Source organism: Lissotriton vulgaris, chromosome 2_1 (genome assembly GCF_964263255.1).
Source record: "Lissotriton vulgaris chromosome 2_1, aLisVul1.2, whole genome shotgun sequence".
Classification (NCBI taxonomy): domain Eukaryota; kingdom Metazoa; phylum Chordata; class Amphibia; order Caudata; family Salamandridae; genus Lissotriton; species Lissotriton vulgaris.
Genome location: NC_141687.1, coordinates 1,996,995,425 through 1,997,067,513, shown reverse-complemented (window position 1 = coordinate 1,997,067,513; position 72,089 = coordinate 1,996,995,425).

The following is a 72,089-nucleotide window of genomic DNA, read 5'->3' as shown; positions in this document are numbered from 1 at the left end:
CAACAATAGTCAATAAAAAAGGGTATGCAGTTCCTGACTGTTGAAGGGGGACAAGAGGGTTAGGTGGTCATAAGTTACAGGGGGGACAGGGAGTTCCTCCTGTTGGAGTTAGGGACTTCACACACCCAGCTGGGTTTCATGCTTCATCATAGGGCATCCTCCTCGTGAGGGCCGCATTGCAACACCTAATGGTCACCCTATGAGGCGCTCTTTGACAGAGATCTTTTATTCCAAGTAGCCGTTTGGTGCTATTGGGGCTAGGGGCCTAAAAGTAGTCCTGGGCATCAAATTCCGTTCTGCTTTCGGAAATTGTGATAATTTGACATTTTCGGGTTCCGCAGAGAGAGCGAAAATGCCAAAATTTCCGTGATCCGCAGCGTACTGGAAATTATTTTCATGCTCACGCTGTAAAAATACGTTCTAGCATGTGCGATCGCCTTACCTGGATTCCCGCGTTCGCCGATCCAATCCGGTCGCGTGCTCCATCAGATGTTGGATTGTTGGTAGCCATTTTCTATTATCTCGCGATCACGTCATTCGTCTCGCGATCATGCACCGCAAGAGTATAAGATCTCAAAAACGTCATTCTCCACCGCGAGCGAGAGCGTGAGGACGCGAACACGTCATATCAAACGCCACAAAGAGCGTCATATCCAACGTGACAGGGAGCGAGAGAAAACAAACACGTCATTTTGGACGCGCCATCGACTTCCGGCGGAAGTAATGTGAAGCTCGAGAACTCGAACATGTAAAATTTTCAATTTGGAGAAGAATATCAGCTCTAGCAGCATAAAACCTTCTGCAAATGATGATTTGGATGGAAAAAATTCCTCAGATTGACATTTGGCTGTTCTTTTTTGTGCAAGGTGTCCTTTTTTAAAATGGAGGGTGAGGGAGGAAGTGCCACAGAATCTCCAACTTCCTGTTCCTGTCCAGCAGGCTCCTCCCAGTGCTTTGTACATCTCCTGCTCATTCTGCTTTTGGATTTTGGATTTTTAGCTGGATATTTCACTCATACAAAACCATAGAAATTCCCCCGTTATAGTTAGTTCAGGTAACTATAACTTGCGTGCCCGCAATGCACTGCTGATGACGTCGCATATTACATCACTCATGACATGGTCAGTGACATCACTCATGACATCGCTGTGTAAATAAGTGTCTAAATGGATGTTTTTTTGTGAAACATTGATTGTATAACTGACTTATTAGGTGTATCTTAGTGAATACATGTATTAGCGAGTAATGTTTAAATATGTAAATATCTTTATTAGTGGATAACTTTGTGAATAAGTGGCTGCATGGGTTGGTGAGTAGCTACATGAGTGTCTATATGGGTTATTAGTTGTTTTTTTGAGTATCAGAATAAGTGTATGGTTTGGTGGGGGTATTACTTAGGGCACAGATGCATGAATGACTGACCCACTGTTTGTATGTGTTTTGAAGACAGAATGTGTGCAGGACTGTTGGGTGGATGAGTGTGTGTATGGGTGTGTTAGTGAGTGAATCACTGTCTCAATAGTATCGTTATGAGTAGCTACATATGTTTTAAACTAGTATATGTGAGTATTGATGTATATAAGTGAGTATATGTGAGAGTGAGAGATTGGAAGAGTTCCTGTATAAATAAATATGTGTTTCTATAAGTGATTGTTTAAGAGAGTAGGTATGTGTACGTTTCTGTAGAAGTAAGTGCAGTAGTGTGTGTATAGCTGTATATGCAAGTAAATGGATGTTTGATAGTTTATTTGCATGTGTAACTATGTGTGTGAGTAACTCTATGGATGAGTATTGGTGTGTAACAGGATATATAGATGTATGAGAACATATGATGAGTGAGTACATGTATGAGTGACTATATAGAACTGTTGGTGAATGAGTGGATGTGTATGTAGATGTTGGAATTACTTAATGGGTTGTTGTAACTGGTATTGGTATCTCCATTAAAAAAAAATAGTTTCTATTTTTGAATGTGTGTATCAAAGGTTATATTAGGGTGAGAGGAGGTCTGCCACTCTTTCACAAGGAGGATGTAATCAGTGATGTCATTTGAGATGTCATCAGTGATGTCATGAGTGATGTCACTGACCATGTCATGAGTGATGTAATATGTGACGTCATCAGCAGTGCATTGCGGGCGTGCCAGTTATAGTTAGCTGAACTAACTATAACTGGGGAATTTCTATGGTTTTGTATGAGTGAAATGTCCATCTAACTATAACATCTGTGAAACCTATGGTTTTTAAAGTGAATTTCTAATGCTTTTTAAATGCTAATTCCTAACTATAACTTGGCTGAAACCTAAGGTTTTTTCAGTAAATTTCAAAGGTTTTTTATATGCTAATTCCTAACTATAACGGGTGTGAAACCTATGGTTGTTTTTAGTGAATTTCAAAGGTTTTGTAAATGATAATTATTAAATGTATTAATAATTATATTTATTTCTTTTTATAACAATTTCTTATATTTGTAATATAAATATTAATATTTATTTCATTTTTTACATTATATTTCATATTCTTAATGTAAAATAATAACAAACCTAAATTGAAAAATATTGTTTTTATTAATTATTCTTTTCTAATATATTAAAATTTAAAATTACTATATAATTCCTTTAACATTGTTTTTTTTATCATCGTACCATACGCATACACTAATGTAATTACACCAAATTTGGCAGAGAGGTAGAGTTCGGTTTGCAGATTGTGTTTTTTGTTAAATGGAGTAAATCCGTTCAGTAGTTCATGAGAAAACCCCAGTAGACTATGCATGTAGTCTTTTATGCACCGGCAAACATCTCTTTTATACCTTCAATTCCCAAATCTGTATCCTTACACTTCCAGTAAACACTATCACACTTCTGTTTCAGTATTGTACTGACCATTGAGCACTATGTGCTTATCTGCACAGTACTCTAAAAAAATCCATTCACTACATTAAAACACTAATCAGCAGATGTACAATCAGTGGTACATTCCCTAAAAGAGTTAAAAAAGTCAGCTTGAACTTTTGACCCAATCCGTTCCGCTTGCAGATTTTGCGGGAAATTCGCGAATCTCGCGGATTGCGAATTTACCGAAAATCCGCAAAATCCGCAAGCGGAAGGGATTTTCCGCCCTTGCTTAGTTAAAAGAAGCCCAAGGGGGTTATATATCTACCCCTAACACATTCAAATTCACCCAGGCAGTTTCACCAGCAGTGCAACTTGAAGCATAGACTTGTGACATATTTATATGGATATGTTTCATTCAAGTGCTTCAGATGTACTACAGTATATTATAGATAAACACCTTATAGATGTATTCTTATAAATTTTGCGTTCATAACATTATCATTTTTTGACTGCGTCATGTTGCCCTCCCAGCTCTGTTTTGCTTTACTTTTTTGGTCCATGTGCTTTGTACTTCATCGTATTTCTTCCCTCCTATTCGTCCTGTAACTTTTAATAATCATTGCTACGTCACGTGCCCTTCCCAGGCCTCTATTCACATTGATCGTATATGGTTGATCGTAATATTACCTTCTGCGTCATGGCGCCCTACTAGGCCTTTTCTAAATAAATTGTGCGTGCATGAATTTCTGTGTACTATTTTTGAACTGTGCCCTGTGCTTTAGCCTGTATTGGACTAATTTGTGCATTCATATTAGTTTTATTTTTTACTGCGTCACTTGGCCCTCCCAGCTCTGTTTTGCTTTAGTTTTGTGCTCCACATGCTTTGTGCTTCATCGTATGTGCTCCCTCCTAATCCTCACATGACTTTTAATAATTACTTCTACCTCACGTGGCCTTCCCAGGCCTCTATTCTTACTGATCGTACAAAGTTGATCGTAATATTACCTTCTGCGTCACTGGGCACTACTAGGCCTTTTCTAAATAAATTCCATGTGCATGAATGTCTGTGTCGTATTTTTGAAGTGTCACATGCTTTAGCCTGTATTCTTATAAATTGTGCATTCATAATAGTATTATTTTTTGACAGCGTCATGTGGCCCTCCCAGCTCTGTTTTGCTTTACTTTTTTGGTTCATGTGCTTTGTACTTCATCGTATTTGTTTCCTCGTAATCGTCCTGTAACTTTTAATAATTATTTCTACCTCACGTGGCCTTCCAGGCCTCTATTCTTACTGATCGTATATACTTGATCGTAATATTACTTTCTGCGTGACGGGCCCTACTAGGCCTTTTCTAAATAAATTGTGCATGCTGAATTTTTGTGTCGTGTTTTTGAACTGTGCCCGTGCTTTAGCCTGTATTGGTCCAATTTGCGCATTCATATTAGTATTATTTTTTTACTGCGTCACGTGTCTCTCCCAGCTCTATTTTTCTTTTTTTTTCTTACATGAATTGTAATATATATTACTGCCTCACATGGCCTTCCCAGGCCTGTTTTCTTACATATTGTGATTTCATAATTGTATATGTTGCATTTTTGTGCTACGCCACATGCTTTGTGTTTCAACATACGTACTCTCTCGTAATCATCATATTTAATCCCTTTTAAACCTCCACTGACTTAACATTTCTTGCTTCCTCACGTGACCTATAGTTGTTTTTTTTCTGTGCTCTAGTTGGCCTACGAAAGTTTTGCCTTCTCAGATTACCATAGATTTAATTCATAATAATTGTTGGATTTATAACTTTGACACTAGTGTTGTACTGGCCCTTTATTTGGCCTAGGTTACCTAACCATTTTTCGCTCCCTCGTACAACTTTTTATAACATGCTTTCTCCAAAATACATGTTTTTGACACTTCACCACTTCATGATTAGTTTTTAAGTGCAATTGCTGCCTTTTTTGAAAGTGTAATGGTAATTGTTTGTCCATGATTAAAATGTTACTCTTGATAGTTACGTATACCAAGACTGCTCATGTACATGCTACTACTGGGCCTACAACAGTAACTGTGTCACCCACACAGGAAACTCTAAATATAAAAATCAAGCCTATCACTGCAGGGCATGAGCGCCCTTTGTTAAACTGTCATGTTTTCAAAGTGCATCCATTTGAGAGGCCTTACCTCTGTATGTGTATGGACTGGACTCGACTCTATATCCCTCGCTTAAACTTTCTACACACAACATATTTTTCAAACTACATTAATATAAGAAAGTTATTTTGGATTAACTGTGATTAAGAAACGTTGCTGTTAGGTTGTTAAACTAATTTCTTCTTTAAGAATTGTTACTTTTTCAAAATTAATTAGCAGGAAGCATAACCAGTTATAATTGTCCAGCACATGATCAATCTCCACAACATGATCAATCTTCACAACGGGATCAATCTTCACAACCTGTACCAGATACACCATGTTCTGCGACATGTAAATTGTGTATACTATACCTAATAGCGTATGATGTACATATTAGTTCCTCTTTAGAAGCTCGTGTGCTTTCATATATTTTTACAACTAATCAATACCTTCCTCTCAAACATGTCTCTCAACACCAAATATATGTATATTTTCATTCCTATTACAGTTACTCATCTTTAAGTAATAATTTCCCATCAATGTGTTTACTGAAATTATCTACTCTGAAACCTACGACTTTTGCTCAACATATATATGTGTTATTATGTTTTCAGTTTGCAGAATACTACCCAACTCAGCATCCAGTAGCCCAGATTTTTACTAATGTAATATTTCTTAAGAATTATGGACTGACAATTGCATAGAACCTAATGGAGTCATCATGTTTGACTTTAAACAATAATATGACACAAATTATTGGTTTGCTGTATGGTCTCCACATCTTGTAACATTCTAAGTCTATATATCCAGTGTATAATCCTATTGGTTGGAGGTGCTCAAAAGATGGTGTTTACGTACCCACCCACCAGGGTAACGATAATATTCAAGACCAAAGAACGGCCAGAGCAAAACATCTATGTTTACCATGTAAATACACATAAAGTTTTCATTTCAAAAAGCTATTGACCTTTAAACAATTCAATCTTAATAACAAGTTACTTTTCACTATCTTCCCAACAGGCCAAATGTTTGGAATGCAGCAGATGACTCCACCTTGACTTTGTAAAACCAAATGTAAATCTTACTTACCTTTTACTGGTTAAATATGTAAAGAATGTATCTTTTTATGTAACATGATTGCATGCAACATGTCTAAGTAGACATTTGCACTCTCCTGCAATCTAGTGTTGTGACTGAATTATGTTAAAAACTAATGTTGAGAAAAACTTCTTTCAGCTGTCACGATTTGCACAATCCTTTCGTAGTTGGACCAGACTTCCTCTAACATTCCTACTTAATTTTCTTTTTGAAATTCAACAATTATTTTGTTTAGGTGTTGGAATATAAATTTAAATCTTCCGCCTCTTTGAAAGTCAAGAAGCAATACCGCTTCTCTACATATGATTGTTCAATTGTAGTCTAAAAAGTAGTGGTAATTCCACTATCACTATGGTAGATATCTGACAATAGAATCTATGATATAGTTACACCACTATTCCATGGTCCTAATCAAAAAAGTGTGTTTACACTCAACAAAAAGAACAATCAAGCACTTTTTAAGCTGGACAGTATTGTTTCTCAACACCGTTTCACTGCTTTCTTCCATACCTTCAAAAAAGATGTCATGCATTGACATGCATATTCTTTCAGGTCTGTATATCTCTAATGTAAAACAAGCGTACTTGTTTTTCTTTTCTAACTGACATATATAAACTCATCAGTCACTCCTATTGCAAGCTTTTACAATCCTGAATACTGAGTACTATGTTTTGTGTGAGAGGGGGCCCGTGCATATCCATGCTAAGTTTTCTTTACCTGAATGGACACATGTAGTGTAACCTGTCAAACACTTTAAAAGGCTACCCTCCCACTACTCCTAAAGGCGGATGTAGAATTCAACCGTTCATCATAAAATAGAATTTGATGTCACTAAGTACAAAGTATTCCTGTATTATGTAAGCCCTAATGTGTCCCTTAAAGATTCCAGCAAAGTCCAGACACATACTAACTGAAACACACCAACCACTAATGACCTGTAAAAGTTGCCAAACAACTCTGTCAAGGTGTGATCAATCCAAAAATTAATCCTTTGGCACAGCAAATATAGTGCAACACGTAAACAACTTGCACCCCAACATCTTTCCTTGAGCTGCAACACAGAGATTTCAGGACAACCCACTTGCTGCTGCACCAAGCACTTCAACTGCTACAACAGCATCTTCAGCAAACAGTCCATACTCACATATTGATCTTGAATTTGGTAAACATAAATTTCTATGCATTTATTGCGATCAGCTTTTGTGTTGCGTGAAACAGTTTATCAACCTCATCAAAAACAAGAAACGGGACCATCGCTGTCCTCAACATTAGTCATTAGATATTTATCAAGCTTTTTTGTTGTAAGAACTACCCCGTCCAAAGGCAGTAAGAAATTTGCACACTTGCTACCTTTCTTGCATCCTTTCTATCACACAGTGTGTGTACTTTGTCCACTTGCATTGGTTGCTTAGATGTGCTACCCATTTCTCAAGTTCCCACTGCAGAATCTGACGCACAGTCTGTGTAATGGACTGGAAATCCAAACATCCACTTCCCTCACAAGGCAGTGGGTACTTTGCGCATCTGTAGCCTTTCTTATTTTTCACCTTTTCTATCTTCCACTCAATCAACACATAATCTACACGGACACACACCCACTTGCTGCCTTCCTTGGCTGGGGTTATCAAATATTCTTGAATTTCATATTCTAATTCAAAGTCATGGCCCTTTATCGAGCCGTCTTGGTAACTACTACCTGTGAACGGCAGTGGGTAATTTAAACACTTGCGTCCTTTCCCCCTCACAGTATGTGTACTTTGTGCACTTGCTTAACTCCTTAGATGAGATACGCATTTCTCAGGCTCCCACTGCGGAATCCGACTCACAGTCTGTAATGCACTAGAAAAGTAAAAACACCCATTTCCTTTACAAGACAGTGGGTTCTTTCTGCATCTGCTACCTTTCCTCCTTTTCACCTTATTCTGCATCCACTACCTCAAACACACCTACCTGCTAACTATCTTGTAGCCTTTGCCAAGTATTATTCTAATTCAAACTACAGTTCCTAAAATGGGCCCAGTGTTGTTATTTTTCAGCCCTACCACCCACAGTGGTAACATAATGCACTAACATTGCTTTCTTTGATGTGGTAGCCATTTCTCAGCATCCCACTGCAAAATTTGATGCCCTATCCTTATAATGAGGTGGAAATCCAAAGATCCACTTCCCTGACAAGTCAGTGGATAGTTTGCACGTCTGCAGCCTTTCTAATTTTTCATCTTTTTTATCTTCCACTCAATCAACACATCATCTACACATAACACACATCAACTTGCTACCGTTTTTGGCTGGGGTTATCAATTATTCTTGAATTTCATATTCATATAGTCATGGCGCTTTATTGAACCTTTTTGTTGTAGCTACTACCCCAGCCGAAGGCAGTGGGAAATTTGCACTCTTGCTGCCTTTCTTGGCTGAGGTTATCAATTATTCGTGAATTTCATATTCTGATACAAACTGTTGGCCCTTTTTTGAGCCTTTTTCTTGTACCTATGACCCCGGCCGAAGACAGTGGAAAATGTGCACACGAACTGCCTTTCTTGGCAATTTCATTTTCTTATTCAAAGTCAAGGCCCTTTATCGAGCCTTTTTGTTGTAGCTAATACCTTGGCCGAAAGCAGTAGGATATTTTCACACTTGCTGCTTTTCTTCACTTTTGTTGTCAATTATTTTAAAAGCAGCTACCAACTTAGGAACAATATTTTCTTTTGGAAACAAAGTTCAAAGTAATCGTCTCTGAAAAACTTCTTTGCCATGTTTAGTAATTTCTCCAATTTTTATTTCTTGTACAATAGTTCCATATTCAACATCATTTGCTTGTTGTTTTATATTCTGATTCAAACTCAACACCATTTATCAAGCCTTTTTGGTGTAGCTACTACCCCGGCCGAAGGCAATGACAAATTTGCACACTTCCTGCCTTTCTTGGCTGTGGTCATCAATTACTCTTCGATTTCATATTCTAATTCAAACTCATGTCCCTTTATCAAGCCTTTTTCATGTAGATACTGCACTGGCAGAAAGCAGTGGGAAATTTGCGCACTTCCTTCATTTCTTCGACTGGGTTATGAACTCTTGTTCAATTTCATATTCCTATTCAAAGTGCAGGCCCTTTATCAAGCCCTTTTTGTTCTATCAACTACCCTGACCGTAGGTAAAGACAAATTTGCACACTTGCTGCCTTTCAGAGACAATTTCACAATGTCGTCAGATTTTCTTAAACTTTGAACAGTAGGAAATTCAGCCTTCATTTTTTTAATTTAGAGATATTTCTACTGTATGTCTTCAGATTTTGTTTAAATAAGTGACAAAAAGCATTCCTCCATGTCTCTGTCAACTACTGCCTTTGATCCACACTATGGACAGCAGGGTTCAAAACTTGAATTCAACTTTCCATCTACACTATCCACAGCATTTAAATTAGCCTTCATTTATGTAAGGCAGACACAATTTTATTATTGGATGGCACAAGAAACATTCCTCATTGTCTATACTAAGTACTACCTTCAAATGTACACTACAAAAAACAGAGTTTACCTCTTCATACCACGTGCACATCAGTACCAAAGAAAACATTGAATGCAGCCTTCCTTTATTTAAGGTAGAGACTAATGGATTCTATATATTGCTATTTTGTAAAAGAATGTGACAAATAGTATTCATCTATAACTATGCTCACTAAACCCTTAAATCTACACTGCGGACAGTAGGGTTCACAACTTGAATTCACCTTTCCATGTACACTAAGGACAACATTGAATCTAGCTTTGCTTTATTTAAGACAGCCAATTGTACTGTGTCTTCAGATTCTGTTAACTGTGACAAAATAGCACTCATTGATCTTTGTGTCAACGACTGCCTTCAATCTACACTGCGGACAGCTGGGTTCACAACTTGAATTCAGCTTTGGAACCAAATTTGTCTTCAATAACTGTGCTGACAACTGCCTTTAATATATTCAGCGGTCAGTAAAAATCAAAACTTGATAGCAGGAGCTCCACTACTACAGAAAACATTCAATTCAGCCTTGCTTTGTTTAAGGTAGAGACTAATGGATTTTATGTCTTCCGATTTTGTAAAAGAATCTCACAAATAGCATTCATCTATAACTGTGCTCACTAGAGCCTTCAATCTACACTGCGAACAGTAGGTTTCACAACTTGAATTCACCTTTCCATCTACACTAAGGACAACATTGAATCTAGCCTTGCTTTATTTAAGACAGACAATTTTACTATGTCCTCAGATTCTGTTAACTGTGACAAAACAGTATTCATCGATCTTTGTGTCAACAACTGCCTTCAATCTACACTGCGGACAGCTGGGTTCACAACTTGAATTCAGCTTTGGAACTAAATTTGTCTTCAATAACTGTGCTAACAACTGCCTTCAATATATTCTGCGGCCAGTAAAAATCAAAACTTGATAGCAGGAGTCCCACTACTACAGAAAACATTCAATTCAGCCTTGCTTTATTTAAGGTAGAGACTAATGGATTTTATGTCTTCCGATTTTGTAAAAGAATCTCACAAATAGCATTCATCTACAACTGTGCTCACTAGAGACTTCAATCTACACTGCGAACAGTAGGGTTCACAAATTGAATTCACCTTTCCATCTACACTAAGGACAAATATGCACACCGGCTACCTTTCTTCACTGCGGTTATAAATTCTTCTTCTTCTAATACAAATTCAAAGTGCACACCCTTTATTCAGCCTTCTTGTTAACTACTTCCTGTAAATTGCAGTGCGTAATTTCCACACTTTCTTCCGACCCACAGTCTGTAATGAGCTCGGTATCCAAATATCTACTTCCATGATAAGACAATGCTTACTTTGCGCATCTTCAACATTTCTAACTTTTTACCTTATTCATTTTTCCAATCAATGATCACATCATCCACATGTACACACACTTACTTGCTGCCTTTCTTGGCTGGGTTTATCAATTATTCTTGAATTTCATATTCTGATTCAAACTCTAGGCCCTTTATCGAGCCTTATTAATGGAGATACTATCCCGGCCGAAGGCAGTGACAAATTTGCACACTAGCTGCCTTTCTTGGCTGGGGTTATCAATTATTCTTCAGTTTCATATTGTGATTCAAAGTCATGGCCCTTTATCAAGCCTTTTTGTTATAGCTACTACCCCGACTGAAGGCAGTGTGAAATTTGCACACTTGCTGCCTTTCTTGGCTGGGGTTATCAATTATTCTTCTTGTAATACAAATACAGGCCCTTTATTGAGCCTTCTTGGTAACTATTACTCGTGAATGGCAGTGGGTAATTTGCACACTTGCATCCTTTCGTGCATCCTTTCTACCGCACAGTGTGTGTACTTTGTGCACTTCCTTTGCTTGCTTAGATGTGGTACCCATTTGTCAGGCTCCCACTGAGGAATCCAATGCACAGTCTGTATAATGGACTTGAAATCCAAACATCCACTTCTCTGACAAGACAGTGGGTACTTTGTGCATCTGCAGCCTTTCTTATTTTTCACCTTTTTTATAACCCCAGGAGGGGCCAATATTGTTATTTTTCAACACTACCACCCAGTGTCGGGAGTGTGTACTTTATGCACTTCCTTGCTTACTTACATGTGGAAGCAGTTTCTCAAGAATCTCACTGCGGAATGCAACTCCCACTCTATGTAATAGACTGGAAATGCAAACATCCATTTCCCTGACAAGGCAGTAGGTATTGTGCGGGTCTGCTCTCTTTGTTAATTTTTACCTTATTCATCTTCCACTCAATCAACATATCCGCACATACACACACCTACTTACTACCTTTTTGACAGGGGTTATCAATTATTGTTCAATTTCATATGCTTATTCAAAGTGTAGGCCCTTTATCAAGCCTTTTTGTTGTAGGTACTACCCCGGCCGAAGGCACTGAGAAATTTGCACACTTGCTGCCTTTCTTGGCTGGGGTTATCAATTATTCTTCTTGTAATACAAATTCAAAGTACAGGCCCTTTATTGAGCCTTCTTGGTAACTATTACTGGTGAATGGCAGTGGCTAATTCGCACACTTCCTGCCGTTCATGTATAATAAAAAGCTTAATAAAAGTCTACCAATAATAAAAAAGAGCCAGTATTGTCTATGGTTATCAAATCTTCTGTTTTTTATTCTAATTCAAAATACAGGGCTTTTATTGAGCCTTCTTGGTAACTACTACCCGTGAATGGCAGTGGGTAATTTGCACACTTGCAGCCTTTCTTATTTTTTACATTATTCATCTTCCACTCAATCAACACACCATCTACACTTTCACACATACCTACTTTCTGCCTTTCTTGGCTATGGTTATCAACTATTCTATTTCATATTTGTATTCAAACTGCAGGCCCTTTATCGAGCCTTTTTGTTGTAACAACTACCCCAGCCGAAGGCAGTAATACATTTGCACACTTACTGCCTTTTTAGAAGTGTATTAGTGTTTCCTGGAAGTGTAAGGAAACAGACTAGGCAATTAAAGGTATAAAAGACAAATTTGCCGGTGCATAAAAAACTGCATACATATTCTATAGGGGTTTCAAGCAGTCCATGCCCTAAGGCCGACTTTGCAACATGAGTACTTCAATACTAGCTAAATGATTACAATTATTCAAAAAGAATGTCTCAACTCATTTTAATAAATGTATTTGTATAACATCTCATAACTTATTGGAGCTTCTAAATAATTTCATCATGTATTTCATATTCCTTATTATCAATTTCAAAACTCATATGATCATACTCGATGTCATGTAATGCTTCCGGAAAATCAACATCTAAGGTTTAGTCTAGGAAATCACAGCTAATATCTGCAGCATTTATATCTTCCTCTTCATTCTCGCTACTTGTAAAAAGTATGGTCAGCTCTTCTATGACACTGTTACTAATTTCAAAACTGTCTTCCCAATTGTTTTGTTGATTTTCCATACTGAATTTCTTATGTTGTAGGTTCTTGTACAAAAACATAAACCCTTCATTTTATCTTTACTGTGGTTATTCATATGAATTATATTAAATATTTATCTTGCAAATAAAGCAACAATATTTTGTACATGAGTGTAACTATCTTCCAAATTTTTTTGTTAGTTTTCCATACTGAATTTCTCATGTTGTAGCTCCTTGTACAAAAACATAAACACTTCATTTTATCTTTACTGTAATATCAGCATATGTGGTGATTCATATGAATTATATTAGATATTTATCTTGCAAATAAAGCAACAATATTTTGTACATGAGTGTATTTTATTTTGAAAACATTTGAAAATTAAATACAATAAATAGTGTCACTCTGCATTGTGTCAAGTGCTTTATTTATTTATCCTACCTACTGTGTTAAAACAGTGACAACACCAGTGCCATGCTTTGACTCACCCCATTACCATGTCAAATAGGGTGGAGGGAAGCAAAGAAAAGGAGAAAAGTACATGTCTACACATGTACTGCTGTTTTCATAATACTGGATGAAGCACTGAATAAAAAAAACTCAGATTCAAAAAAACATACACAAAAGAAGGCTGTGCAAAAGTTGCACAAATAGGACACCGAATCTTGAAGACAAAGTGGTAAGTCTGCAAAAGAACAAAAAGCTAAGAACACTGCAACGAACTCTACGCTGTGGAAATCATTCTCAAAAGAGGTAGAAACATACTGTAAATAAAACGGAATTCAAATAAAGAAAAAGTAAAAAACATACATGGATGACACTAGAGGAATACTCTGTTCCCCAACATAAAAAAGAATTTTACAGAAATTAAATGTACGAATGTTTAAGGAGCTGCAAAGGAACCCATTCCCGGGACTCAAAAAATATCATTAGGGACCGTGTGGGGAACACCAATACCCCCACGATCCCAGCCGGCTCCACGCGTCCTTCGAGAGACGGCATTGCTTTGTCAGAGAGAGCAGTTTATATGTTGTTCTCTCTAACGAAAAGCAATCTGCTTTCCTACTTGAAAGACACAGCAGCTTAACTTGCTCTCTCTTTCAAATAGGAAACCGGTTTCCTGTGCTAAAGTGGGAGCCACGACGCTCCCGCCCTCCCATACCAAACAGCAGTGTCCCGGGGGTAGACACCCCGGGACACTGCAGTAGTCGGTTCTGAGAGATGGTGGTCCTCAGAGCCATCAAGAGCTCCAGAACGGAGACCACGCGACCCCCTCCCAACATTAAAAGGCCCCGAATAGTGGTAATCGCCAGGGCTGAGAGGTCTGTGCCGTCACGGACCCCCCTTTTTTAAATATTACTGCACCAGGAAGGTGACGGTCCCCAGGGCATGTACGAAGTAGTTTATTGAATATATAATTTGGAACTCCTTAGAGATCCACATATAATAACATAACACAAGCACAATATAAAAAGGAAACAACTTATTAAAACAATTATTGTTGGCATAATTTTACAAATTTTCATGCAAGGTTATTTAATATAATTCTAAAAAACATTTAAAAAAGTTAAAAATTCTATAGCAAAAAATTTCATTGGGAGGAAAAAAGATAGCATTGATAAGAGAACTTGCCGATAAAATGCCCAATTGTATACATACTGGTCTCACCCACAGACGACGGTAGGCCATTAGGGCAGGACAAACTATCAGAACATGTACGGTGTCTTGAACTGAAGTGTTCCAAAAACAGCATATATTGGAAATGCCATACCATTTGGCCAACAATTTATTCAGCGGAAGGAGATCCTGTCTTAAAAGTAGCCAAAAACGGCGTGATCCATGGGCATGTACGAGGGCCATGAGCCCCCGCATACTTCATTAAAATATGGCTGCCAACATTTCCTCGTTTGGAGCTTTGACAGCCAATCAGCATGCAGCTCGTGCTCGTAATTGTACGGATTTCCCTACGTGTACGCCGCGAATTTTCTATTTTTTTTTTTACGATAAATGGCCTAAAAAGCCATGAACGACCCCCTGAGCAACCCTAGAGGTTCAGGATGTTTCTACCCTGCCCCCTTTCCTTATTTCTCAATTTTGTTTTCCTGTTTTCTTATGACTCGGTTCTTGCGACCAACAACATGGCTACAAACACTTCATGGTTTGCAGTGTTGACAGACAGTTGACAGCCAATCAGCATGCAGATTGTGCTCGTAATTGTACGGATTTCCATACCCGTACCCCGCGATTTTTCTATTTAAAAAAAAAAAATATATATATATAGCCTAAAAATTCATGAACAACCCTCTGAGCAAGCCTAGAGGGTAATGATGTTTCTACCCTGCCCCCTTTCCTTATTTTTCAACTTTGTTTTATTGTTTTCTTGTGACTCGGTTCTTGCGACGAATAAGATGGCTGCCAACACTTCCTGGTTTGGAGTGTTGACAAACAGTTGACAACCAATCAGCATGCAGCTCGTGCTCATAATTGTACGGATTTCCGAGCGCGTGCCGTACTCAGTCTCTAGATATCGCTATGATTTTACTTGTAATTTTCTCAGAAAATTCCGTTCAGCCGTTTGAGCTGTAGCCCTGACTAAAGGTCCCTATGAAAAATTGCATGGGGAAAACACGTTTTGGGACCCCCTTTTTTCTCAGCCCCCACTTGATGAATCACCCCTAAACTTTCAGGAAAAGAGCGGAACCGAGCAGGCCAATTTCTTGGAGAAATTCGTGAAGATTCGTCCACCAGCGCCAAAGTTATTCCAAATAGAATGTTGTGGATTTCATATGGAAAGTAGGTCCTAACTATAACTACCTACTGGCGACCGCCAGTAGGTAATATATATATATATATATATATCCAACAACGAAAATTCCAATATTGTACGCTCTCAGGAATCAAACACAGTCCAAGAGTGCAAGTGGAACCTTGGTTTTAATCACACAACGCGTTTCGGCGACTTGCCTTGATAGAATGTTGTGGATTTCATATGGAAAGTAGGTCCTAACTATAACTACCTACTGGCGACCGCCAGTAGGTAATATATATATATAAGGCTTCTTGTAAGCCGAAACATGTCGTAAGGGGTCAATAAACACCCTTGGACCTTGCTGATTTCTGGCGTTATTGAGTGTCTGAGAGCGTGATACAATTGGTGACGAGGTGTTGGCATATATATATATATATATATATATATATATATATATATATATATATATATATATATATATATATATATATATATATATATATATATATATATATATATATATATTGTTTCTAGACCTGAAGAAGTCCAAGATGACAAAACGCGTTGGCTACACTTTTATCTATTGTGAAGAAGTCATGAATAACGGGATTGAAATACACCTTCTTAATCAATGTCATATTTAATTGTGTGGCTAAAGAATATTAATGAATGGAAAACTCCTTTATGAATTGCATGCATTTGTAAATAATTGCAATTAAGGGTGCTGGATCATTCTGGTTTTTATGTTATTGAGGGATCCTTGTGGTCCCAGGAGACCATGGGGTTTGAGTCTCAGGTCCTGAGCACCTAACGACTTTCTTTTGACACATTAGCTTACAAATAGATGAGTGCAGTACCATATGCCTCAATCCACGAAAAATATTTTTGCTAAGTGCCCCACATAGGTTACATGAGATAACACTCCAAATGGAGGGGAACAAACCCAGAAACGTTAAAGGTCTCTTTTGGGTGAGCTTGAAATGGCTATGACATACTTTTAGCTGACAACTCAAAAAAGAAAGACTGGGGGCTTTTTAGAGGTCCAGTATACTTGCCCCAACAATAGTCAATAACAAAGTTTCTGCAGTTCCTAACTGCTGCAGGGGGACAAGAGGGTTAGGTGGTCATAAGTTACAGGGGGGACAAAGAGTTCCTCCTGTTAGAATTAGGGCCTACACACACCCAGCTGGGTGTCAAGCCTCATCATAGGGCATGCTCCTCGTGAGGTCCGCGTTGTAACACCTGATGGTCACCCTATGAAGGGCTCTTTGACAGAGATTTTTTATTCCAAGTAGCCGTTTGGTGCTGTGGAGGCTAGGGGCCTAAAAGTAGGCCTGGGCATCAAATTCCGTTCCGCTCGCGGAAATTGCGATAATTTGACATTTTCACGTTCCGCGGAGAGCGCAAAAATGCCCAAATTTCCGTGATCTGCAGCGTACCGTAATTTTTTTTCATGCGCGCGCTGTAAAAATACGTTCTTGTTCGCGCAATCGCTTTACCTGGATCCCCACATTCGCCGACAAGTTTTACCAATCCGGTCGCGTGTTCCACGAGATGTTGGATTGTTGGAAGCCATTTTGCGCTATCTCACGAGAGTTCGCGCCTGCGATCAAGTCGTCCGTCTCGCGATCATGCACCGCGAGAGTATGAGATCTCGAACACGTCATTCTCCGCAGCGAGCGGAAGCGTGAGGACGCAAACACGTCATATCAAACGCCACAGGGAGCGTCATATCTAATGCGACAGGGAGCGAGAGAACACGAACACGTCATTTTGGACAGGCCATCGACTTCCAGTGGAAGTAATGTGAAGCTCGAGAACTTGAACATGTACAATTTTCAATTTGGAGATGAATATCAGCTCTAGCAGCATAAAACCCTCTGCAAATGATGATTTGGATGGAAAAACTCCTCAGATTGACATTTGGCTGTCCTTTTTTGTGCAAGGAGTCCTTTTTTAAAATGGAGGGAGAGGAAGGAAGTGCCACGGAATCTCCAACTTCCTGTTCCTGTCCAGCAGGCAACTCCCAGTGCTTTGTCCAGCTCCTGCTCATTCTGCCTTTGGATTTTGAGCTGGAAAGATCACTCTTTTTGTCTGCTGCATCATTGCAATCGGATTTGAGGATTTTTGAATTGGATATTTAACGAGTAAGTGGTTGTTGTGTCTGTCTGATTGTAGGAATTGCAGTTGTTGCAACTACAATTTAATTTTGGCAACTATCATTCCTTTTTTTAAAAATGTTGTTGGTAGTAGTAGTCAGTAGTAGGCCAACCTAGTCATGGCCTCATGGGTGTGTGCATGATGAAGCAACTGTTCCTTAGGTGTTTTTTTTAATGTATTTCATTTTCAAGCATCATTTAGGGCCTGGATGGCATTGGATTGAGTTGGGAAATTTGTTTTTTTGGGGTGGGCTTTCTGTTGTTGGGCCTGGTCTTGTGGCTGGTCGCCATTTAGAAGCCTAGGCCTGCAAGTTGTCTGGCCTTGTCTGCCAACAGGCCTGTTTTCATCCAGTAGGATCAAAGCAGGTAGCCACAGCTGCATTAAACAAGTATTTCTGTGTGGTCTGTTGAATTTAAACATCATTTTGGACATGGATAGCATTGGATTGAGTTTGAAATGTGTTTTTTGGGGGGTGGGCTTTCTGTTTTTGGGCCTGGCCAAGTGGCTGGTGGCCGTTTTGAACCATAGGCCTGCAAGCTTGCCAGGCCTTGTCTGCCAACAGGTCTGCTTTCATCCAGTAGGCTCAGAGCAGGTAGCCACAGCTTTATTAATCAAGTGTTTCTGTGTGGTCTGTTGAATTCAGACATATAGGGCATGGATGGCATTGGATTGAGTTGGGAAATGTGTTTTTTTGGGAGTGGGCTCTCTGTGGTTGGGCCTGGCCATGTGGGTGGTGGGAATTATTAGTGTCCTGCTTTTGCCATATAGGCCTGCATGCTTTTCCTATTGGCTTAATGCTTCCATCCATCCACCCCCTTTGCCAGCAGCAGCTCCATGAATGATGTGATGCTCAAATAATTTATTGGCAAATAGGGTCCACCCCACTTCCATTACATTTTTATTTGGTGGATCTTATTTTCTTTCCTATCCTTCCTGAGAGTGTAGTGTGTGTACACCAGTAGTATAACATGGCCCTTCCTGACAAAGTCTCAGAAATGGCTAGACTACATATTTTGTTTGCACTAGTACAGTAGTAACTGAACCACAACAACAAATGCAACATTTCACTGATTTTCTTCTCCTGGCTTACTTGCGTTTAGGTGCACAAAAAGCCAGAGGAGGAGGTGTCATCATCATCACCTGTTGTACTGCCAGCCAGACAGAAGTCCTGCTGCGCATTACGTTCACGTGTGACCACAACTTGTTGTGTATCTGCTTCCTGCCTGACATCTGAAGAAGGCCCCAAAGAAAGGTACGAGGTCCAGTACCAAGAAAGTTGCCGGTGAGAAGAAGGAACAGAAAAAGGAAGTGACATTAACCACGACTGGTGTGCCAGCCAATGTTTTTTTTTAAAGCAGCGTTGTCGGGGAACCAAGCTGGGAGCAGCACCTCTGCACTAGCGGTCCAACCCCAGCAACCAAGGCCCAAGCCTTTGAGTGTCACAGAGGTAGCCAGTCTACTAACGAGCAGCGATGTTGAAATGTCATTATCGCAAAGTAGTACACAATCAACAGAGGCGGAAACTCAGCAGATAAGTGTGCGGCCGCAACAACAGCAGCAGCCGCAAGAACAACAGCATCAGCCGCAAGAACAGCAGCAGCAGCCGCAAGAACAACAGCAGCAGCCGCCTCAACAGCAGCAGCAGCTGCAAGAACAGCAGCAGCAGCCGCAAGAACAGCTGCAGCAGCTGCAAGAACAGCCCACAATAGTAGTTGTTGCTCCTGAAGTAGGGGCATTTCAGGAAATTGAGCTTCCTGCAGACAAAGTGGAGAAACCGCTGTTTTGGAAGATCTATTGCCTTCCAGACCACCAGAAAGGAATAGTAGGTTTAGTCCATCATCTTCTTCTTCAAGCCCCGCTTCTGATGATTGTGATGCCACTAGGCAGCCACCAGCTCAGTCTGAGAGTGATGCACGCCACAAGACAATCCTTCCATAACTTAGAGTTATGGAGGTATATGTAGAAGAGGGGGATAATGTTGATGAAGACGAGCCACTCATCACGCACATCACTCCCGCCCCAAAGGGGTTGGCGACCGACATTCTCACCCTATCCAGAAAGGCTGCTACTGAGCGGGATGTAGCACAGATACCACCAACACAGGTTACACCACCACGACCTCCAGCTGCCATATTTTCAAAGGCCCGGCAGGGACCTATTACATCCAACTCAACCACCTCAGTAGGTAGTGGTAGTAAAAGTCACAGTGTAGTTGCACAGAGTCACATTCCAAGCACACTCTCCAGTTAATCTGGTATTGAAGTCCCAGTTTGGGACTTCTTTTCTGTTAGCACCAAGGAGGAGAACGTTGCTATATGCTCAATTTGTCGACAAGGTGTTCGGCGGTGTAAGCTTGGTACAAACTATGGTACCGGAAGCCAAGCAAGCCATCTCTGAATACACCACACTATTGTGTGGGAGAATCACCTACTTCACTTAAAAAAAGGTAAAAAATCTCAACCCATTGAAGTTGGGCATGAAGAATCAGGGAACGGTATTATTGCGGTGGAAGGTGAAGAAGAGGAAGGCATTTCTAGCCCTGTCCCCAGTGGTGCAGTGGTACCGCCCACATCCTCCTCAGTAACATCAGAGTGGCATTGCACCAAGGCGACCGAGTACTGCAATGAGACAAACTGCGTCATTGAGCCTAAGTGGGTTAATGAAAACTACTGCACCACAAAGGAAAGTAATCCAGCCTACCACTGAGAGCATGCTTAGGTTGGAGGAGCAGTTCCAACGCAACCACCGAACAGCACGGTTGTACAATGTGAAGCTGGCTAAAATGTTAGTACTGGGCATTCTCCCTTTTTCATTTGTGGAAGGGGTGGGTTTCCTTGAATTTGTGTCAGCCATCTGCCCTAAATGGAACGTTTCCAGCCAGTCATATTTCGCAAGAATTGCTGTTCCGGCACTACATCATGATGTGCTGGAATTGGCTGGACAAGCTTTGCAGCAGAGTGCTGTTCACACTATCCACCTGACAACAGACATGTGGACCAGTTGCCAAGCCACAGATTACATGTGCATCACTGTACACTGGGTCTCTTTTGTGGGTGTTAGATATAAGCTATCTGAACGAGGTGTTGTTGGCACAGCTGAGATTTTTAAAGCTACTCGGAAACATACAACTGTAGCCATGTTCACCATGGAGAAATCTCATACTGCTGTAAACATTTTGGAAGAGTTTCACAGCAAGGTTTTTGAATGGATGCACCCAAGAGGGCTTAGTATTGGTTTTGTTGCCACAGATAATGGCAGTAATGTACTTAAGGCCATTGACCTTCATTCCTATTTCAGGGTTCTGTGTTTGGCGCACTGCATAAACATTATAGTTCAAGACTTTCTGAAAAAAGAACCCATAGTCAGCAACTTACTGACCACCTGCTGAAGAACATGCACTCATTTCAGCCATTCTTTTAAAGCTCAGAAGCAGCTGAGGATCATTCAAAATGAATATAAGATGCCAGTCCAAGCACTCATCCAGGATGTGGCAACACGTTGGAACTCAACGTATTACATGCTTGATGGTCTGTTTGAGCAGTACAGGCCACTCAATGAATATGTCATGCGAAGACTGGATGCTACTGTCAAAGACATGACCCTTCAGATGGCCCAATGGTGCCTAGTTAAATGCCTGACTGAGATGCTTCGTCCTTTTGAGGTCTTCACACGTGTAGTCAGCAAGGAGGACTGTACAATGGGCCAAGCTATCCCTTTATTGCAAATTCTAGAGCATTAGCTGAAGAAGGTGTCTGAATCATAAAAAGGTGTAGAGGAAAAAAAGGAAGCCTATGACTTGGTGGAGAGCTTATCCCGTCGCTTAGCTGAAAATACAAGGGTGCACAATAAGATTTTGTCACAAGAACATTACATTTCTGCCACAATTCTGGATCTATGGGCAAAAATGTGGACTGAAGACATTCATTCCTTTTTCAGAGAAGGATGTTGCCTGCTACAAAAATTGGACAGCTGAGGCAGCGAGTAAGTTGGAAAATGAACGGCTGCTAATTAAAAGCCTGCAAGATCAACCCACAACAAGTCCTGCAGCAGGGCATGCAGCATCAAGTGCAACTTTAGAGGCTGAGGGCAGTGCATTCGGCTCACAACACTCACCATCACTATCGACAACAGCAACAACAACTGGATCATTAGGCCCAGTAGAATCGTTACACGATTGGTATTTACAGTTAGGCATTAATAAGCACAGTGCTGATGCACAGAGAAAAGAGCCCGAAAGGTTAGCAGCAGCACCCCTGAACATTGAGCGGATGGTCCAGGCCTATCTGGACGAGCCAACAGAGGTGTACATTGGTCAAAATCCATTGCAGTGTCGGTATGGGAAAAGGACTGAAGGGCCACTGCTCCGCAGGTTGGCGATAAGCTATCTGGCTTTCCCTGTCGCAATTGTCTCTTCCGAACATGCTTTCAGTGCTACTGGTTCCATTGTAACAGTGAGAAGGACCAGTCTCTTGCCCAAAAACGTGGAGAGGTTAACAATGATTAAACTGAATTAGTACTTCATACCACAATACATGAAGCAAGGGAGAAAGATGAGGACAGCAGCGCTGGTGACGGAAGTAGTGTGTCACATGATTACCTACTACTGGCTGAACCCCCAGAGTTTGAGGATGAGCTGTACTTCCCTGACAATTAAGCTTGCACTTACTGTCTTCCTCCCTTATTTTCCTTTATTTGTGTGTCTGTCGTTCCGGTTACAAACTTTGAATCACAGCAAATCCAATACCACCGTCTTCTACTCTTCTTATTTCAATATACATTTTTCAGGTGTCTGCATTTCACAGTACAGTCCTCCGAATCCAGCTCCTCCGCTCCATCATACTGAATCTCCCTAAATCTATTGAACTCATGATGATTGGATGATGGAAAATAGAAGAAAAAATAAAAGCTTTCCTAGTCCCGCCAAAAGAAGTGGAACATGATGACAACTATAGCTATCCATCTTTCAGAGCCGAGTGAGACTGCCCATTAACGGTAATGATATGGAACAGGTAATGATTGATGCCATGCATTATACCCAGAGTCGCAGACTGAGTGATTTTATTGTTGTTTGTTGTGCATGGAGTTATGTCATTGTGCACTAAACATCTTTCTACTGTACACAATAAATGTAACTGAAGGCAATTTTCCCCTTCTTGCAAATATTTTTAATAAGAAATTTGTACTTCTACTGAAGCTTGATACATTGCGTTTGATTGAATACAGGAAGGGGACTCAATCTGCACACTGAGTATGACAATAGCACCGTCCATGATGATGATGGCGAAAAAAGACGGGTCGTTAACTTAAGAAGAGAAGGAACAGGTAATGAAAATGAATGTCATGCATTGGACACCTGACTCTGAGCGATTGGTGTTTGTGTTTTTGTAGTTAGTTTGTTGTGCATGAAGTGAAGTCAAAGTGTACTAGTAGTCTTACTGTGCACACTAAAGAGTAACTTAAGTCAACAATATTTCTACTCTTTTTGTGTAATAACAAAATGTTACTTCTACTGCAGGCCGATCTTCACAGTCAGTCAGTACAAGTACCGGAGATGATTGATGGAATAATACCAAGTCAAGAGGACGTTTCACGAGTGGCATAAAAGGTAAACAACCACAGCAGACCCAAATGTCTGTGCAGAAGTGGAGTTGAGTGTAGCGGTGGGATGACTGCGGTGCATTGATTTACTAACTTGAATTGTAAAATGGTATGTTTGGATATGTGCTTTGTCCAATGCTATAAAAAAAAGTACTTTAAACGAAGGATGTGCTAAGCAACATGCCGTCACTATGGGCCTGCTATGTCCTGTTGTTGTTGAAGGTCAATGCTGGAAACAGACTAGAGTAGAGATGATGCATACATACCGCCTCGGAAAGTGTTCTTGTTCCACTACACCATAACTTGTGCATTTCTTTTAACTTTGTTTCTCAATATCCCTTTTGTTTTCCCATCTACAATAACAGGCCGGGCCTTGCCCTTGCCCTATACTTGGACAAATATTACAATGCACACTTACCGTACCAATAAATCTAAATTTTTTATTCAGGCGGGCAGTGGCGACTGGCAACAACCATGATTGATGGACAAGAGGAGGACCAAGAGGAATGCCGAGATGCAAATACAGTCCACATTTTTGACCAGGATAACACAGTAACAGTATCAACTTTCATCATATTTTAAATAATTTGATTAATTTTTTGTCTACAGTCTTTAAAACAGTGTGTTCTTCTTGTTGTTGTTATTATCATTAGGTTTGCCCTCTGTTATAAAATTAAATTTGCTATCTGTGAAAGTAATAAACCCCGATCAACTGAACAAGATGTGTATGTAATCCCGGTCACCTTATCAATCATCATCATGCATTCATTTCCTTTTTCTCCCTTAACATATTGATATGGATATGGTAGTCTACGGAGTTTGTTGTTTGGTGTTTGTCCATGCATACTGTCTGTTTTTCATTTTCAAACCTTTCCCCGAAGCCCCACTTCCCATCTATTTACCAAATCCTAACCCTCTTCCGCCGGGCTGTGTGACTTATTGAGGTGTGACTAAATTAAATGTACACCAATAATTAATCACAAACTTGCTGGGGCGGATGTGGCGAAAGCATCAGTACTTCTTCTGCTTGCCCACCCATGAGCAGTATATTTTAGAGGTGATTTTTATTTAACAAAGGATTATTTACCTCCGCATTAATTGCCGGCATTGATTTGATTTGTTGTCATACACAGCACTAACTGTTACGCCGTAGGCCTAGTCAAGTGACTCGACACAACTATAGTTTGTAACTCTGTCTAGTAGGCTATCCCCAACCCCACCACCATTATGTTTTGTTGTAAAATATTTTTGCATATTATTGTTGCTCGGTAAGTTCTGGACTGTACTTCATTCTACTACTCCTCCAACAGTCTCTCAAAGGCGACTGACTGTTTAATTTTCTTTTTTTGCAAATGCTGCTGCCCTGCCAGTGTCTACTACTACTACCACAACCACCCCAATCATGGCATGTTAGAAAAATGAAACCATCATCACCATGCAGCCATCGCTGTACCTAAGTTAAACATCAAGCAAAGGTAAGAGAAGTTTGGGGGAGGCATAATTAACAAGAATAATGGACATGTTTTCAATGAATTCACACACCCCTTTGAGTCCAGATAAAGAATGCATAGACTAGAAGAGAGAGACTGAAAGTACTAGTAGGACAACTCAATCAGTGAGGGGTGTTGCATCTATCTGTTTGTGTCTTACACAGTCAGACAATTATTTAAATCAAACACTGGCTATGGGCGGACCTGCACCAGCAAGGAAACAGTGTGATGTAAAACAGTAACCCAACCTACAAAACATTAACAACATTGCATGTAAAGTAGAAATATAAATTTAATATAACCCTAACAAAAATAAACTATGTAAAAAAAAACACAAAAACTGACCCACCCTCCTCCCTAACCCCAACCATCCGTAACGAGAAAGTCCAAATGCCCAAAACCCCAACGCCCAATTCCCACCCACCAAAATAAGAATTAAAAAAGGGGCAATAAACAGGGACTCTATGTGCGGCGGGATTGGAGGACGATACGCATTTGCTCCTCTAGTCGGGCGATGCAGCACTTTAGAGTGCGGCAGTTGCAGCCACAGTGGGGGGGCACCAGAGATGGAAATGTGGTGGGCGACCGCCAGACGGTGGCGCTGCACTGCTCGAGGACGGTGGCTGGGGCCTGGGGCTCTGGATGAGGCTTCAAGTGCTGCAGCCTCCTCCTCCTCCTCTTCCAAGACTACCAGCTGCCAATATTCTCGCTGGATTGCCTCCAGCTTGCGGCGCCGTGCCTTTGGGGCCAACTCCTTCTGATCAGGTTTGGAAGGAGTAGCTGTATATCAAAAAGAAACAACAAGACAATTGTAAAATATACTCTTAGAAAAACAGTAAGACAAGTTAATTATACACATAGTGGCATGGTAGCACCATAAAGCACAGTGCATAACATTTGTGGTATGTATCTATCCTACAACTTTGGGCTTAGGGCGTGGCTTGAGCGCCACCTAAGATGGCGGCTTTGTAGCGTTTCTCCGCTGCCGGACTTCCGAGGAGGGAATATTACAAACTTTTCTCCGCACGATATTGCGGAACAAAACGTGGACTCCTGCTTGGGTTCATGAGGTGAGCACCATGATACGTTCTACAACTCCCACGATGGTCCTCAGACCTTGAATTATGGCGAAAATCGGCCCGTTTTTGCCGCAGACGCCATTTTGTTTTTTCCCTCTTCATGCTGGCTGTGCAACTACCACAAAATATGCCTTAATGGTGATTTTTCTGGCTACTTCTACTTTTCTTTCGTTTGGACCCACATAATAACTCTTGCATATTGTTTTTTCCTTGGTCTCTGCATAGAATGCATTCCTGTTTGTGTCACAGAGTGGCCATTTTGTTTCTGGAGTCTGTTGGAGCACTTTTCTCCTCATAAATATTATCTTCAACATTCCTGGCGCTCTTTTGCTCCATTATTGTTGACATTCTTATTTAGCTTATACGCTTACCAGCAATCTCACTTGGATTATTGCGCTCTATTTGACTGGTCTGGCACTTTTCAATTTTTTGCACCTCTTATGGGGAAATTGCGCAATCTTAAACTTTCCTCCTCAGCTTAGTCTCGTCCTTGTTCAGACTCCGACTCTATTCCTCCAGACATGGAGGACTCTAGATCACAATGCACACACACAACTCCTGGAGCTATTCCGAAATCGAAATCCTCCAGTAAACTCCCGCAATCTTCGTCGACTGAAAGGCTCAAGAAAGACCCGCCTTCTCCAGGTACTTCTTCAAATTCTGCTGCCATGGATCTTATCCTGGAAGAAATTTGTGCTCTAAAACCCTTCATGGCTGAAACTACCAAGACTTTGCAATTTCTACACGATAAATGGTCTTCCTTGGAATCCCGTGTTCTCTTGGTAGAACAATCTACAGAAACTCTTCAGTCTTCTTGCTCTTGGATTACCAACCTAGAAAAAGACACATCCCTCCTCAAACGACAGGTGGATGATTTGGAAAATCGTAATCGCAGAAATAACCTCCGTCTTTATGGTTTTCCGGAGCACACAGAAGGTGCAAATCCGACGGAGTTTTTCCAATCATTCCTGTCAAAAATTCTGGATCTCCCGCCATCTTCTACTTTCAATATTCAACGAGCGCATAGACTGGGTCCGAAGATTTCCACCAAACCTCGAGGTGTTATCATGCTCTTCCTACAATATACGGACCTTCTTCAAGTTTTATCTGCTGCAAAATCTAAAAAACAGATTTTTTGGGAAGGCCATCGTTTGAATCTCTCTCAGGATGTGGCTAAAGTAACGGCTGACCGGTGCAAACAATTCCTGGCCTTGCGTCCACAATTGCACGCCCTCAATGCCAGATATGGCCTACTTCATCCATGCCTCTTCAAAGTCACCTACAAGGACAAAACCACAAGTTTTGAAGATCCTCTTGCTCTGCTGGAATTTCTTCGTCGACACGGAGCTGAGGTTATGGCCACCTCTGAAGTTGTTTAATTGCTTTTCGTTGTTTATGTAATCTAATTTGTTCACTTATTCCTTGTGGTCTATTTTCCTTTCTGTTCCCTCCCCTCATATATTCATACGTACAATTGTGCTTTTATTTCTTTGTCCTAGTGTTAATGCATATTGGGTCTGTTTTTCGTTTTCGTCACCCTCTCGTCTTCTTCTATACCTTCACAGAATTCCCCTCGTTCCTTACCATCCCATCTTACTCGTTAGTCCTTTATCATCTTGTCCTCTCCCGGATGTTCGGTGGTGTTACGCTCTTGCTGTTGAACTTGTTGTCTCCTGGCGCCGTCACCCCCACTCTTCAATTTGTCTTTGTAAGTATGTTTTTCATTGTTTCTTTTTGTAATATACTGTTTATCATCTTTTTCTCTTTCTATTCCATTTTAATTTCTGATCACGCTCCTGTGTTTGTGGACATTGACCTAATTCCCTTTTCTCCCCATCCTGAACGTTGGAGATTTAATAATTCACTTCTCCTTGATCCCTCCTTTTGCACCAAATTTAAAACTTTTGCCATGGAATTTTTTGCTCTTAATCCAACCCCTGACACTTCTTTTGTGATGGTATGGGATTTCTTTAAGGCTGCTTCTAGAGGCTTTATTATACATTTTGTATCGCAAAAAAAGAAACAAGCCCAGTTTATATCAGCTCAGCTTTTAGATGATATTAAGAAACTTGAATATGCTTATTATCAGTCCAACGCTGAGTCATCCCTCAAACAACTTATTGATGCTAAATTTACTTTTAATGAATTAACCACCAATGCTGCCTCGAACTCTTTGTTGAAATGCAATTCATGTTACTACGGTGGTCAAAACAAAATTGGGAAATTACTAGTCAATTATTTCAAAATACGGAAAAACAGACAAAAGATTGAATCTATTCAGAGTCCCACTGGTTCGTCTTTGTTTAAAGATAAAGATATTTTAAACAAATTTGTTTCCTTTTATGAAACTCTTTACACTCCTAAGCACTCCCCTCATCCGACTGATCTTCTTTCTTATTTTCAAGATGTTCCCCCTCCTCCTTCTTACCACGTTGTTTTTCTCTCCTTGGACTCTGATATAACTCTTTCTGAACTTTCCCGTGAAGTCTCTTCGCCCAAAACTACTTACATTGTTTCACTATTTTACTGCTTCCGGCTCTTCTCGTGGTTCTTTCCAAGAAGCTCTGATTTGTCTGATACCAAAAGACGATAAAGACCATTCCTTATGCAAAAATTATCGCCCTATCTCTTTAGTAAACAACGGATTATAAAATGTTTGCTAAAATTTTGGCCCTTAGAATGGATCCTCTTCTCCCCGACTTAATTGGTCCAGAACAATCCGGCCTCGTAAAAGGTCGCCTTTCGTCCAACAAATCCCGTGTATTTTTTGACATTTTGAGCAAAGCTTCGTCACTCTCTTCCACTTGCTGCCATTTTTTTAGATGCGGAGAAGGCATTCGACAGAATAGGGTGGGATTTTATGTTTCAGGCTCTCAAATGGGCGGGCTTTCCTCCTAAATTTATTTCCTTTATCTCATTACTCTATTCGTGTCCTCAAGCTTCAATATTTGTAAATGGTATGGTCTCAGACTATTTTCCCTTACAGAGAGGTGCCCGACAAGGTTGTCCTTTATCCCCTTTATTGTTTGTTTTAGCCTTGGAGCCCTTTCTTACTAAAATTAGGAATGATGACAATATCTATGGATTTAAGTTTGGTTCTCAACAAGTTAAATTTTCAGTTTACGCTGATGACATTCTTTTATATTGCTCTGATCCTCAAGCATCTCTTCCCTCTTTCCTTCATCAAGTTTCCTCCTTTTCTGAACTTTCTGGATATCGCTTAAATGTAGATAAATGTGAAATTTTCCCTAAAACCCTCTTTGTCAAAAACATCTTTTTAAGCATTCTGGTTTCTCTTGGCAACCATTGAAAATTACATACTTGGGTGTTTGGTTTGCCCCTCGCCTTTCTGATACTCTTAAAATTAATTTTGATTGCATTTCCCAAAAATTGTCCACTGCTATTACACGTTGGAATCCTCTGTTTCTTTCCTGGTGGGGTCGCCTTGATTCTATTAAAATGATGCTAGCACCAATTATATTGTATACCATTTCTATGATCCCCATTCATATTCCTACTTTAAATTTATTGACTCCATCCTTCTTAAATTCCTTTGGAAAGGTAAACGTTCACGCATTGCTGTTGCTTCCCTGAAAAAAGACAAATCTATTGGCGGTCTTAAGTTTCCTGACTTTAAATCTTATCATAGAGCCTTCTCTTTGAAACAAGCATCTCGATGGCTTTCTTCTGATCTTCCCTTTCATCCTGCCTCAAATAGAATCCTCCTTTCTTCTTCCTTTTGATTTTCGTGAAATCCTAGCTTTTACCTTTTCTATCGCTTCCTTATGAAACCCTATCATCTCTCACTCTCGTAAACTGGTTCTTCCTTATTTGTCCTCCTCTTACCTGTCTGCTGCTTCTACTCATTTACAACCCATTTGGCACAACAAAATTCTCAAGATTCGAAACCGTTCCATCTTCTGGAACTCTTAGCATTCTTGTGGTCTCAAATGGATCTCCCAACTTCTTTCTTCTAATCTTCCTTTCTCTTCTACTGAACTACAAACACGCTTTTCCCTTCCCTCTTCCTCTCGCTCGCAATATTTTTCACTTTGTCCGGTTCTCACTCAATATCTTCGTTCACTACCCCCCTCCAGTGATATTCCTACTTCTTTCTGCCCCATCTCTTCTGAATTAGACGGTTCACCTTCAGCTTCATTTTTGTATAAATCCTTTCAATGCGTCCTAGATAGAGCGAAATCCAAGGTTGATTTGGCTCGGGAAAAAGATCTTTTGCAAGCCTATTCCTTTATGGGATAAAATCTGGTCGAAATTACATTAAACCTCTAGAGCTGCTAATACTACCCAACTTTGTATTTTATTTATAATCGCACTTTATTTACCCCATCAACCTTATCGACTTTTTCCCCTGATACTTCTGCCACTTGTTGGTCTTGCTCCCACCCATCGGCAGATTTGAAACACATGCTATTTGACTGCCCACCCATTTCTCGCTTTTGGACTCAGGTTTGGACTCAACTGCAGAAGATTTTTGCCTTTCACTTCCCTTTCTGCTCTGGCAACATTTTCCTGGTTCCCTATGCCCTATTTATACCCAACCCTCACAACGATACGCCCTAGTAGATCTCCTGATAGCCATTGCTTTTCAACTCATCACCTCTAATTCGAAGCAAGCGGATGATGTTACTTTTCGAGCTTGGTGGAATGCAGTTTGTTTCAATCACAGGTTGGACACCAATTTTGTTACTCCCATTACCCTTGCAGTCAAACGAGATCTCCTGTGGCTCCCACTAACCAATTATCTATCCTCAGTTGCGTCCTCCCCTCATTCTCCCCATTCTGATACTGTTGAAGTTCGTAAACCACCATGATTTTATTTCAATGATTTATCATTACTACTGCTATTCAATATTGTTCATGATTGTATATTTTTATTTGCCTTCAATTATTATGTTTCTCCACTGCCTCTTTTTATATTGTTATACTTTTTATCTCCAATTTTTTCTTCTGCTTCTTTATGTGTATTTTAATCTTATTAAGTAGTTTACCAGCAATTGATTGTAACCTTTGATTGTTTTTTTCACTTTCTTTCTTTGCCTCTTTAAACTTTATTAAACTCAAACTTCCTTGGGCTTTAACATTTGCAGGATTTTTTTCAGGCATTCAACCAACCATGCATCAGATTCTTTACTATCAGCCTCCTTTGCAATTTGCATGCTTGCATCACACATATCCTTCTCTCTGTCAGTCATAAATATTAACTCTTACTTACTTAGGGCATCATTAGGATCCTCACGCTAAAAGGGACCACCTGCCATAAGGCCGGGTGTCCATTGGGGGCAATTAGGATGCGCCCGCCATCCCGTATTTTTAACATTGTGGTGGGCAGGGCTGAAAGCACCGCCCACCACAATGCTAAAAATACATGATGTGCTTTTCCAAGCACAACGTGACAGGCCCGGCGTGGTGCTTGCCACATTGTGCTTTGAAAGGCAGTGGGGTAACCTTGGGTACCCTCACTGGGGGCCCGCAACGGGCCCCTCAAGCATATTACGCATGCCCCGAAAATGCACATTATATGGCTGGCGGTGTGTTTCAGACACCGCCACCATATTGAACCCTTTTCCGCCCGGTCGACATGTCGACTGCGCAGAAAATTGGCGGACGGTTTCTAGATGCCTCAAACTCCTCAGCCATTGTAATATGGCGGGGGGTCTTTTCTACAGGGATGGCAGGAGGTTAGGTTTGCCCCTGCCGCGCCTGGGGTGACTGATGGGGCCGTAAGTCTCAACAGTACAGTATACATACAGTACACCCTTGCAGTGAGTGTAATGTCAATAGTTAAGGATTAATAATCTAACTTACCACTGCCCGCCACTGGTGCTGGCTCGCCCCCTACCGCTCCATCAGCAACTGCTGCATCCTCTCCATCTGCGTTGTCTTCACCGCTGGCCCCGGCAGTGGTGGTCGATAGTGAACCTAGAAAACATTACACATTTTTTAGGCGTCATATACACCTCCCCCTATTGGTCAGTATCAAGATTGAAAAATGAGTTAATAATATACAACATACATCACTAGTACAAATCAGGTAGTAGTAGAGTAGACACTAGTAGTTACATATGGTCCCTAGGGTCATTCTAGCCTTTGCTTAGTTAGCCCGAGCCATGCAACCATTTTACTTTTGTGTCTTTTATTTTTGCACATGTGACGTTACCTTGCAGCTTGTTGTATAAGACACCTTTGAGCCCACATGACCTCATACTGCTACTGTCTAAACGCTGCGTATAAGGTAAACCAAAACATTAACAAGCCACTTTTTTATGAATTTCTGGTGTACCGTTAGTCCATATTGCTTATCCATAAATGCTACACTTTTTGGCACGGCTGAGAAATGCTTGCAATATACTAACGCGCACCATTTCATTTTTCGCATTACGGACGGAAGATTCCCTTCTACGAGCCAGAGATGTGCAGAGCTTATGATGCAACAACTACCAGTACTAGGTTCTTCTAAGGTGAGGTGTCCCCAGAATTCACTCAGAGATCTTCATTTATAAATGTATAAAAACTATATTCCTACCTAGGGGATGGTGGTGCTTCCACCACAGTTCAGTTATCAGGATTTATTTCCCAACTGTAAGTAAGTGTAACAGTGTTTATTGTTTTAATGTTATTGATTTTCCTGTTGGTGCTGCATTATAGAACAACGTACAGAGCTTGTCAAATCAAAATAATTTTTTTTAACTTACATAGACTTGGTGGTATTTGCTGGTGACTTACAGTGAGCGGGCGGAATTAAGGGTGTGCATGTGCATTGCTTCCACGACTGAGAGGTTGGGTGTGTTATGTTCTGGGTTGTCTAAGTGTTGGGGATCTTGGGGGAGGGTTCGGAGAGCTAATAGTGACAAGACACTACTATAACTGGTCGGGCAGGGGATTGTGATGGGTTCTGAACTTCTGATTGAGGTGTGTGAGGAAGGTCCAACCTCCCATCACCAACAACCTATTTTCTTGGGCAAAGTTCTGTATGTGCAAAATCCCTACAACAGTAGTAGTATGTCGTATCATATCAAAATAGTAATAAATCTGGTTGGGCATTTGTTGGTGTGAATTGTCAAAGCCTCAAGATTAACAAAGACTCAAGATCAATAAGCCTAGAAGTAGTACAAGAGGATGACCCAAAGGACTGGACTCAATGGCTAGAGCTACTGGTGAATCAGAGTTTTATTTAAAACCTTTTAAATAAAGAGTGGCCAAATGGGCAAGCTTAGCTACTACAGCAAAGACAGACTAATAGTAGTAGTAGTACAGAGAGTCATCATAGCAGAGGCAGGGATAACAAGATTTTTGAAACAGTACAGATCAAAGGATAATTATATAAGAAGACTTACTAGGGCCAGCGGAAGAGCCTGCATTGGTGTTCTCCTCTTGAAGTTGTTCTCCCGCCGACCGCACCCCTGTCTGCCTGCCCCTGGGTGCTGAACAGGAAAGATATAAGAAAGAGACAAACATTGATGGATGGTGTCAAACAAATAAAATATTTTTAAAGAACGGTCAAAAAACACTTAAGTAAACAACAATTGCAATAACTAAAGTGACCGATCTCATCTGGTCAACAAGTAGTATCGGGGGATTCGCGAATCGACTACTTACTATTTATCAACACTAATCCAGTCTTCCATTCTTATTCCAGAATACTAACTAAGCCTAAGTACGACGTACCGCCTGACATAGCCCACCTATTCCAGGCGTGCCAATTGTACATTAAGTATGCATTTCCACTTCTTTTAGTCCTCAACAATGCATATGGTCAAATGGAGGACACATGACTACATTTTTGTATACCCCAAATTTTTGGTTGATTGATTGATGCTGATGTTCTGCTAGTGCTTAGCCTATTACCACTCATTGAACAAAATAGAAAAAGTTCTAAAATAGACTAGGGTACTAGCAGCACGTGACGTAACAGAGGGGGCATCACGCATACCACAAAAAAATTACAAACTTCTACAAAGTAACTAAACCTAAGTATCAATCCACCCCCATCTCTTAGTGACAGGACAAAGTAAGGACTAGAGACACTATAGCATTACGTAACTTAATTTCTCTAAAATAAACTCTTACATAATCACGCTAAGCAAGCGCAAATGCAAAGTTGCAAACAAGTAAGATTAGTAGTAGTGCAGAAGAGCACCTGTGTCATAACAATCACAGAAGACTTTTAAACGTAATAATTAACCTATAATGTAAGCAGCAGCATTCTAGCTGGTTGGAAAAAAAAAGATATTCGCAATATAATTATATAACACAGAGCAAAAGAACAGACACAAAGTAGTAATAATTAAATAGTTACTCACCAATACCCGGGAACTCCGCTCCTAGCAGGTCCAGCAGGTCCTGCTCCCGGTCCAGGATGTCGGACCACCGGTGCGTCAGCTGGGCCTGGGTGCTGCGAACCCCAGAGCAGCGGAACACTGCCCGGCGCACCTTCCCCCACTGCTGCCGATGCTCCCGGAGCCCGTACCCGGACCCAGACCCAGGCCTGCCATCTGCTGCCAGGGTTAAGTGGAGGTGGCGCTGAACATAGAAAATGAGTGCAGCCAACTCCACCTCCCCAAATAAGGCCCATGCCTGCACCCCTTATGCAAGGAAGACGGTCGCGGCTCTGGCTCATGCGGTGAACCCTACCCATAACACCATAATTTTGGGATTCACCTCTGAGGCATACAAATTCAACTTTAGAAAATCTAAAATAGCCCACCAAAATTTCCTATTTTTGGGATATGAGCTATTAAGTGAAGGAAAAAGCCTGGCAGCTAACTTTTTAGAAAAGTGTGCGCCTAATTATGCCACCTTTTAAGTCAAGAAGTACTCTAGGGGGTGCCACTTCTTTGAAGTCCATACAAGAAGTTAAGACTGAAAGACTCATAACGTTCCAAGAGTCTCCAATACAAAGAATGAAATGGAACTCGTTCCTGTTCAAATTGAACATCACTCAAGTGAAACACAAATATCAATTCAACCAACTACTGATCTACATCAATTTGCCTCAAAAAGAGACACCTGCCAGTTTACCAGCACCTGCTGAGCTACCAAAAATAGATCAAACTGCATCTGGCTACTTCATCGATTTTAATTCCTTCTCTCTTGATCCCAGCGAACCTGAGACACCGTCAGCTCCAGTTGCTGAGTTCTACACTTTTCTGAAAAAGACTTACTTAGTATCACCTTGACTCCAGCTCTGGATAATATCTGCAAAATTGCTTTTTCTGTTCCGGATTGGCCTAGTGACTGTTTTCTGCTAACTAGTGAATGGAAATTATCTCCCAGAAAGCTCTACAGTATCCAATGTGAACTTAGTCCTGATCCCACATACATTATTTCATTGTGTACAAAGAGACTTGTTCTCGGTGAATATTACAGCTGTTCCAATTCCTAATGGTATTGTCTGGGTGAGAGTTGATTATGATGTATTTGGCCCGACAGAACTTTTAAAGATACTACATTTGTTTAAAGTTTCTTTAAACAATATCTTTACCTCCAGTATAATCCCTGACGATTGGCATTTTGAAACTTTCAATAATATGTTGTCTGATTTAGAAAAATCTGCTGCATTTTCAAGCAATGAAATGTTAGAAGACACATCTGATTTTGATAATATGTACTGTTATCATCAGTATAGTCATCACTTTTTACACAAATTAGAAATCCCTAGAAATGTTTACACACACCATAAATGGGAACATTGCCCAATACCACCGAAGATTAGTTCAAAAACCTTTGCAGAGACATTTTCATATTTATCAGGGTTTAACACTTCTGACCCAACCTCATTTTACTATAAGGTTGTACCTACACCTGCACAGAAAAATATGCTGACTAACACCAAACAGATTTACTCTGCATCCTTTAGTGCCAAACTGTCTGAACAGGGTTTCAACTTATTGAAAGACACAATAGACACAAAGTCAGTCTGAGGTTCTAAGGAATGGCAAGCTCAGGAATCTGAAGCACTATTTAGAGGGTGTCTCATTCCGCAACCGATGATTTTTCTGAATGAAATTGTGCAACAGACTTCCTGTCTCGGACTAGCAAAGAACAAGGTTATGAACACACCACAGTTTCCAACACCTTCACACATAAATTTTACATCAAGTGGAGGGGATACAATAGATGACATCATGCAGTACAAAATTTCAGACCCCAATTGGAAGAGTTGGTTAGTTTGGCCCACAGACATGAACAGATGTCAATCTAGATTCAGCAGTACAACCAAAGGTTTCAGTATCCATAGGCCAGATCCACGATATGTACAAGGAGAACCTCTGGGGTAGTGACACCATACAGTATGGTTAAGATGTGCCTTTATTGGCTAAAGACCTCAACACTGTCCCAGGTGATACAGCACGTATCCTTACTCTCAGATGAGGTGGATTTAAGGGACTTGTAATTAGGACCCTGAAAGCCACATCAGAAGCATTTCTATTATGCTGTAAATAATGAAATATGGAAAATATCTCAACAAGTAGCTGCAGAGAGACTCTGTGAGATAGATAGAATTAACTTAGAAAAAGCGTTTGCTGTAGTTGACAATGGTATGACTACATTAACTTCCAGGATTTATTCACTAGGCAACATTGTATAATCTTCTTTTGATATACTAGAACAAGACTTGTCAATTCTACAACAAAGATAATCACAACTATGCTCTATTAGGTTTTTAAGCTGGACGCTGCAATCATTGCGCACTGGTTATGTGCCTTGGCGATTTATCAACAGCACGTCTCTATTTTTTGCATACAATCTGAAAAACAGATTACAATGGCACAAAGGGGAGCAAAATATACAATGCTGCACATTGAAAAACGTGCCGAGTTACCTTTTACTGTGGCAGAGTCACCTTCCACAGAATGGTTAATTCATGGCCATATAACACTACTGGTCACTACTTTGCAATTTCAGACAGGCAGATATGAAGGGATGGGTAGGGAATTCATCAAGGAATCCTGGGAATTGCTGTACAGATTTCGATGCAGGAATGGGGACACGGAAGAGTTTCTTAGCGGTACCAACTGCGAGAATTCCTTAAGTGGGTCTCTCATATGTCAGGATATTATGCTTCACGGGCCTGTGATGGTTCAGTTGCAAACTTATCCTGTTACTTGAAAGGGATCCCAGCTGCCCTGATTAATCTGTTTTTTCAGTTACTACGAATGGGAGTTACTTGATGCTGAATGATCTAGATTCTTGTGGGATGCTCCCAGGCATCGCCTATCCTGTCACTGTAGACTCCAGGGTTGCTAACTGTATGTAAGTATTGTTTCCACTGACCCACACAATCAGGGAGGTGCCATTAGGGCCTTTGTTGAATGTTTCCTGGTTCGATACTCCGAGCCGAATGCAAGCCATGATTTTACAGCAAGCCATGCCCTTAACCTCTGCCTGAGAAACTTATGATCGTCAGGTTGCAAGGTTCTCGGCCGAGATACAGGCACTAGTACAAACAAACTGCCCTTTCCATTTCACAGAAATGGTACAACGTATTTTTAACATGTCTGATTCAACAGGTATTATCCACCTATTTAAGACCATCGGTTCTGGACTGTGAAGCACCTTTCAGACAATCCTCAGAGTTGTTCCCAACTTTATACACTCCATCTTTGGAATCATTTTTGAAGGGTTTCTGGTGATCCTTTTTCTAGTATCAGATATCCAGATTGTCATTTTTCTGCTAAGCAATGGATGTACCAGTCACCAAGAAGATGGAATGCAAGCTTTTGGAACACTGATACCGTGATCGCATGGTAATCCACCAGGGAACACCCCCTTCTCGAGAACTAACCAAATCTTGGTTCTTGTCATTCAGACCAGTCTGGATTGACTGTATTCGGTGTCCTCCGATGCCTGTTCTGCAGACAAGAATGCCTGTTGGATCTCAGTGCAATACTTCCAACAATTGCGCCACCAGACATTGATGCTTTACTGGACCCTATAAAAGCTCATGTTCTGTAGTGTCCTCAGCCTATTCCAATGTTGCAGTCTGCATTATTAGAGCCACCACAGGATGCTTCAGCTCCTGTTGGGAAGAATACAGGCTACTCAACAAAAACTCAGGCCTCGGTTAACACTACTACTTCCCCAGCAGTGGCTGTTGTGAATACGGAGGAACATCTGTGCTCGATTGACCTGATCTGCAAGGTGTTACAGGGAACGTCGTCTGCAATTGCATGCAACTGTAATGTTGCGTCTCACAGCCAGGAAACATAAACATTTGGCTCATCGTATGCTGGAAAAATTTGAGTTTTTTTTCAATAACAAACAAATTTGGAATTTTAAACAAGACACTTTGTCCAAACTGCATGACTTTCAGTCTGTCATTGTACGGACTATATATGCAAACTTATTTAGTACAGAATTCTATCACATGCACTGTTTCCTTTACAGCATTTTTAGGAATTTAAAATTTTTAACATTTTTAATAAACTCATTAATAGTTGCATAACCCAATTAGCAATACGTTGAATTTTGGTACGTCGTCCAGTTTGATGAGGAAAGGGTGTTATGTTCCATATAGGTACCCTAATATAGGCTCAGGTAGTCAACTAACCCTTCACCTATATTCTCCCCACCATTACTCTACATAACGGTTCTTAGTACTGACCTTTTACCTAGTTACAGTAATGTTCAAAGATGACATGGGGTTTTTTCCGAAAGCTTAAGCCTTATCAGGGGCGTAACAAACACCTCCGCAGCCCACGCAGTGCCGGGGCCCCCAGTGTCCAGTGCATGAAGGGGGCCCCGGCCCCCCTCAACTTATCTGCAGAGAGCTGTGAAGAGACCGTCTCTAAAGCAGCTCCCGCTGACTGAAAAGAAACAAAGTATCAACATACATTGTTTCTCTTCAGTCAGAGGTGCCAGGCTGGAAAGAGGATGGAGTGGGGGCCCTCGAAGGTACAGGGTAAGACATAACAGATCTGGCTCTAAAAGGGGCCCCCTAAAAAGGCTGGGGCCCTGGGCCATAGCCCACTTTGCCCATGTCTTAAAACATCTTTGCGTGGTTGGCACTGTCCCTCGTGGTGATCTGGCTAGAAGTGTTGGTAATGTCCATTTAACGCTCTGGTCCCCTTGAGAAGTGCTGCACTCTCCTTTTAGGCGCTTTGGGGTACGGTTCAGAAGTGTCCCTACTGTCCATGAAATGCTTTAGGACCTGTATGTACTGCCTATGAAATGTTACAAAGTCTGCAGGGATTTATGTATGTATTGTCCAATTTGTGTATGCACTTCGCATTGGAATGCTGTGGGCCTTTTTAGAAATGCGGTTCTGTCCTATGAAATTGTCTGAGATCTGTTTGGGTGTGCCTATATTATCCCTTGACACGTTTGGGACTTTCTCATTTGTTTGGATCTGTTTGTACTGCCACATGAAATTATTTGGAATCTGTTGATACTGCCTAAAGAAATGTTCTGGGAACTGTTTGTACTGCCCCATAAAATGCTCAGGGATATGTTTGTACCCCCATGGAATGGATACTGCCCAAAGAAATGTTCTGGGAACTGTTTGTACTGCCCCATAAAATGCTCAGGGATATGTTTGTACCCCCATGGAATGCTCAGGGATATTTTTGTACTGCCCCATGGGAGGCTCAGGGATATGTTTATTCTGCCCCATGGAATGCCCCTCGGTCGTTAGTGCCACTGCCCAGTGGGATCCTCAGGGATCTGTTTGTACTGCCCCGTGGAATGCTCTTTGATCTGGTGGTGCAACTGTCCTGTGGAATGCTCAAGAATCTGTTTTTACTGCCCCATGGAATGGTGTTAGTTGTGTTGGTGCTACTCCCCTGTGGAATGCTCAGGGATCTGTTTGTACTGCCCAGTGGAATGCTCTTAGGTCTGGTGGTGCAACTGCCCCGTGGAATGCTCAGGGATCTGTTTTTTCTGCCCCATGGAATGGTGTTAGTTGTTTTGGTGCTACTGCCCTGTGGAATGCTCAGGGATCTGTTTGTACTGCCCCGTGGAATGCTCTTATGTCTGGTGGTGCAAGGTTCTCTTTGTAGTGCCTATGGAATGTTCTGGGATACATAAGTGTACTGTCCCGTGAAATGCTATGGGATCTGTCTATGCTGTCCCACGAAATGCTGTGGAATTGGGTTGGATGTATTGATACTGTCCCATAAAGTTCAGTTGAGAAGTGCTGCTTCGTGTCCTACAAGATGCTCTTAGATCTGTTTGTGCTTTCTCTATTCCACCCCACGTTCAGCAGACTCGCAGAGATCGGCATCATTCGTACTGCCCCATCAGCAGTGGCGGATGCCTGCTGAGACTGCTGGCTTTGCCTCTGCCCCACTAAATGTAATCACATTCTTCGGAAAAGTGCTTCTGCCGGTCCGTGGAAAGCATTGCAGGTATGTTGAGACGTGCCCGGGGTGTTCTGTTAAAAGTGTGCTAAGCGTCAAGCGCGCACTGTCCCTTTAAACGTGATGAACCATTCTAGATGCTAAGTGCTGTTACTAGATCATAACATTACGTGTATTTGTAAAGAGCACATTCACCCAGAGGTACCTTGGTGCTGAATAACAGATGTTTCTTGTAACCCAACTCAATGGTATTCATTTTATTGACCTCAGACGGATGAAAGGCTGAGTGGACCCACCGGGATTTGAACCTGTGACCAGGAGATTGAATACAGGCCCCTGCAGTGGAAGCATTAGTCCACTGAGCCACCAGACTTGGCTAACTGCCAATGAAAGTGCTTGAAGGGGTGAAGCAGGCAGTGTCCCTTTAAATGTGATGTAGCTGTGGATGCGAACTGCTACCACTATCCCATTGGTGCGGTTACAGGTTTTGGTTGTGAATTGCCGGTAATTTGGCTGATTTAATCTTTTTAGTGTATTGCTTGAGTTACTGCGTTCGTAGCTGTTGTTATCATGTCACCGTTAATTATTTCAGGACAGTGGGGATTTTGCAGGCCATACAAGCAGGGAAGAGCCAATGTAGTTACATGAAAGTGACAGCTCTATCTGTAAAATGCTGCTACTGACTAAATGAATGCCATCATGTTTGAAAGTGCTGGGATCGCCCCACGTAAAGCGCTGTGTTCCTCATTGTGAAGTGCAGCAAACAAGTACAAGAAATGCCTTACGCCCACCTAGGCAGTAGTGTAAGGCTTGTTTTTTTATTTATTGTTTATGTTGGCCTTCATGTCCTTTTCTTTAACATCAATGGTGTTCTGGCAGAGTGTTGTGTGAGTGACTTTGATGTATTGGTCAAATCTTTGTGTCTACAACCAACAATGAAGGATTTTATTTATTTTTTAGAGTTTTTCTGTAGGTCAGTTTGTCAGGTCTCCCTATGACGTGTATATGACGTCTACATGGTCATGGGTGCTGCCAGACCCCATTGGATGATTATCAGTGTCACTTCTACAGCGCATAACAGTTGCGCTGCGGATGAGTGTGACAGCCTTGGCCATGAAGAAGGATGTATGGTGGCCAAAGCAGTGGTGGCAATTGTTGGCCACAAACATAGAATACTAAGGGGGTCTAAATGGGTTGGTTTATAGACCAATACACCCCACAACCCAAACCATAATATCAATAACCAAATAGAAGAGGTGTGTAGTCATGAAAGAGTGTGCTGTTCTGTCAACATGTAACAGGCGAGGATGTGGACCAAAGAATTACACTAGGCTGAAGGAATTCCCATCAGCCCACCATTGTGGCGGAATCTCATCATATGGGATACGGATAGTAAATCCAGATCTCGCCCAATCCCATCTGATGATGGCGCGAGGATGGATAACCGGAGTAACCTTTTAGCCACAGTGTATTTCAAGTGGTGCTGATAGTTGTGCAGTGCTTAGTGAGAAAAAGTGAGTGATTTAAAATTAACTACTAGTGCAGAAAATATGTTTATTAGGAACTGCGCTAGTGTCAAGAGTTAAAAAACGCCTAATAGTTTGAAAATATAACTATGTCTTGGCGCTGTGCAGTATGGTCGACATGTTTCAGCATAACGGAGTAGAGATCTCCAGCTTTCTTCAGGACCGTGATGAAAAAAAGCTACTGCAAAGTGAACAATTTTACAGTGTAATTGTAGATATACATTCTCCTACCAGAAATTTGGAGCCCCAATATTAGCTGGTGAAAAGTAGAATGACTTGTCCTTTTCCTAAAGGAAAAGAAAATAGTACAGACAGTTTTATGTCATAAGCATCCACAAAAAACCTCAGAAATCACAATGGAAACAAAACAGTAAGCACACAAGGAATAAGGAGCAACTTAACTCCTCACATGTCAAGAGGCAATCGTCCTCCTGATCTTTTTAAAAAATATCAAATTAGATCTCATAGATTATTAAATGACTTACCCAGCGTTTTGTGGGAAGTAACCTCACCTCACCCGGCACCCGCTCGGGAAAATGAGGCCCCGCTCTGTATAGATGGAAAAACAGCTTAGTTGATGTGTAATACCGCTAGTGAGTATTACATTGCGGTATCAAGCTGTTTCATATGTGGCCATCTATCAACAATTAACTCAGTTGTTTCTTAAAAAACATCTCCCCACCAGACATGGGACTGACAAAGCTGGTTGGAGTGGAAAATTATTTGTGCATCAATTAGTTTTGGAAAACACCTTTGATGTAAGCTCAGAGCAATGAGTCTATGAAAACCCAAGTCATGTCAAAGTTAAGGACATAAGCAGTAGACGATGCGCTCGAAATCAGGGGTTTAAACTGGCTTACCTGTCCGTCGGTACCTCGATCAGCTTCCGAGTGGGAGTGGAGGTGACGGACAAGTAAAGTGAACGCCCTTTTATGCAAGCGCTTATTGGGTAATGAAGATCTCGCGTTTGTATTTGGCGAGCACTTATTCCTTAATCGCCAGCAAGTTTATACGGAGCATGCTCGCAAGTGAGCTGTTTTTAGAGCATGCGTAGCACGACAGGGGATGCTATTCGTGCGCGTGCGCCAAAGTAGACAATGTTACCCATCCGCGCATGTGCAGTAGTGAACGAGCCGGGATGACACTTTGCCGAGATCGTTTAAACCACGCAAGCGGCAGGCTCGCGAGCCCATTCTAAATGAGCCACACACTTAAGTTTTAGAAAGGATCTAAACATGCAGATCCTATTTGGGTTTATAGGAACCACACAACATCAGAAAGAAAAAGGCGGTTTTACACTACCACCGTGATCTGGGTAAAAGCAACCCATTGGGATGGAGTCTGCTCCAGTCAGGCAGCTGCTCTCGAGCACTACAGCGCATCAATCCCAGTGGGTATGAGGTAACCAAAGACCCATGCGGGTCAGTCTGTGGGTGTTGCCTCGCAACTGGGCCAGCTGCAGTGGCCTTGACTCATCTAGCAGGATGGGGGCGCGCTGGAACAAAGCAGAGGCAACCCAAAGGATTAGGCAGACGTTGCCTTCAACCCGCATGCGGGCACGGGTGAGTAGCAAGAAGCAGCGCTGCCAAACTTAACTCCCACTCAGTTGGGTGCAGTGGTAAGACTCCCACTGGACAGTGTCAGGCACCCTTCTGCGCTGCAGCAACTGGCAGGCACATGGAGTTCCTGGATGTCCCTGCAGTGCTCATCCCGTGCTGCATGAAGAAATCACCAGCATTCACCCTCGGCTGTTTTGGGGCAATTGGAGCAATGAACAGCGCTCACCTTGCGCTGATTTGTTTAAAAAACCCCATGGCAGACTCAAAAGTCCCCCGGCTGGTATCAGGCTGCTCTGGTGGAATCATTTTTGCTCCCTGTGATTCCAAAGAACAGGGAAGGGGCTGCAAGCAAACAAGCCCCTTGTGAGCAGTGGGGCACAAAGCAAGGAGCAGTCAGACCAGCACAGGAGTCCAAATGCAGGATGGAAGTCTTTCCAGAAGTCCACCAGGGAGCAGACCAGCATAACAAAGCAAACAGTCTAAATTTCAGTTTCTCCTGCTAGCAAAGCAGTCCTCTGGCAATGTGCAGTATGTAGAGCCAGAAGTGTCTGGTAACAAGTTCACACAGTGTATAAAATCATGGGTCAGAGCCCCTGTACTTATAATTTAAAATGTCTTTGTTTAAGGGGAAACTCCAAAGGAAACCTTTAGAAGTGTCCACAATCCCTTTCAACCCAGCTCTGGCTCCAGACATCTGTAGGAGGTAAATCAGCCCTTTAAATGGCACAACCTATACAAATATAAAATGTGAAAGCACTCTCCCTCTCCCAGCTCAGGAAGTCTATCAGTTTGCAAATGAATGCAGATGAAACTGTGTCACACCCAGCCCTTCCTGTGATATGGCTGTCTAGAATGCACACAGTGTAGCTGTCTCCCAGGCCCAGACATGGATTGGAGTCACTCTGCAAACCACAGAGAATCATAAGCAGGGGGAAATGCCTGATTTCTAAAGTGGCATTTCTAAAACTGTAATGTACTTACTGATCAGGAATTCACACTTAAATATTTATAAGGGAATTCCCAAGTGAGAAACAAAATTGTATATTTATCACTACTAGGAAATGCCACACAAAAAAGGCACACGCCCTACCTTTTACTTACACAGTACCCTGTCCACAAGGCTAGCTAGGGCTTACCTTAGGGGTGACATATGTGTAAATAAAGGGGAGTTTAAGCCTGGCAAGTAGTTTCAAATTCCAAGTCAAAGTGGCAGTAAAGTGCACACACAAGCCCTGCAGTGGCAGACCTGAGACAGTTTTGAAAGGCTATGTCTGTAGGTGGCACAAGCAGTACAGCAGGCCCACTACTAGCATTTAATTTACAAACTCTGGGTATATGGTATACCACTGTACAAGGCACTTGCATGTAAATCAAATATGCCAACAGGTGTAAACCAATCATACCATGTTTAAGAGGAGAGCACCCAAGCACTTTAGCACTAGTTAGAAGAGGTAAATTGTCCAGAGTCCTAAAACCAACAAAAAGGTCTGGAAAATAGGTAGAGGAAGGCCAAACAGTTGGGGATAACCCTGCATTAAGGGCCAGGTCAAACAGGCCGTCAAAGTGGGACAGCCGCTAACAAAATATGTATTGCTTCCTCGGAGGAGTGCCCCATAAGGCCACAGGAGAGGGTAATTTTCATTATTTTCTTTCCTTGTGGTGGCGCCAGGAAGACAGGGGCACCACAACCAAATTCAGATAGTATTGTGTAAAAGTTACATCAGACCCCCAGAAGTAATATTTGAAAATGAATCCTATGTTTGCAGGATCACAAAATCTGTGACCCTCCAAGATTGTCACATATCTCTTTCACAGCATTCCTAAAACTGGAATTGTTGTTCCGCAGGTGAAAGGGCAGCCTACTCTATGGGCTGATTTTATAGGAGTGTTTGATGTGGTCTGAAAGCGTTTAAAAAGCAGGCAGAGTGTTGTTTGTGTTTAGGAGCTGGTTCTATAACTGACTTCTGTATGGCTTGAAAGTGGTGCTCTCTAGGGGCTGTTTTTATAATTGCATTTTCTGTACTCTAAAAGTCTGCCAAAAATACAGAGACATATGCAATGTTCATTTTAAAATACTTTGTTTATATAATGATATTGACAGTGATTACTGACGGAGATTGAGGTGCTTCATTAACATTATTAATTGCATCTACACCTGTTTATTGATTACACTGAAAGAATGGTACCCCTTTAATTTGTGATGTTGTGTCAGGTATAGGTTGGCGGGTACTGTGAGTTAGTGGGGTATTTTGATCCTTGAGTGGTGAAATATGACTACAAAATGTCATCTAAGATATTGTTATCCTGCCTTCTGTATATATTTGTAAAGTAATGCATGTAATTTAGTTGCAGGTGTGTAATAAATGTACAGTTCCTTTTTCTAAAGAAAACGCACAAACTGGACAATCAGTGATTGAGTGTTATTATTGCATACCACCAAATACTGGTGATTGCTAGCTCACACCACCTCCCTAGAGTAGGCCTTGGACTGCTCTGATTCACTACCCTGAGAAAGTCAAGTGCTACAATGAGGTGCTTAGTAGGGGTGGGCCAAACTCATTGAATGTGGCTACATGGAAGTCCACAGATTTACGTAAAAACTCAGTCAGATTCTGCCAACAGACAAAAATAGGCATGATGCGCTGCTCGTGCTGTGATTTAGCACCAGGAGTGCTTTCTGTGCTGAAAAATCAATGCAAAGGTCACCCCATGGTGTGTCAGAGGGCACAGCAACTCAAGTAGATTTTCCAGCAGCTTGAGTAGGTTTTCTACTCGAGCGGCAGTCTTCTGACCCAGAATAATCACGGCCTCCTGAGTTAGAAAAATCTATCCAGATGTCTTCTTAGTGATCGCAAATTGTGCAGGAACCCGTCAAATCTCACTCGCACTCCCCAACTTACTGCTCTGGAGCCACACATGAGATTGGCAGAATCTGGCTGGTACTCTGCTTTACAAGAGTAATGCAGAGTCACCAAAATTCTGCCAATACCGACAGCAGAGCAAAATATTTCACACACCCCTGGTGTTTAGTACCTACTAAGGGGAAATTGTGGACCTATTACTTGAACAGGCCTCACATCTTGCACATTAATCCAATTTCCTACAGACTTGAAATGCTTAAATTGTTTTCCTCTTCCCTTTCTCTCCTTTTAAGCACTTTCTCTCTTTCTGCACCTCTCCCTCTCTCTGACACACAAAGACACACACAGTGCAGTAGTTACTTTTCTGTTAATAGCTTCCACATGGCATGGCAAACAGAATAAGATGATGGACGGAGAGGACTGAAACTTTTCAGACATTATTAGACCTGGATTAAATCCATCATCGTTCTTTAGCTCACTTTGCCACCCCAGTTCAGATTCAACCATACGCAAATCAGTCTTGACCCTGCTCCTCATGGGAACAGTCCAGCCTGAACTACCAAGCCAGGTCCTCCATGGATGGGAAACAAGCATCCTGGGACCGGTTTCATGGTAATTCCACTCACCAGTCAGACTAGCTTTATGAGTCCAGTGGCAATATGAACAAGGGACCGTCATCTGGGCTTACCCAGGCAACTCAGGGTAGACAAAGCAAAAACAATAAGATGATGGAGGGAGTGCTGAAAGTTTCGGACACCCACCCCTAGTCACTATTAGATCAGGGTTATATCCTTCATCGTTCTTTAGCTCACTTTGCCAACCAGTTCAGACCCTGCCCCTCATGGGAACCGTCCAGCTAAAAGTGCCAAGCGAGGTCCTCCCTGGACCGGAAACAAGCCTCCTGAGACCTGTTTCGGGGTAACACCATCATCAGCTAGGCTTGTGATTCCAGTGGCAAAGTGAGAAAGGGACTCATGTTTGGGCTTATGCATGCACACTATTGTACAACATTACAGCCCACATCCTGAAAGGTTTAGCGTCCGGTTAGTGTTACTTTTTTAATGCTAACCCGATGCTAAACCCGTTTTGAGATTCACAAACCAACTCAAATAAATATTTGCATTGGTTTGTTCAGAAAAGTAGTGCCAAGCAGCGTGAACGGCTGTTTTGCTTTACTTTGCGTAAAGGGGGTGTAACTTGGGTGGTACATGGGCTTTCCCAAGCAATCACCCATGCTTTCTGACACTGAACCTGATTCACTAACATTATTGGAAAGGGTATAGTGCTAAAAATTAATGAGGCTGAAAAGCAGGTGTTAATCAGATACATTTTTACAATTCCCTGTATCCTTCCGAATTTGCATGCGCGCTGCACTGTGCAGCACACATACCAAGAAGGAAATGCTTTTGGACATGTCTCGGCATAGTATTTTGTTCAGAATGGAAACCCTTTCTGTACAAAACCTATGCTAGACTCAGGCACGCACCCTAGCGCTAAGGTGTGTGGCTGGCGCATGGCAGCTGAAACCAGCGCGGGTGCTCGGGAGATAGATGGGAGGAGAGCGCCATTTCTCTGTGAATACGGTGCTCTCCTGCCCTCTCCCTGTCATGCAACGCAGCGCAGACCCTTGGGAGGCGCTGATGCGTTGCGTGACAGTGTTCAGAATCTGGGCGAATAGTCCTATTAGTTTGTGTGAACGTGTCACAACTCTGACACCCAAATAAAAAGAAATGCTTCAAACATCAACATTTGACTCTTTTGAGTTTTGAGGCTCGTATGTCGTGCTGCTCCCTTACTGGGTTATTTATTGGAGGCCATACGTCCAACGTTCAGTTACACACGCTGTCTGGAGAGCATTACACAGAGTGAGGCCTGCAGTCAACATTCAGCAGGCTTGAAAGACAGGGCTGTGAAACTCTGTTTTTGCCACTGCCTTGGCTTTGATTTTATGGACGCATGCCTTGACTGGCACCCTGGGCCCCTGGGGTAAATCTGATTTTCTTGCATTCTGTAATGGCCTGCAGTTTTATTTTTCCTGGCAGTTAATACCTCCTGCAATGTTCTTCGGTTAGTGGAAAGCAGAATGCTCTCTCCGAGAGAAGGAGATTAATTTGCGTCTCTGGAATTTAATACTTCAGGATGACAGTCTTCTCTGGCGCATTACAAGTTCACCACAGTCCATGGCATACAGGCGGCCCTAATCAAAGACAGATGTCGAGCCAAGTTATAAATAATCACTGTTTCATGCACAGGCCAGGAAAAATCCTTGTTTAGACTGGTGTGACTTACTTTGTTGGCCCTCTGTGTTTCCTTTGGCCTTCCCCCGTTTTCATCTTTTCTCTGTCTCCAATATGTTCTATTTGCCTAAGGAAACACAAGGACTAAGAAAAGTATATTTTGGCAAGGTCGGACTCCCTCAGGATTACTCTATACGCAGAAGTTAAATGCACATGACATATAAAAGGGATTGGCCCTTTAATTTATAGCAAAAAACGTTTACATTAAATCTGTGCTTTCCTGTGTATGCACGTGTTTCATTGGAAACGTTTCAGATGTATTTCTCAGATAGCAGCATAAAAGGTCTTTGTTCACATGCCTGTTTAGGTTTACACTGGAGAAACCATTCCTTACAATTAGATCTTCTTTCATTTACAAAATGGGGTTAGCTGGCTGTGCTTGCGTTTGTAAATAATGTGTAGTTGCAAAATGTTTCTCGGTAGGAATGTGATTGGAAGGAGCATAACTCGACTTCCAGTCTTGCACTTTGAAGCACTACTTTATTTTTTAAGCGGTCTTTTCATTCTTTAAAGTTAACATTGACATAGCAAAATATATGATTGTCTCTAAAGTCTGGCAAACGTTAAATGCTATTTATGTGCAACAGGAATTAAAATATGTTGTCTGTTCAAAAATGACAGGCACAGATGGTGTCCTAAACCCAGTTTATATTTGTACTTACAAAAGCTAAGTCCACCTCTGGGCGACTTTCACGTTAGTTGATTATAGATGATTTGATAGCAAATATTCAGGAGACATCTGCTCAAGAAGCATGGACAGATTCAACAGGTTTCAGTTATGTCAATCTGTATTTTAACTCACTGGTACAGGACAAACAAGACAACTTCAGTGGCAGTCAGCACGGATATGGGGTGATGGGGTGGTGGTGAGGGGGTAAAGGGGTGTAAAAAAAGAAAAATCCACTTACCTCCTCGCCGCTCGTCTCCCACGTTCACTCTCCTCCAACAGTCGATCAGGAAGTAGCCAGGCCTCCCCTACGCCAATCACATTGCTGCAATGCAGCGTTGTGATTGGTCTGAGCACCGTAATTTGGCACTCAAATGGGGACTGAGGGCCTGGGCATGTGCTCCACCCAGGCTGTAATGCAGCCCAGGTAAAGAACATGCTAAGTGTGCTCACCACCCCTCCCCTGCCCCGCCTGCCCCCATGCTGCCGCTGCAGAAAGGAACAAATATAAAAATTACATTCCTTCACTGCTGCAACACAGTGGGGAGATGCTCCTCAGCCTTAGCGGAGGAGCCACCACTGCCTAACTTGGCTATAGAATAGGTCGGACTGGGAACCCAAAATGGTCAAACCAGCAAGCAGCTTTAACCCATGTCTCTCTCTTTTGACCCATCTAACTACCCATTCGTCAATACTCTCTCATGCTCTTGATCTGTCTCTTTCTCCCCCTTTTCCTGCTGCAATAAATCTCAGGTTGAGAGAGTGACAAAGGCGCTACTGGTGGCTGTGGGCCTTCAAACACCACTCTCCAATGGATTCAACCCCTCCCTCGGGTAATTTCCAATTTAAATAAGTGGTAGGCCTGGGAACATGTTTTATTTCGCAAGAGTCATTTCAATAATCACAAATTAGTCTTGTGATGCAAAATTACCCACATTTTCCAATTATGCCACTTTCAGTAATTAAGAGTAACTATGGCCAAAATTCCTACTGCAGGAGCATAGTAACAATGAACTAAGGGAGATTGAGTGGCCGCTTGATACTGCTCTTCGTGTCCTGTAACATTTAGGGCTATTTTGTTAGCGCAAACTGCATTCTGGATGCAAGGGTGCACTTTGCACTAAGAAAATGCTGGATTACGCTTCTTACAAAATTTTGCATTATTACAAGGTATTTTGCTGTAATCATGAGTAATTACGCTACAGAGAATTGCACCAATTATGCCCACCCCAAATAAATGGTCAGTCCGGCACTGCTATGCAACTTTTAAAACATTGACCTGGCAAACACTGGGCAACAAAATGAATGGTGACCTAATTTGCTTTGTTACTCAGGTTGAAAGTAAATGGTTTTATAAGAATTGCATTTCTTATGAGTTGTGGCATGTATTTTTGCATGGACAGGGGCGGGGGACACATACACACTCACTTACACCCATGCAATCACCAATGCACACACACACACACCCATTCACAACACTCAGGGGCTGATTACGATGGTGGAGGGACCGCCACTGTCAGGCAGTTCGTGGCAGTCCCTCTGACATCATAATGCGGTTTTCAGCCCGCGATATTACAATGGCAGGCAGAAGCGTGGTGGTTAGAAAGACCAACCGCCACGGTCCAGACGGGCAGATTCAATCCGACCTCCCATCGGAACAACCACTAGTCCCTGCATTGCGGCGATGCAGGGATTATGATATCCCTTTCCTCCGGTCATTCTGAAGTAGTCAACCCACTGCGAAAAGCCTGGCACAAACAGATTTAACGGGCCCAAAGCGGTCCAGCCTTACCTCCTCGACCTGGGACATGGGCCTTGGTACATTTCCCTGTACCATATGGCAGGCACTGCATGGTGCCTGCCACGTAGTGCAGGGATATGTTAGCACTCTATTTTTTGTATTATGGCGGGGGCTGCTGATCGAAACCCCACTGCAATACAAAATATAGGGAATGCAACCACTGTGGTGGCAGGCGCATCGTAATATGGTATGTAGGATGCCGCCTTGTAGGCGGGCAGTCCCAAATACAGAACTATGGCAGACAGACTGAAGTTCATCCACCATTGTAATCTGCCCCTTAGTCCCTCAAATACACATACATACATGCATGCACCAAATATTTAAAAAAAACATACCTTCACTGCAGCTCTTCGTGAGGGAAGCCTCGGAAGTCCCAGGAGAGTTGGGACTGCTGCCTTCCCTCATTGGCTGACCTAAGTTGACTGCTGACTCCACCCCACTCTCTGATGAGGAGTCACTGATCGACACTCTGCCCTGGACACTTCAAGGCTGAACAAGAATAATGCCTGTCATGCTGACCTTTGTTAAGCCTGAAAGACACTATTTGTGAGGAAAAAGGTGGTGGCGTGGCCCACAGCTCATACTTATTACAGAGAATGAATTTGACAGACTTAAGCAAAAAGCAAAAACAAAAATCTGATTATTGTAAAACAGAATGCAGAAAAAACTACTGTAAATTCCTTCCCTAAGCTTTGTCAAACCAACAGAATCTGAAAGAATACAAAATCTTCTTTTCTAAAATTACAAACTGGCATTGCTTAAAGTAGACCCAAACTGGCATTGAGTGACAACCAATTTTTCTAGCTCACCTATTTATGAAATGTGATGACATCTTTGAGTTCTTTTCTAAGAGGTCTAAGTATCAAGTCACATGCCATTTCCCCCCTCAGTTTGTTTCTTCAACCTCCCATCCTAAACAGCCAAACTATAGGTAGCTTGCTTGTTACATATACCCCACCACCCATGTCAATAAAACAGCAGGTCTAAAACCACCCGGTTACTCATCTTGTTCCTATGTCAGTTGCTACTACTAAGGAAGTCAGTCACCACATTTGTTTCTTCTAGAATAACTTACTAAATTTGATGCTGTTCGAGGGTAAATTACATACAATCGGAAAGAGATCCAATGCCAACTCTAATGACTTCTTTGATAAGTTGTGCGTAAATGGGTGCATTTCAGCAGGACAAAATCATGAAGGTTGTGTAGCTTCCTTCTCCATTAACAGGTGTTCCATAATTAAGCAGCTTCTACACAATCACCAATTAAGATTTCAGCCTTGCTATACTATAGAGGACGCCATGCTTCAAGTGGATGTATGTCGTTAGAACGCGCGCGTTACCACGACCTACTATTACAACGCGGTCGTAACAACGAAAGTTGTTACCACGCATTGCGCTGGGGGGGCGCAAAATTAAATAATTTAATTTACTATTCCAACACCAGTCCCCGTGGATAGTAGGGAAGGTGTTGGGATAGTAAATTAAATCATTTCCTATCCTTGAGCGCCACCCAGCGCATTGCGTGGTAACAACTTTCGTTGTTACGACCGCGTTGTGATAGTAGGTCGTGGTAACGCGCGCGTTGTAAGCGCTGCATACCGCTTCAAGTCGTAAATGATGGAATTTGCATTCTAGACATAGGGTGATTCCTTTCTGCTGAATGTTATTGATGTCTGCATCCTTCGTTATTTTGAACAAAGTAGTGCTCCTTTTATTGTAGTTAAAAATTTAATTCCTGAGCTAAATTCTCGTTGGTTAACATATTAAAAGATGCGGAAAAGCTAGTTGTGGTAGCTCGTCATCCTTCCCACCAATGCCCACACCAGAACAGAAATAGGGGGCATATTACCAACAAGTTGCGATATTTATCGCTAAATAGGCTTAGCAACAATTTTTTTAATCGCTGCCTATCGCTGGATATGTAAGCGAAGAAAACATGCTATTAGCAACGTTTTTCTCCATTGTGCTAAAATATCCAGCGATAGCGGTGAAATGCGTGAATATCGCTGAGAATACAGCGATATTCACGCATTAGCGACGAAATGCTCTTAGCCATGTTATCCACCTCCCATTGGATAACATGGCTAAGAACTGGTCTGGGCAGATGTTAGTATTTGGAGATATTCGCGCTTAGTGTGAATATTTCCAACGCTACGCCTGCCTTGCTAATAGGCGATAGTGACATTAGCGACTGCTTTCAGTCGCTAACTGGTTGGGTACACCCACTTTGCAAGTCATTAGCGATAAACATTGCTGACATGCAAAGCGGGCCCCAAACCGTTCCCTATCGCCTAAAAGCTGTCGCTTACATCAGTTAGCGACAGCTTGCTAATAGGGTGATATTTTATCGCCGCTTAGCGGCCGAAAACGGGTGCTAAATCGGCGATAATTGTCTATCGCCCCCCTTGGTAATATGCCCCTACGTTATTTAAATTCACTTTTATCGACAGCTAGTTGAAAGTAACTGCAATATGATCAACCTGTGGATGGTGATTGTGACCAGTTCCTTTGGACACTTCGCCCTCGTTTCCTGGTCGAAGGCGTCATGGTGACCTCGTGCGCAATTTGAGGATATCCGACTGCAGGACCGGGTGCAAGCAGAGAGGGTGAGGCAAAAGCAAGGGTTTGTTAAGCCGGCACCGATCTCAAGCTCTGCTTGCCCTGATCATACATCCAGGCAGAACTCAGTGACTATGGAAGCAGTCCGTGAGTCCGCGGATTCATGGGACTCTTATCAAAAGGCATGGGAGGCACGGCACAAAGATGGGAGGCACTTCACAAAGATGCATCGCTGACCGGGAAGATGCTTCCATAGGGTAATTCCAGGCAAACTTACCCAACTCCCAGGCTACACATAGGGGAGTCAGCTAAATGATGTACAGGCAGAGTGTTTTGCAGAAACTAGGCATAATAAGAAGAAAAGCAGCAATGTTGCTGATGCTGTCGATGTTATCACCCAATACATATGAGCATTGAGGACTTGTCTTGAAAATGCCAGATTCATCCAAAGGTTTAGAAATTCCATGACAATTAATTTCTGAATTAAATAATCGGTCTCCCTGTTTTTCAACGACGAAGTACAGCAGAAACTGCAAAAACTGTGGTAGGAATTACAGCAGTAAGCAACACTGATAAAGAAAGGGAACTGGTGATTATGAACAGTAAAATGATGGCTGCAATGGAGGCCTCTGTGGTGAATGGGCCCCCAACTAATTTATTATGTTCTCAAGCAGACCCCTCCCATGACAAGGAGCTTTTTAAACACACAGAGAGATGAAGGAATGGGTGCAAGACCCACGATTCATAAGGTTAACGAGTTAGAAAGATGGTACATACATTTCTCCAAAAACATGGATCACATCGATAGCATCTGCAACATTGCTGCTCCTGTCACACTGAACAGCCGCCAACCGATTCTGGACTAAGGAGGCAGGCGGCAAACTGAAATGACTGTCACCCGCGGGGGGTCAGTGGCTTGCTGCCTTAGGAGACTGGCTGCTGCCTTGAATGCACTGTGGTAGCTGAAAGGAAAGTAAATGGATCTGGTAAGTAACAAATGCACCCTTTATTAGTAAAATGTTTGCAGGCTACAAGAAAAAGAGCTGATTTCGGTAACAGAACTGGAGCTGATTTTGTGTACTGGAGTATTTGGTAGTTGAAGGCAAGGTCAAAGGCAAACTCTTCCAGGACATGTTGCAGGTGCTCACCTTTCAGGACCAAAAAGAAAAAAACATACTGAGCCTTTTGCAATTGAAGAGACACAAATGACTATAAATATTTGAAATACCATTGCCCAGATAAGTTGTGAGAAGTCTATAAAATGTTTATTACCTAAATAGCACCAAAGTTGTTACTAGTGTTTCAGAACATGCCAATAAGGGAACAGCGACTCAAACCATGTAAGATCCAGATCTTACAGTATAGCATAATCCAGGTAGAGATCACCTATGAAAAGATTATCATACAGACAAATAACAATATTGTACCTTGACATCAAAATATATGTGAAAATCCTGGCTGATAGACCTGCATTACTCCTTACGTAAATAATACACACTGACCAATCTAGCTACATCGGGGACAAACATCTGGTAGTATTAGGAGGGCATTTTGAGTTGCCGACGCAGTCACGCTGCCTGCTGCAAAGTGTTGAACAAGTAAGTAGCAGCCACCCTGCGTGTGTGTCATACGCATTAATGGCAGTGTGGCGAGATCAGCAGCTGCCTTTCAGAGGGAGTGCTCATTAAGGAGACCGGCGTTTATGATGTAACTCACTGTTCATGGATGATGTTGTTGTGTGGTGGCCTCTTAGGTTTCAAGGGCACTAGCCTACTGCCACTATTTCTGGTGCTTTGTAGCAGTTTTAAGATCTTCTTGGAGTTTCTGCACCACGCCTGCACGATCAGCACGTGCAGGCTATGGGGGACGTGCTAATAGCTGCCAGACTACTCAGTCTTAGGCAGCACACTTCAGCAGGCATATAATGAGGAATGCATCATATGCGTGATAATGCATGTGAGAAGGTAGCCTGGCATATGATATCCACTATTCTAGTGGGCACCCTGTATCAGTCCAAACAACCCTTATGGTGATGGTTGTAAAGTCAACCTTATAGACCAGCTATCCTAGTGGTAGCATGGACAAAGCAGTCTTAGGTTAAAACTTCAGAGAGCATGTGAAGCCATCTGTTTTACCAATAATAATCCCTTGAATATCAAATGAAAGGACACCACACAAGATATATATCGAATATATATGTATTTATTACTAACACAACCCCTCTGCACTCTTTATGAGGTCAGAGTTTGAGATACAGCACAAGTTACTCAATAAGCATACTATAAGTTGCACAAATACAATTCTGCCCTAGGGGCCTCACGAACCATATACTAAGTAAGTGGTATAAGAACCACTTCAGGAAAAGTGAATAGGCCTAGGGCCTAGAGAATCGCTGGGGCTACACTGGACAACCAAAGGTTAGGAAGTAGGAGTCCCACAGGATGCGTGAGCAGTGTCTAAACACACATGCAAGTTACTATGGAGGTATAATGGGAACGTAAAAGTTACAAAGTAGTAGATTTCGGACACTTACGGATGGACTACTGGAAAGCCCTGTTAAACTACGACACTTGGATAGTTAATACCCACGGGAGCACCGGAGTACTCAAGTTACCTCACCCACGGAAGCCGGGTGCATAGGTGTTCTTTCGTGTCGGGTTTCGTCGCTGAATCCTATGGAGAGCTGCAAGAAAGTGCTGCAGGCGACCAGGAGGAAAGTGTCCGGGTGGATCCAAAGGTGGATCGGAGTCGAGAAGAACCTGAAAGCAGAGGGGACAGAGTCTGGGTCACTAGCCAGTGACCAGGAAGGAACCAGGAAGGAACCAGGCGATGTCGAGATGAAATCAGGTGAAGAAGTGAAGCTTGTCTCTGCAGCCACGAGGACCTGCAGGTGTCAACGACAACCAGGAGATGGAGTCGAGCTGTCCCACAATAAATCTAGCTGTTGGTGGTGTTGGTATCCAGATTGGACCCAACAAACCTTGGCAAATGCAATCCACGCAGGATGGGAAGATTGGCTTCTGTTCAGACCAGCAAGGTCTGGGGAGATTCTCCTTTGCAGGAAAGCTGGAGCAAGACTGGAGCAACCAAGCAAGCATTGTTGATTCAAAGATTTATCTTCGTAGGGCTCACTAGCCAATGGGCTAGCAACCGGGAAGATGCATCGAGCTGAAATGCAGGAGTGGGCCCCACGCGGCACTCGTGGAGTGTGGAGGGCTGAGCTTCGGTGCAAATGCTGCTCGGATCTGGGGCTTCACAAACCCCAATGCACAACTTTGAGGGTACCTCTAAAGCTGCACGTAGTCCAGGATGTCCGGTCTCACATCTCTCGTGTCCGCCACGGGTCTCAGCTATGCTGTGGATGTGGATCAGAGTTGGAGAAGTCTGGAAGTACAGTTCCTGAGTCGCTGAGTCTTCGGGTTCCGGCAGGAGCATCAACAAAGCAAACCGGCACGTTACTGGTGGTGCCTGTTTGCACAGGGTGGTCACTCCTTGACCACAAGGGAGATGTCTTCAGTCTTCCAGTCGATTTGGAACGTCGAAGGCCCAAGTGTTTCGTTTCAGAGTTTCTTTCCAGGATAATCTAATTTCTCTAGACACAGCTCATAACTTTATACCAAACTAAGGGGCTGGATTACCTGCTAGGTCCCTCCTATGGGTGGAACCTGAGAAGGGGGTGATTACACCCCTTTCTCTTTGTCTAGTTGCGCGCCAGAGCTGGGGCTGGAGTGCCCCAGCAACTGGTTTGAACTGGGCTATGTATGGAGCACATTGTGTGCCCTAGGCAGTGTCTGGAAAAGCATCTTTCCATTAAACCCACCCTGTCCCAATCCACAACAGGCTGTCTGGGGAGGTGCTAGCACCTCCCTGGACAGGAAACCTAATGTCCTGGCCTCCCCTGCCAGAGTTTAGACCAGCAGCAGGAGGTCAGACTCTTGTCTGTGGCAACAGCATCCATTTTGTGATGCTGAGACTCTGTTTAACTTTAACTGGGTAAAGCAGTAACTACATGTCTTCTCCCTCTAGAAGGGTGGAATGCTACCCCCGTCGCCAGGACTGGTGGGGGGCGGGGGGGAGCGAGGGGTGGGTAGTAATCCAAAGTGTTTGACACCTTACACGACATGTTTTGATAAAGCCAAACCAACGTTAGCATTAACCGCGAGGATTATAATGCACTTAAGAGTATATGGTATGGCTATATCATAGAACAGCTATAAGGACAGGGTTCTGAAAGCTGCAGATAGGCTCAGCTCATGCTAGAGCACCATCTCACATAAATCCAAGCACTCTGCCTTCAGGATTGTCAAGGCCTGCCATAGGAGTGACTTATAGGTATATATGTGTCTATATATAAGGGTAGATATAGGAATACTATATCTAAGCAAGGGGTGATTACACCACCTTGCCCAAGCTGAGTGATCAGCCTGTGGTGTCAGTTTGGATGGCCAGCCAGGGGTGGCATAATTCATGCTGCAGCCCCTGGTAGGCCTTGGATGCACCTATGCCCTGGGTACCTATGGTACACTATACAGGGGCACACAAGGTGACCCAATATCCAATTAGGTATGTACCTAAAGTACATGGAGTCCATTTTACAGAGAGAGCAGATAGCCTGGGGCCCTGAATAACAGGATCCCATGCCCACTAATTAAAAAAACAGCTAAACACTAGGAAAAAAGTTGGGGCAACCATATAGTGAGATATCCACCTTCCTACAATGCATTTCAGTGCGGTGATGCGGATCACCACACTGAAATGTGTTAGTCTAACTCCTGATGCGTGATACTTGGCAGGACTGCCTGGTAGGGCGATCCAAACACTCTGATCAATCGGTCAGTTACCCGCGCCAGGCCTGCTCTCTACTGGGGAAGGGTGGTGGGTTTGGTGGTGCTGGGGCTCTGCTTATGTGTGGGGGTACAGGGGGGCCTACCTGTGCAACCTCCTGTGGAGAGAACTTCTAGCTTTTTCATTTGCTTTCATTGCATCCATAGAATGACCCACCATGCACGGAGCAAGCAGCACCTCCTGGGGCCATGCCGTCCCCACTGCCCCCTTGCATCTCGAGTCTGCCCCACATGTGGATGTAAGGGCCTTGCTCCTCCACTGGGTGCACACCGGAACCCGATTGTCGTCCAGGATATCTCCACTGACAATCCTGACCCCCAGTTACACAGACCGCCCCTCCTGACCACCCGGCAGAAAGGTCTCAAATAGTACCATGTCCATTACCCTTTAATATATCTTCTATAATTGTGCCAATTCGTTATCACTAGCCACTTCTCTTTTTCTTGTTTGACACTTCACATTTGACCAGTTTCCATCTGGTGGACCGTCCACCCTGTTGTTGCATCCCTGTCAGCCCACCTTTATCACAATTAAAACTCAATTGCGTTTTTGTTAATGACAGCCTGCTTGGGCTCTCTATCCACGTTGAGTGTCAGTTTGGAGAACAAACCACAGCAGGATAACATTAGCAAACATGCAGCCAAGTGTCAATTATAATGTAACACACAGCATCCGCAATTCCTTTTTGCAACGTTTGTTTTATTTATGTAATTAACTGCAAACAGCAGAATCAACATACAACAACGGTTAAAAACGGTGTGAATGAACTGAAGATGAGTTCTGTATCGCTTAGCAAGTATGTTATTAACATCTGCAGAGCTGATCCTAGGGCCAGATACACCCGAAAAGAATATATAGTCCAAAATGCCAAAGTCATGCCCTATGCACAAGATACTTATGATGGTGAGATATAAGGGGACACAGAGAAGAGCATCTCCCATTCCTCCTAAAATCCAAGCTTGTCTCGTTAGCTGATACATGCACTCTCTCCCTCTTTTGGAGCTTCTGTTTGGTTGGGACCCCAGTGTGTAGTCTCATCGGCCCTTTTCGTACTTCAGAGTCTTTTCTTTTAGCACCAAGCTGTTTTTTTTGTAGACCTGATGCTATGCATTCTGTGCCACCTCGTACTGACCCAATTATAAATAATATTAACAACAAAATGTATAAAAGCACAAACAGTTACCTCAAGCAGAGGTGTCCCGGAGCTAAGAAAGAAACATGGATGTAACCGCTAGACCGGCAGATGTGGTTTTATCACTAAGTATCTAGGCTAAAAAGACACATTTTTGAGGTTTTCCTAAAAATGGGCTCAGATTTAATCTGCTGCAGAAAGTTGGGCAGCTCATTCCCGAGCTTTGAGGCCACGGTCCCAAAGGATCTACCTCCAATTTGCGCCTTCTTCAACCAAGGGACGCTCAGAAGGTACAAGTCGTTAGATCTAAGGGGACTATTTTGTTTGCAGCTGCACAAACGTAGTTTGAAATATTTTGGGCAATTTCCGTGGAGAGAACGGAAAGCAAGAGTTACCGCCTGATTCATCATGCTCCCGTTTTGCGAGGCCCTAATAGCGATTCATAGCGAATCGCTATTAAGGACTCGCAAAACGGTAATCATGTAGGAATATGCAAAAAAAATGCGATTCCTTACAATTCCTTATTTGCGATTAGCTAATTGCTAATCGCAAATAAGGAATAACTCGCCATTCATTCCTATGGGCCAAAAGGCCCATAGGAAAGAATGGGGAGTATTCCTTATTTGCGATTAGCAATTAGCTAATCGCAAATAAGATTGCGATTTGAAGGGTGCCAGGGGTGTCCACAGGACACCCTGTAGCACCCCTCAAATGACATTTCACACAGGTGTTGCACACACACATGTCCAAAGGACATGTGTGTGTGTAACATGCAACTCAGAAAAATGCTTTTAAATGCATTTTTCTGAGTTTTCGCAATTTACCGCGAGGTCTGACCTCGCGGTAAATTGCGCCTAGAAATTGCGATTTCGCAAATTTAAATAGGATGTTGAATAGCATTTAAGGAATCTCAAATAGAGATTCCTTAAATGTCATTCCTCGCAAAATTGCGAGATCGCAATTAGCGATTTTTACATTTGGGATGCTGAATCCCAAATGCAAAAATCGCTCTCGCAAAGGGCCGGATTCTCAGAATCCGGCCCCTTGCGAGCGCAATTTAGGGTCATGAATCGGGCTGTTAGTGCCTTGAATTATATTCTTCTAGCGATGGGCAGCCAATGGAGTTTCTTGATGTGTGGCAAAATGTGGTGCCGGAAGGGTACTCACCTTATCATACTTGCTGCTGCATTTTGGACTATTTGCAACCTTTTAATCTGATAGGCCGGCAGTCCTACATATAGGCTGTTGGCATAATCCAGTCTTGCCGTTCACGTGGCATGTGGCATGTATTCCTCAGGCAATAGTTGGATAACTTTGTGTAGGCTTTTCAATTTACCAAAACAGGCCGCAGACACCTGCGTGATCTGGGCTGAAATGGAGAGGTCTGTTTCCCTTTTAACCCCTAGATTTTTTGCTGATGCTGCCAGGGTGGGTGGAAGGCTCATTTCCTGCGGCCACCAGAGCTCTGCAGGTGGAGGGAAGATGTTTCCAAAGAATAGTACCTCCGTTTTACTGGCATTGTTGTTGTTCATCCAACAGGAAATGTCTGTCAGGCAACCCTTAATGTTTACTAGGGTATGTCCGTTTGTTCTTTAGAGGAAAAACACCAACTGGGTGTCGTCGGTGTAGAATATCGCCTTCACGCCCCAGTTCGTGATAAGAGTGAACAAAGGAGCCAGGTAGAAATTAAAGAGGAGTAGGCTGAGTGCTGAGCCCTGGGGGACGCCTTACCAGATCTTTATACATTTGGATTTAAGTGTTTGTAGGGTGATTTGCTGTGACTGGTTAGTCAAAAAGGAGCTTAGCCAAATTAGTGCCGTGCTTCCACGCCACTCTCTTTGAGTCTGGACAATAGTATTGCATGGTCCACAGTATAAAAAGCTGCGGATAAATGTAGTAACACCACCATTGCAGAAGTCCCGACGTCCACTGTAGATTTGAGGGATTCTGAAACTTCCAGGAGGGCAGTATACCAGAGTTCTCAACGGACAAAGACAGCTGTGTTTGCATACACTTCTACAGCATTTTAGCAGGGGCTGGCAAAAGTGAGATGGGGCCATAGTTGCTCAGATCTTCTGGCGCTCCATTGTGTTTTTTAAGGGGTAATACCGTAGTGTGTTTCCACATCTCGGGGAAGATGCCCGTGGCTAGGGAGGAGTTCCAGAGGTGAACCAAATTCTTGGCTATAGAATGGGCCACTATACTCCATAGTTTAAGGGGGCGGGGATCTTCAGGGGAGCCTGATTTGCAGCCAAGAATCATGGACATCCCATCTTGCAGAGTGAAATCACAGAGTTCTGCTTGTAGGTCGTTGCTGCCAGACCTATCAGATTTAATAGTAGCAATGTTACCCCCATAGGTATTGTAGATCATACGAATTTTGTTATCAAAGAAGTGGGCGATGTTCTCACAAAGTGAGGGGTAGGCTGGAACTTCCATTTGTGCTGCTTGGGGTTGAAGAAACACATCCACCACCTTAAATAACTCCTTACTTGAGTTCTCTGCTGAATTAATACAGTTAGCTATGTACTCTCTTCTGGCTGATTTTATCATTTATCTAAACTCTTTAAGGGCTGTCTTGTAGGTAGTTTTAGTGCTCTCATCATAGTTAATCTTCCAGGGGTGTTAAATATGTTTACATCTGCTCTTAACCACTTTAAGGGCATTGAGAACCAGGGACCTGATAGTGTAGTCCTCCATGCTTTGATAAGTCAGGGCGGCGCCAGCTTGTCTATGGCCGTAGAGATCCACGATTGGAAGACCAAAGCATCTGTATTAGGGTCAGAGGTGCAGGGAGGAGTGTTCCTCTTCAGAACTGGACCTAAACTTTCAGCAGTGAGTTTTTTCCAATTCCTTTTTAACACCCAGCGAGACCTAAGCTGCTGTTTTTCTATCTGTAGGTCGATCAAAAACCAGATTACATAGTGATCTGACCAAGTCAGCTGGCTAGGCGCCTCCATAACCATAGAAGAAAGGGTGGTGAACACAAGGTCCAGGGTGTGCCCTGCTTTGTGAGTCGGTAGTTTTACTAGCTGCACCAAATTAATACCAGTGAGGGAGGCTTCTAGCTGAAGAGCCTGTGTGCAATTGGGGTTATCCCTGTGAAGATTAAAATCTCCCAGTACCATGTAGTTAGCATAGGACGAACATTTCTGTGCTATATAGTCACATAAATTTAAGATGGCACTGGCTGAACAGTCGGGGGCCTGTAAATTAGAAGTCCAGAGATTGCAGTAGAGGGACCTACCTTTAGGCAGAAATTTAAGCCTTCCATGGTGCCTATTTTGGGTATTATTGAGGTCTCTACTTCCCAGGCCGCTCTAAATATAATCCCTACTCCACCACCTCTTTTTTTGCCCTCCCTATGTGCACAGCAAATTTTGAACCCCGAGGGGATGGCCAAGGCACTAGCTGATTGATTGTCCTCTTTCAGCCAAGTCTCCGTTAAGAATATGGCATCCGAAGTACCATCTTCCAGTAAAATCCATATGTCTGTCGCATGTTTGACCGGCGATCTACAGTTGAACAAGCCGTCTTTAAAAGTGGTCAGATATGTGCAGTCTGCAGCTGGGCTATATTCACAACCGCTCTTAGCTGAGGACTCAAACGTGGGTTCAGGGACCCAACTGCAATTTAAGCAGGGGTTAAGGTTCGTGTCTGAACCAAGGCCGATGGGTGGCCTAACTGAACAAGTCTTCCTATCAAAGGACAGGAGCTCTTCTCTAGACTAGTGGATCCTTGTATTGGTTTTTATGGCGCGACAGGCAGCATGTCTGGCACTGGCCGCTTCTGGGACGCTGACGGGCGCAGACGGGATTGCCTTTGGCGTGTCATCGGCATGCCCACTGCGCGGCCGGCAACACATGCCAGTTATCTCCTGTACTTCCGGAAGTGACGCGACCGGAAGTAGGAGCTACATCCCTCCACTCAAGCAGGCTTGAAGACCGGGGTGGACTGGGGATCGCAGTGCTGATAGGCAGGGAACAATCTTTTAAAAACAGTATGTGCAGTATGTGCAAAGCACCAAATTGTAATAAAAAGTTAAAACAATCCCAGTTCAATCGCACACCTTGACACTCTCTCGGGTGCCCCTTGATCCTACTTGCATGGTGGCAGCCCTTCAGAGACTAAATACACTCTCCCATGGAAGTGACGCGACCGTGAGGAGGAGCTACACCCCTCCACTCAAGCGGCCCTGAAGACAGAGGTGGACCAGGGATCGCAGCGCTGGCAGGGAGGGAACAATCTTTAAAAAAATAGTATGTGCAGAACGTGCGAAGCAGCAAATTGTATTAAAAAGTTAAAACAATCCCAGTTCAATCGCACACCTTGACACTCTCTTGGGCGCCCGCTACCCTTCGAAGTCTTGCTCCATTAGCCTAACAGTGACCCCTCCTCACCCTTGCATATCCCTCATATACTACCACAACTGTGCTATATGTCCATTTTTACCCTTGCTCTCTGTCTTGCCTCAGCAACATTAGCGCCCCAGATGACTCTGCTTCACTTTAGTGGCCTCTAAAAATTGGTCCCTGGATTAAAAACTTCTCTTCCTTTGATAACTGCTTGGAAAGGACACAACTGTGTTCTAAATTATTTCATAACCATAAAAATCCATTATTAGTGAAGTATTTACCCCATTAAAATCCAAAAGATATTAGGTATACCAAAAATTAAGTTAAATTAATTAACCAAAGATGAAATTATCAGCAACCTGAAACCTTTTGCATTTGGATAAATACTCATATAAAAGGGAGCACTTGACAAAGCCAATAGCCTGGCTTGGTGGCGCCAACACATGCTTTCACAAATGCTGATTTTCACAAGTGGTATGAAAGAGGGCTTGACTGATCACGTCACTTAATCACTGTGCATGCTAACAGTTACATTACACAATACATGTTGTCATGTATACAGGGCTTTAAGTGGGCCGGGCTTTTCCGGTGATGATGTTTTAACAAACATTTGCAATGCAATGCATTTACGTGAGTTTAAGCTATTGGCATTGTAATTGACAATGCCTTTTATTTATGTTTTAAAAAACAAAAATAATACCTTGTGTGTCATGCAGTTTGGTACTTACTTTCCCACCATGTTAAAAAACAGTAGATGTTTCAGCACCCAAGCTAATGTGCTGCATAACTAAATGCATATAAGGTCCCAAAGGCGAGGCCGATTACATTGCAAATGCTTGTTTTTAATTGCAGCCAGTTTTCCTTAAAGGAAAACGAGATGCAGTCACAAAGGGAAAGGGGTCCCCTGGGGACCCCATCCCATTTGTGAGTGGCTTACCGCCAACTTGAATTGGTGGTAAACTGTGAGTGTTTTACCACTGCAATTGCATTTGCATAACAATCGTACATAGAAGTCTGACTTGCTATTAGGAAGGCACGGCCTTGACACACCCCTTCCTAATAGCAAGTCACAAACCCTATTTTGTGAGTCTCTAATAGGTTACCGACTCGCAAAATAGGGTTTGTACATTGCACCGACCCATTTTGCTGTGGCAAACGGGACGATTTCATGTTTGCAAAAAACTAAAAACAGTCATACATCTAGCCCCAAATTACACAGTTGCCACAAAAGAAGGCAGCAATGATAAAAGGCACATTAAAAACTGATGGCATGGCCCCAGTGTATAAAAAGGTGGTAGCTCCGTAAACCCTGAGAGAACCAGGCAAGAGCCTACCCTGACTGAAATGTATCAATTGATAACAAATGTATAGATAGAAAGCAATGGCTTATTAGTTTGACGTTAAAGAAGAGAAATTAAAGATACAAATCGCGTTCAAACTATCTCTGAACAAATAGGGGGAATTTTATATAAGTCATAAAAACCAGCTATAGCAGCGCCTGGCAAGAAAGAAGCAATCCAATACAAGAATTCATGAGCTGGCCTCTGAGCAAGATAGTATTTTGCAAGACCTGAAAGATGAAATAGAGGACTTAGAGTATTGGCAATGCCAATAACTTACACATACTTGGTATTAAAGAGGGAGTGTAGGAAAAAGATGCACAGCACTCCAAATAGCAGTTCCCGATTTTGGGTCGAAGATTCTGACACTCAAATAGAGCCTTCACACCACTTACCATTCAGGAGAACACAGATGTCTGATTAACCTAAGGAGATAGTGATCTAAATAGAAAAATTCATCCTTCAACAGGAAATATATCCTAATGCCCCTGCTACTGTTGGGGAAATTACCTTTTTGGTACCATCTGATTTCTGCAATCTAACTGTGGAGTGCAGATGGAGGTTCCAAGAAATGATAACACCTCTGCAAGATTTAGGGGTTGTAGTTTACTTGCAAGAGCCATGCATGCTAAAATAAATGTGAATGGTAGAACTCACTTCATAAATGATAAATTAAAGGTTCAAGATCTAATTTTATGGTGGTCAGCAAATTCCACAACTAATAAGAAAAAATGTCAGTGACACATGATAAATGAGTGATGTATTTTTTTTATTTTGTTCTTTTTTTGTCCTTATTTTCCATCAAGAAGTCATACAGGGGCTCGGTAAAACAGATCGAAACAGGCAATCAAGCTAACTTCTCCCTACTTATCAGAAGAAAATTACAAGAGAGCAACCTTTAGCCATAGTTCCTTCTGAATCCACTACACAACCACTTTAGCAATTTATCTGAGGTGGGTTTTGGGTATAATTACTCGTAATCTTGACTCCCTTCTCATGATCTTTGCTATTGATATGTTAATCATAGGACCTATTTCTGTTTAATCCGAACATGAACACCCTCTATTTTCTCACGATTTTTGCCAATCTTCCCAAATCTTCCAAAAATGGACTTATTTGACAGTAAACCCATGCGAAGTAAAAGGTTTACACTCTAGACAGATAAAATCCAATCACTTCTTGTTGGAGGGATTGGGAGTATCCATCTAACTTGTTGCCAACAATATCAGTGCAAATAAGAGATGTCCGTTTTATTGCTACCACATTGCTTCATTCACAGGGACCAGGACGGGGTCAGGACTCCAAGTCCCAGGTCACACTACGGCCGGTTGCAGCCCACATCACCAGCAGTGCCAGGAGGCGCTTTAAATACTGTTGCGGACTCCCGCAGTGTGGGACGTGCACCGGCACACCCAGGCTGTGCCCGGAAGAAGCACAGGCGAAGGGGGGCCCATCTGTGCCCATTTGCGCCTTAACGGGGCAGGGTTGGGCCCACTCTGGTGGAAGGTCACTTTGCACCAGAGGAAATTAACTGCATTTCAAGGGAGCCGGGTACATCGCAAGTCAAGTAAGAGGAAGTCCAGGACTGTGGTAAGCAGCCCAGAGAGCATCTGGTGACTGTGTAACATTTTCATTTGTGAACTATAGATAAAATAGAGTCTTCCACTCCCTTCGTCCCACCCCTGCGAATACTATCTCTCTAGAATCTTCCTCTTTTCTTCCTCTAACTTGTCTTCTTTCTCCCTTTCTCCCCCTTGACCCCCACACATTCCTTCAGACCGCTCTCCCGAGAGTCATAGGTCGACCCTCCCCCCCCTTTTCTCGTTCCCTCGCCTCCCATTTTGCCACCTTCCCAACTGGACCTCCCCCTTACCTTATCTGCTTTACACCCCACTTCACCCCTACATCCTGCATCTCCCCACTATTCCACTTCCTTCTCTCACCCCTAACTCCCCTATTCCTTCCCATTTCCCCCTTTTTAATCCACCTTTCTTACAATCTGAACTACCGATCAACTTGCCTTACCCTCCCCCCTCCCTCCCCTCTGCTCCTCACCCCTCTCGCTCTTCCCCTTGCCTCGTACCCTCAAGTCTGTTCTCACATCCCCCATCTCTCTACAACCTTCTCTCCCCCTCCCATGCCTCACATCCCTGCCTCCCCTATTGGTAATCCCATCATCTTCCCTCCCACTGATCTCATCCCCCCTTCTCTCCTCAACTTACATTCCCCCCTATGCTTCACAACCCTGTTTCCCCTCTTGGTAATTCCTCCCTCTTCCCTACCTTTGACTGCGCAGTCCCTCACCCCTCCCACAACTTTAATTTTAATCAACCCCCCCACTCTGCCTGGTGAATTTACCCCTACATTCACCTTTCATAAACCATGGTACCTGGCCTGTACCCTCTCTCTTCTCCCCACTCGTGTGGCCTCCCTGTGGCCTCCCTTTGACCTCCCTCCCTCCTCTCCCTGTTCAACCCCTTCTCATCTCACCTCACCGTATCAATGGCCTTCCAATTACCCCACTCCCTCCCCCCCTCCTCCTCCAGCCACCCAGTTCTACCTCTCAACTTTCTTCTCCTAGGTATGATCTCTATTCTTCACCTCAGCGCAACACCAGTAAACATATCTCAGTAACTCCATTCACTCCTTTCTACCACCTTCTTTCTCCCCCTCAAACCCTTACATCACATATCTCCCCCCAGCCCTCCACAGCCCACTGCCCTTCTTTGCATACTTCACTTCCTCCCCCACCTTCGACCCTCGCACCCCAACACTCTCCCCGGTCCCCCTCTTCCTCCTGTCCTCCTTCACCTAGTCCACTCTCTCCCTTAACCTTTGAGCCACCCTTCAATCCGTGCTCAGCACACCTCTCTGGAAACTAAACTTGATTCCCTCATCTCGTCCATTTCCCTGCTTGAAGCGTCCATTTCACTCCTATGTAAGATATCCCCCTCCCCGAACAACCTCCAGAGGAGTTCCTTGCTCCCGCGCCCCAATAGAGCCAACCACAATCTATCCTCCACAGACATTGCCAACCTATTGGCTACCTACAAGACCATCAATGTCATTTCCCCTACACTCGCCTCTCCTAACAACTCTACTCAATTTGCCATTCAGACCATCTCTTCCGTCAGAACTTACCAGCCTCTCCCTCAAGGGTCACCCTCATTCAAGAATCTAATCCCTATGCCCCTCATCAGTCCAGACACTCACATCACCAAAACAGTTGCGTTAGAGCTACACTGTATGCTCCATATCTGCAGATCTGCAACCAAACACAAACTGGAAATCTCCGACACCATCACGCACCACAATCTCAACATGCTCTTTCTCACTGAGACCTGGTTTAATGACTCCTCTCACACTTCATTTGATCTTTTGTTACCTATTGACTACTCTATTCTCAGAAATGACAGACCAGGCAAGATCGGGGAGGTGTTGTGATTATCTTCAGAAACACCCTCCAAATCAAAGCCTCTCCCACCACCCTCTTTCGCACCATTGAATGCCTTTCCCTAGAATTCCAAGTTCATCATGGCACACCCTTCAGGTTCCATGCCATCTACCACCCGCCTGGTAATTGCTCTTCCTTCATGGAGGAATTCATCAACTTCATTAGTGACCAATATTCACAGAGCGACAAGCAGATCTTCCTAGGTGATTTCAATCTCCACTGGGGCTCTGTGGAAGACTCGGCTGCCAACAAGCTTGCAACCTTTCTCTCCTCTAACGATATTGCACAACGCTGCTCGCAAATGACACATACCAAGGGCTCAATTCTGGACATTGTGATTTCCAAACCTGACCAGATTACCACTGCTTCACCCATCCGTGTTGACTGGTCTGACCATTTCCTCATTCCCTTCTGTTTTCACCTCTCTCACATTTTAACTCTCGGCCAATTCAAAAGAGCCTCTACGTGGTTCGGCAACACAAAAATCATTGATCTTGACACTCTGTGTGATTCTGCTATGCAGTCTCTTCCTAGTCTAGACGCCAATAAGGATGTCAACGATCTCACTCCTCTTTGCCTCTCAATCATCGCAGTCGAAATCGACAAGGTTGCTCCACTCCAAAGCAAAAGGAAAAGACCCACCCCCTCAGCTCCTTGGTTCAACAAAGCTCTCTATGATGAAAGGAAAAACCTTAGAATCTTGGAGAAGCACTGGAGACAATCTCCATCCACCCCCAACCTCTCTCTTTTACATTCAGCAAGATCCATTTACCAGAAACACATCTTCCAGGAAAAAACATCACATTTCAGATCCCTCCTCGATTCAGCTAAAAACAGACCCAAAAAAACTTTTCGACCTCATCAAAAACCCAAATTGTTCTCCCCAAACCATCAAGCCTGAGGATGCATCAAAGAAAGCAACTGAGTTTGCTATATTCTTTGATCAAAAGGTAAAATCTCTGGTGGAACAGGTCACCCACCCCACCCCCATCGAGGAGCGAAAATCCTTAGTCACTTGGCAGAACTTTGCCGCCATCTCAGAGGTCGAGCTCCTCAAATGCATCAGCGTAACCAAACCCTCCAACCATTCCTCTGACCCCATTCCCAGTGGCATCGCCATTGATTTCTATACTAACACTCTCTTCTACTGGACCAGGCTAGTCAATCTCTTCCTCAGTCAATGATCCCTCCCAATTGTCCTCAAAATAGGACAGGTTACCCCCCCTTCTAAAACAACCCTCTGCAGATGCAAATGACCTCAATAACTTCCGCCCCATCACCAATCTCCCTTTTCTTTCAAAGATCACAGAAAAATGTGTTGCAAAACAACTCTCCCAACACATTATGGACAATAATCTCCTCGACATGTTCCAGTCGGGATTTATTCACAACTGCAGCACTGAAACAACCCTGCTGCAAGTGATCGATGATGCGCTGCATATTCTCGATTCAGGGGAATCGTGCCTTCTGATTCTTCTTGACCTCTCTGCAGCTTTTGACACTGTTAATCACAACACACTCCTTAACATTCTTCAACAGAGAATGGTCGTGGAAGGCACAGTACACAAATGGTTTGCCTCTTTCCTCTCGGACAGATCCCAAATGATCAAGATTGCAAACAGTCTCTGGTCTCTACTGGTAGTTGGTCAAGGCGTCCCTCAAAGTTCTATCCTTTCTCCCACTCTGTTCAATCTCTATCTGGAACCATTAGGGAACCTTCTAAGCAAATCTGGAATACTCTACCATCTCTATGCGGATGACACCCAAATCTACCTCAAGGTGTCTTCCCCTCATGATCTCTCACTACTCAGCTCTACTCTCAACACTAGTCACAACTGGATGCTAGTTCTCCAACTCATTCTCAATCCCTCCAAAACGGAATTCCTCCTCATATCTAGCTCTCTCTCTTCGCCTCCTGTTCAAGCCTGGATGGATCAATCAAATCTACTCAACAGTATACCCATCATTGCGGACTGCGCTAAATCCTTAGGTGTCATACTTGACAAAAGACTCAACCTAATCTCACACATCAACTCCATGGCCAAGAGCGCACGTTATCAACTGCGACTTTTATGGGGGATTCGTCGATTCTTCCCTGAGAATGACCTGAAAACCTTGGCCTAATCGCTAGTTCTCTCTAGACTTGACGATTGTAATTCTCTTCTGACTGGCCTTCCCAAATCTCAACTCTCCCCCCTCAAATCCGTCCTCCATTCAGCAGCTCGCTTAATTTCAGGGTCCAAACGAAGTGACCACATCACTCCTATCCTGTCTTCTCTCCGATGGCTTCCCATCGAGGCTAGAACTATCTACAAAACAGCATGCATCACCCACAAAGATTTGCACTCTTCCTCCCCTCGCTATCTGGAGAATAAACTCAAACTGTCTGGAGGCTCAAGACCTTCTTGGAATGCGGAAAAGTTCCTTCTTGAACCCCCCTCCTTCAAAATTGTTGGCACAATCGTTCTCAGGTAATGCGGTGAGAATCTGGAACTCGCTTCCTCCTTCGCTCCATTGCCATCACCTCCATTCAGATCTTCATAACGGACCTCAAATCTCTTTTATTCCAAAGACACTTTCAGAACTAATTCCCTCCTTCTCAGACCCCGCCAGGAAGTTCTTTAGTCATTGTAAATTTGTCACATATGTTTATATTTTTTTTTGTACATCCTGTGCTTGCTGCATTTGAAATTGTGTTCCTTTTGCCTGTGTTGTTTTGATTCTTTGGCCTGCTATTGTTCGCTAGGAAGTTCTTTAGGCATTGTAAAATTTGTCATATTTATTCCTACTTTTGCTTGTACAGTCTGTTCATGCTGTACTTGAGATTGTGTGCCTTTTTCCTGCATTGTTTCAACTCGATGGCATGCTATTTTTGTTTGTTCTATTCCTGCAACAGTTCTCTCATGTAACGTAACTGATTCTATTGTACAGTACTCTGACACCTTCGGGTAAAGTCAGCGCTTTAAAAAAATGCATTAAATAAATAAATAAAACCAGTTTAGTTCAACCATCGTCGACCATGGGCAAGAGAAAAGCAACTACCTTGGAACAACTGTCCAATGGCAAAAGGGCCAATATTGACTATAACCTAGCTAAAGCGGTGGGGGCTAATTACACAGGAGACCGACAAAGTGGAGAGGAGACTGTCTCTGTGTCTCACGGGCCCTGCAGTGCCTGTATTAGCCCCAGTAGACTCAGCAGAATTAACTAACACTAGCCCCCCGTTTACAGGGACTGATAGCACACTGACTATAGAGGCAGTGGCGCAAAAGAGAGGTGAATCAGGTACCAGTTTCTTATCTCTGACCACTGTGGGTGAGGGTCAAGGGACCCCCCAAAC